This window comes from Bos mutus, chromosome 19 (assembly GCF_027580195.1).
Source record: "Bos mutus isolate GX-2022 chromosome 19, NWIPB_WYAK_1.1, whole genome shotgun sequence".
Lineage (NCBI taxonomy): Eukaryota > Metazoa > Chordata > Mammalia > Artiodactyla > Bovidae > Bos > Bos mutus.
This window is the reverse complement of record NC_091635.1, coordinates 19,515,687-19,582,550: the sequence shown is the minus strand read 5'-3', so window position 1 is coordinate 19,582,550 and position 66,864 is coordinate 19,515,687. Positions and strand designations below refer to the sequence as shown.

The following is a 66,864-nucleotide window of genomic DNA, read 5'->3' as shown; positions in this document are numbered from 1 at the left end:
TAAGATAGTAGTGGCTCCGTGGAGGGGGGTGACCGCTCAGAATGTTCTAGAGTGTGGTTCCTGCAGCCCTGAGACCCTCGCCCAGCACTGTTGGACCAGTGCTCCGGGCAGGGCCAGCCTCAGAATAGTGTTGCCATCAACACTGTAGCTCAGGGACTTCCCTGGGTGTCTGGCAGTTAAGAATCTGCCTTGCAATGCAGGGGACACGGTCCAGGAACTAACATCCCATATGCCACGGAGCACCGAAGCCCAGGCACCACAACTACCGAAACCTGCACTTCAGAGCCTGCGCTCTGCCCAAGAGAGGCCACTGAAGTGAGGAGCCGTGCACAGCAAGGAGGACTTGACACAGCCAAAAGTAAATAAATAAATAAATACTTAAAAAACAGACTGTGGCTCAGAGACGGTGGTGATAGAGCAATGCTTCCTGGTATGACTATTTTCTCTGGCCAAGGAAATGCTGAACGTTGAGAGTTATTCTGTTCATTATTCAGTGCTCTTCCCAAGTAAGGGTGCTGTTTTTCAGAAAAACGTGCCTGTTACTTGATTTTCCATGGGCCTTGCTTTGGGGGTTGAAGACCTGAATCAGAGGAAAAGTGTTAATAGTCAGGTTTACGCCACAGATGAGAGCCCATGGTTCCAGGCAGGGGGCTGTACGAGTTGCGGGGTTGGCCTCAGGTGTCTCCACGGTGATGCTGCTGGAAGCTTTGTGAGCACACAGCTCACCAACCGGAACAGGGCTGCCATGAGGAAGTACACATTGAGAGTGAGACTTTAGAAGCTTTTAGAGAGATTTTACATGGCATGACACCCAGTGTGTGACCAGGGGACATGTCCCTCTGGCATATCTATCGGATCCTACAGAACCTTGGAGTCTTCTCAGTCTCTTTCTCTATCACTCTCATTCCTCAGAAATACAGCTGAGCCAGTGATTAAAGCCTGTTTTCTAGGCTCCAAAGAACCAGGAATGTGAGGAAGTCTATCCATGACATGGGTGGGGCCGGAGTGGGGGGTTGCAATCGCCTCTGCTGGCAGAGTCCTGCTTCTGATTATAACCTGTTTGATATGAAATCCCAACTCTATGATTCTTCATGTATCAGTTAGCTTTAGCTACATAAGAAATCATTCCCAAACTTTTATTTTTTTTGGCTGAACTGTATGGCATGTGGGATCCTAGTTCCCCCACCAGATATTGAACCCTACATTGGAAGTTCAGAATCTTAACCAATGGGCCACCAGGGAAGTCCCCATTCCTAAACTCAGTGGCTTAAAATGACAATTTATTGATTTTCAAGATTCTGAGAGCTGGCTGGGCTTTGTTTCGCATCCCTTCTGATCTGGGCCTGAATCCACTGTTCTGTCCAGGGTGGCTTGTGGGTCTGGAGTCTTTGCTGAGTTGGGTGGGATGTTTCAGATCATGCTCCATGAGGTCTCCCATACCCAGCAGGCTTCCCTGGGCTTGTTGTGATGATGGGGGAACAGTCCCCAGCAATAGTGGATTAACCCTCAATGGGCAAGTGCTCTTTAAGCCTCCTAACATCCCATTGGCTAAAGCAGGTCTGCTCTGGATTCAAACGGTGCAGAAACAGACTGTACCTCCTCACAGAGGGAACAGAAAAGCTACATTGTAAGGAGGCGAGCAGACAGGGACCAGAAGCTTTCGTGGCTATTTTTGCATTTAATGAAGACTGACGAGACCCTGTGACAATGTTCACCCCTGGCTCATAGTAGCTGCTCACTAAAGAGTTATTAAATGAATAAGATTTTAAGACTTTATTTTTCCTTCTTTTCACATAGTTGAGGTTAAGATGCTCAAAATACACTGCTCCCAGAGGCTGGTTCTGACTGTGGATGCCAAAAATGCCCAGTCATCTGTTTACCCTGTCATCATGGAAGAAGCCAGTAAAGTCCAGTGACCTTAGTTAGAGGAACTGTATAGCTTTTGTTTCCTTTATAGAAGCAGCCACTGGCATAGACTGGGAACTCAGTCTTCATCCATTGTGTGGTTGTTAAAACAACACCAACTGGTTTCAGCTCCACCCAGGTATTCACACATAACATTGTGTACAAGGAGTAGGGGGTAAGGATCAGCCGCTAAAATTACTGGGTGGAAAATGGCTCTATCAGGGATATCTCTGGAGAAAAGTCTAGTCTGAAAAGATGCACGCACCCCAAAGTTCATAGCAGCACTATGCACAACAGCCAAGACACGGAAGCAACCTAAGTGTCCATGGACAGAGAAATGGGTAATAAAGATGTCATACATATATGTCATATATATACAATGAAATATTACTCAGCCATAAAAAAGAATGAAATAAGGCCATTTGTGGCAACATGGATAGCCCTAGATATTATCCCACTAAGTGAAGTAAGTCAGAAAGACAAATATCATGTGATACTGCTTATATATGAATCTAAAAATGAAGATACAAATTAACTTATTTATAGCACAGAAATACACTCACAGATATAGAAAAGAAAACAAACTTATGGTTACTGAAGGGAAATAGCAGGGAGGAAGGATAAATTAGGAGTGTGGGATTAACAGATACACTACTATTTAGAAAATAAATAATCAACAAGGACCTACTGTATAGCACAGGGGACTCTACTCAATATTTTGTAATAATCCATAAAGGAAAAGAATCTGAAAAATGATATACGTACACATGCGTAACTGAATTCCTTTGCCGTACATGTGAAACTAATACAACATTGTAAATCAACTATAATTCAATTTAAAAAAAAAAGGAAAAAGAGGATAGAAAAACTTGAACTTACAGAAAAAGTCTTATTGCCTTTTCTAATAAACCTCACATTGTCAGGAAAAAGAAAAAGAAAAGTGGCTCCACCAGTCACCTGGGTGGACACATACCTGCTGGGGTGTTGTCTGAGTGTGGGGCTCCGGTGCCACTGGGCTTGTGCACAGGCTGGTGGACCAGGTTCCTATTTTCTCTAGCTCCATAGCTGCGGAGTCCAGGTATCCAGCCCCTCAGTGGTCGTCTTCCTCAGCTTGCTGGAGTGGAGCTCTTTCTCAGAAGGTCTTCCAGTTGGGGGGCCATCCCTGACAACCCTCGCCAACCACTCTCCCCCTGGATTCTCTGGAAGAACCTCTTTGAGGGGGTTATTTGAGGAACCTGGGGTGATCTGAGTAACAATGTGATCAGGATGCTTTTATTTCGCTGGAGGAGTTCTTGCCCTCCCTTGCAGCCTGCAACCCTGGGGCATCACTGGGCTTCCGCGCACTGGCTCAGTGTTCCTCTGTGTGTCACTGGTCTCTGTGTGTGGAGGTGTGTCAGGGGGTCCTGGAGCTGACCTAGGAGAAAAGACATGGCCATAAGAGTCTGCAACACACAGCAAGCTTCATCAGTGGGTCTTGGACAGGGTCGCATGAGAGACAAGGTCAGTGCATCACAGCTAGAGACCATACACAGGGACCACCATCCAGAAAGGGAGGAGGGGAAGGGACTCCTGGGAGCAGGGCCAGGAGCGAGGGCTTACATGTGTATCTGTGTGTATCCAGTGATGCTGCCCAATGGGACATCTCTGGGTCAGAGGACCGAAGGACCGTAGCGGTTTGCGGGGGTTTTACAACCACAGACTCTTTCTCATCAATGGCTTCGAGTCATGGGGTAAGGTCTCATGGGGCTTGCAAAGCAGCCAAGTTCTAAGTGGCTAAAACTTTTGGGCTATTTTTAAATAATTGGATGTGTAAGCATTGGAGTTAGAAGCCAGGGAGCTTTTAAGTAATGGGTCTCAGCCTGCAGTGAAGATATAAACCACCCAGAGGCCACCTTCAGATCATTCCTATAACCCCGTAACTGGGGTCTGGGTGTTCTTCCAAAGTCCATGATGAGGCCAAGCCCTGAGCTAAGACTCAGTGGTCCCCCCGAGAGGAAAATGACCACCTGATAGGGGAGAGCCTGAATGGTCACTGGGAACCACGTGTCCCTGATGGCCTCAGGCCACATCCTCCCTATTCCTTACTGGGGATCACAGCCCCTGTGAACACTGCCTCTTCCCTGCCAGGGTTGGGGAGGCCTTGGCCGATGTCTCCTGCCTCCACACCTGCCTCTTCATTTCCTGAAATGCCTGGAGCCATCTCTTCCGTTTGTGTCCATTGATTTAGGCCAGAATGTCAGGGCCCAGGAGGGTCATGTAGCACAGTGTTTCCAGTGGTGAGTTCCAGGGAATCTAATCCTTGGAGACAATCTGAGAATAAGCATTCAGTGCTCTGATATATCTAGGAAAGGCTTCATCACCTAGTCTCCTCCTAGGGGCTCCTAAGACACAGTTGTAGGTTCAAGGATCCAAGATGATAGCGGAGTGAGTATGTTGTGTGGGGCAGCCTTTGGGGAGGTTCTGGAAAGGACCTCGCTGGGGAGGAAAATTCAAAAGAGTCCTGATGTCTCCAAGGATCGAGAAGCTTACAAGGTAGTGAAATTCAGATTTTAATGGTATTTTTATTTCATTATGGTTGTACAGCAGAAAGGATGAATGAGCTATGAGAGCGATGAGGGAGAGAGAGCAAAAGAGGGACAGAGATTCGGAGACATAAGATAGCAAGACAAGGGGAGGGGCTTCCCTGATGGTCCAGAGGTTAATGCTTCACCTTCCAATGCAGGGGGTGCAGGTTTGATCCCTGGTCGAGGAGCTAAGATCTCATATGCCTCATGGCCAAAAAACCAAACCATAAAAAAACAGAAGCAATATTGTAATACATTCAATAAATACTTTTAAAAAAGGTGCACATAAAGAAATCTTTAAAAAGAAAAGGACAATAAGACAAGGGAGTCATTTAATCCCCATGGTTGAATGGACCACACTTTTCATCTGAACCATGTCTGACCTTGCTTTTAGTGAGAGTTATAATGACTCTCAAGCTTCCCAGGTGGCGCTAGTGGTAAAGAACCCGCCCGCTGATGCAGGAGATGTAAGAGAAGCAGGTTTGATCCCTGGGTGGGGAAGATCCCCTGGAGAAGGGCATGGCAACCCACTCCAGTATCCTTGCCTGGAGAATCCCATGGATAGAGCGGCCTCATAGTTGTGGTGGGCTCAGTACTTGTGGTGCATGGATTGAGTTACTCCTTGGCATGTAGGATCTTCCTGGACCAGGGATCCAACCCATGTCCCCTGCACTGGCAGGTGGATTCTTAACCACTGGACTAACAGGGAAGTCCAACACTTTCATTTTCGTCACTGGGAAAACTGGGTTGAGTCCGCAGAGGCACATTTACGGGATGTAGTGGCTTATGGTCCAAGTTTATGTTTGGGCTGCATCACCTGCCAACTCTGTGCCCTTGGGCACTGTGGTAACCTCTGGGGGCTGAAGGGGTCACAGTGGTCCACTCCTTCTGGGATTGTTGTAGGTAATAAAGTCAAGGTTTCAGCACAGCATCTGGGGAGTGCCTGATCAGTTATAGGCATAGCATTTTGTAATTCCCTCTCCAACCACATGATGTTGACTTTTCTTCATTTCATTAAATTATCTTCCTTGACATTATTTTTAATATCTTCACAGCATTTCATCTTATGACTGTACCAACCTTTATCCCCTATTGTTTGAAATATAGCATGTTCATTTTCCTTCTACAACAAACAGCTGCTTTTTTTTTTTTTGCATATCCATATTTCTAGAATTTTCCTTTCTGGATCAAAACTGTAAGGTAATTGCCCCACGAGGTCCGGGATTTATCACTGAAGTCCCCCGGAGAGGTATTTCCTAGTCTTAAACAATGAAGAGTAAAAATACTTAAAGCTTTGCCCAGTCTTGCCTTGAACCTCTCCAAAGGTTTTGACCTTGATCTGTGAACTTCCTAGACTTTCCCTGAGGTTTCCCACTGGTTAAGTGGTTCAGGGGGTCACGAGGGAGAAAACATCTGTTCTCAAGTTCAACTGAAGTGCAGCCTCGTTCCTCCAGCTCAAAAGTGCTCAGGGAACAAAAGGAAGCATCAATGAGGCAGCTTGGGGAACACTCCCCCGGGTCCCTTGCTGAGATGCTTTGTGTGTGCCCGTCGTTTTGTTTTGCTTTGCTGGTAATGAATGCTTCGCTGCCTGGTGTGGTCCCACCTGCCTGAATCAAGCATTCCCTTGGCTTAGAGTGGACCTTCCCATCCACCTCTCTCAAAAACAACCGGCCTCTGCCAGCCAGCCCAGGTTGCCTTCTTGGCCTTGTCTTGCCGGGCCTGCAGGACTTGAAAAGTCTGTCCACGCCTCTCCAATTCCCTCACCTCAAGACTGTTACTTCCTCCATCCAAGGGAGCCTCTCTCCACCAGGAGAAGAAAAACGTTCCTTAGCAATAAGAGTTTTTAGAAAAGTTTCAGAGTCCTCAGTCCCAAGTGCAAAGCCACATGGGACCCTCTCTTTCTTAGGTTACTTCGGAATCCCCTCTCTCGCCTGCTCGTGAGATGCCAGAGAAGACCGCCTTGCCCCTCCACTTGCATCTATGGAATTCGGCCTTTCTCAGCAACAATGTGTTTGGGAACAAAGAGTTCTTTGTACTTCGTATCGTGCCAATGGCTCCGCACGACCATTCTGTGCTTTCTCTCTCCCATAAGTGTGGCAGCTAAAGATGCGATGTATCCCATGATAAACTGTCAATCTGTGTAACTGAGGGAATGGCCCTGTGCCAACCTGAGTTTGTGTGTCATAGGCTGCTTTTTACCTGCGTCTTCGTTGCTCATTGAGAATATCTTCTAGGGGCTTGGAGATGACATAACTTCAGACACATCCAGCTATAGCAGAATCTGCACACGGAAGTCAACACTGGCTTCATTCCTCCTCTTCCCCTTCTCCTCCTCTTCTTTCTCTCCTCCCTTCCTCTCTTCCTTCATCCCGCTCTTCAGCTCACTCTCTTAATAATAAACTGCTCAGAGAGTCTAAATGGGTCTGGATGGGGCAGTAACCAGCCTTCCGAGGCCCTTTCAGACCAGCTGTGTCCGAGCCCCGCCAGAAACTCCCACACGGGCTGCTGGCTGTAAGGAAACAGGAAAGGCCACCCTGCTGGAGTAAACACTCCCCAGATATTGACTGAGTGCTTGGTGGGGCTGATGTGCCAACGACATTCATCCCCTGGACAAATGCCCGATTGAGACTCATGTCTGTTTTTCCTTTGGGGAATTCTGCATAATGGAAAAACATCACAGGTTTGGAAACCAGAGGAGCTGGTTGCAAGTCCCAGCAGGTACTCGCTGGTGCACGGAGGAAAGACCCTCAATTTTCCAAGCCTCAGTTTCTAGCTAGAAAATAGTCCTGATTCCCTTCAAGTAAGATACTATATGAAATGGCATTTTGGCCACTCTAAGTGCAGAAGACAAGGGTTGCCTCTCACTTCCATGCATCTGATTCTCCTCCCTGTAGAGAGCAGTGATGGTCTCATGAAATCAAACTACCAGCCGTGCACTGGGTCCACCTTGTGCCAGCTGCACAGGTGAGTGATGCTGACAGCTTGGAGGCAGGATGAGTCAGGGCACGGGGAATGGGGGCCGCACAGGATGGGGCAATGGGTAGAGGTTGTAGGATGTTCTCCCTTTTTTTTTTTTAATGAGAAAATAAACTGGGATGCATAAACAGATAAAACGTGTCAGTATCTTTGGTGAAAAAAGGGAATTAGATCACATAACATCTATGGAAGCACCATGAAAAAGTTTAGATGTACTATGAATCCAGACAGCTATGTGTGTTTGTCGCTCAGTGGTGTTTGACTTCTTTATTTTTTTGTGACTGCATGGACTGTAACCCACCAGGTTCCTCTGTCCATAAGATTCTCCATGGGAATCCTGGAGTGGGTTGTCATTCCCTTCTCCAGGGGATCTTTCCAACCCAGGGATCAAACCTGGGTCTCCTGTGTTATAGGCAGATTCTTTACTGTGTGAGCCACCAGGAAGGCCCCAGACACCAATAAGAGGCTCCAAAAAGCAGTGGGTACCAAGAGTGGATTCTGCAGCCAGGTACCCAGATTGAATCTGTCCTCAGCCGTTTCCTCATGGGGCATCTTGAGAAAGTCACTCCATGTCTTACTGTGCCTTGATTTCCCCACACCCCATCTTGCCCCAGTCTCCTTCCTCTGAATTCTTAGGCCCTGAAGAAGGAATCTCCAGGCTGAGTCCTGGCCTGAGTGGCAGCAGCCTCTGCAATGCAGTCTTCAGAGTCAGATCCTGGGGGCATCCAGGAAGGGGGGGGGGGTGTCTGGGTGGGGGGGCGGTTTGCTGAGACACCGTGCTCATCGGTCCCCATCACCACCATGTCAGCAGAGGACTGTGGGAAACTCCTCTCTCTCTTTGTCTCTGTCTCTCTCTCTCACACACACATACACACACACCAGGTATACATACAAGCCCCTCTTATGCCTGCCAAGACTCTGACCACAGCTGTGTAACACTGCAGCCTGCACTGGGACTTACCTCGATTTGGGGCCCCCTGACACCATATGATGCGAAGAACCGACTCATTGGAAAAGACCCTGATGCTGGGAAAGACTGAAGGCAGGAGGAGAAGGAGGCTACAGAGGATGAGATGGTTGGATGGCATCATTGACTCTATGGACACGAGTTTGAGCAAACTCTGGGAGATGGTGAAGGACAGGGAAGCCTGCTGTGCTGCAGTCCATGGGATCACAAAGAGGCAGACATGACTGAGCAACTGAACTGAACTGACGCCATGTGACGATCTGACTGGATGCTGGAACATCCCGGTGAATGTTAGAAATGACCTACACCTGAGCCCCCTCCCAGACCACCGCGTCCATGTGTGGCTCTGGGTCTGGGCAAGGACGTTCCCAATCAAGGACTGATTCTGAGGAGCAGCCAAAGTTGAAATCTGAGATATGAAAACAGACTAAATTGTTTCCCTGTGACTGGGGAGATGCTGCCTGGGGGCAGAACTCCCTCCTGACTGTGGAGTCCAGCAGAACAGAACACAAAGTGTCTGTGGCAGAAGGGGACCTCCCTGCATGCATGGGTGCTCCAGATGGGGGACCCTTCACAGAAGAGGGAGAGAAACTGCCAGAATTTCAGGAAATTCATTCACTGAAACCAAGCCCCCTTGCCCGGAAGCTTCCACCTAGAGAACTTGGTAGAGATGGAGGACATTTTCTTTTTTTTTTTAATTAATTTTTATTGGAGTACAGTTGTATTTCAATGTTGTGTCAGTTTTTGCTGTACAATGAAGTGAATCAGCTATACATATACATATATCCCCTCATTTTTGGATTTGCTGCCCATTTAGGTCACCACAGGGCATTGAGGAGAATTCCCTGTGCTCTACAGTAGGTTCTCATTAGTCATCTATCTTAAACATAGTGGCAATCTGTTATACATGTCAATTCCAGTCTCCCAGTTCTCCCACCCCTTGGAGAATGTTTTCTGAGGGTTTGAAGGTGTCCAAGCTGCAAAGAGTCTGAGAAACACCCTCCTTTCTTTTGTGTGCCTCTCCGCAGCTTTTCCATCGTCCTGCCCGACAGGTTAGAATGTTCTCAACAGAGGCTTGTTTATTTGAATTATCTCATGAAGGTCAACATTTAATCCTGACTCGATTAAAACCCCATGGAAGACAGAGCTGTAGGAACCCATTTCCAGGAGCTGCGTTTCAATGCCTGCCTGTGTGACAGAGCGGAGAGAGGTCTAGACAGTCATGGCAGGTGTCGGGGGCCCTGATTTAGTTCCCTGCTGAGATCCTGTGAAGAGATGACCTGTGCAATGTTTGAGTGCCTTAAAATGATGTCGTTGATAAAGGATGAAACCTACCTGCACACACATTATACACATAGTGTACTGCATTGGCCTCAAAGTCCGTTTGAGCTTTTGTATACGCTGTAAAAGAAAAACCTGAATGAACCTTTTGGCCAACCCTATGTTTCATCTTCGCAGACTTCACTGGGGGTGGGGGGGGCACTGAGGACTGGGTGATCTCTTTGCTCTGACACAGGCTGGCACTGGTGGTGAGAATGGCCTCGGCATCCCAGCTTTCAGGCACACCTGAAGCTCCTCTCCCTCCAGTCCAGGCTCCCCACACTCTAAGGGCCTCTTGGGATCACTGTGTTCTGGTGAGGACACAAAGCTGGGTGCTGTCTCTTTAAACAGTAGAGGCTGAGACGCTCTCAGGCCACCATGACATATCCCAGCATTGGACCAGCCCCTGAATAAACTGGATGGACGCCTGGTCTGGCTTCAGTTACTGGGGAGCATCACCAGGGCGCATTTCGGGGATCCTGGTGGGAAGCAGCAGGACTAGACCTGCCAGCTGCTGGTGTCTCGGCTGCCCTGTCCTGGGAGGGGCCTGCCTGACACGCGTCTGAGTGTGAAGACAGCCGCGTGGAGGAAAGGGTGACCCTGTTTGGCCCGGTGAGTTGTCTTGGCAGACTGTGCCTCTGGATGGTGTGTGCTCATGATTTACAGAGCACTTGCTGCCCAGCCCCACGCCCTGCAAACCACAAATGGAAAGGATCGCAGGGGAGACAGCGCGTGTGTGTTGGAAATGACCAGAGAATCCGAGGGTTTCTAAAATCCTTGGCTAAGAGCTGGATATACACACTGGCTGGGGAGGCCAGAAGGGCCCTTTGGGAGCACCTAGAAACCCTGGCACATCCAGAGTTGAAGGGAGGAAGGGGACCAGACACGCCAGCCCTGATGGAAAACAGCTCCACGCACACAGCTGGCAGGTGACCTCGGATTGTAAGCAGGTTGGGGAGAGGCTTCCACTTGTAACGGAGCCTTGGCTGGGACCTGGGTGTGGCCGAGCTGGTGACATCACCCTAGGCGGCGGCATTTGTCTTCCACAGCTGGGGGCTGAATGGGCAGGAGGCAGGCGAGGGGCACTGAAGTGACTGACAGGGACGGGTGGGTTCAGATGTCCTGCAGTGTGACTATTGTGCAACCTGGTTAATGACTAAAACCTTGGGTGCAAAGGAAAGGAAGAAATGAGCTATATCTTACCATGTGTGCACTTTTCTAGATGTCTACATTTCATTCAGAAGTTTAGCTGGGAAAAAAGACAAGAAAGGAAGAAAATCCTGAGTAGATATGCTAATATTTATAAAGTGCTTAGAACAATCCCGGGAACCTGGTGATCATGTCAATGTTGGTTTAATAAATAAAAAGTCTGGATGGCACAAATTCCCAGGCAATTGCCCTGGCAATAATTCCCAGGGCAAACCCAGCCTAGAATATGACCCAGGAGGAAAGTGATCACTCCCATTTGTTTAGTTAGTCCTTCTACCTACAAATGTGCTTTCAATCTAGGAGGCTGATAAGCGATTTTAGTTTAGGGGGTCAGGCTTTCCTTAAAAGGTTGTTGTGAGGATTAAATGTGAAATAATATTAATAGTGACAATTTCCTGGGTACCACTGATCCTTTATTTGGTTCCAGACATTATGCTAAGTATTTCACAACTATCTCTTTTAATCAACACCATAACTCTTTAAAAAAAATGGGCATTCTCAGTCCTGTTTGCAGATGAGAAAACTGAAGCACTCCGTACCTCAGCAAACTGACCAAATCCACAGCCCTGAGTAAGCAGGCTAATCAGGTTTGTTTGAGCCTCCACACCTAACCACTGGACCACACCCCTCTTACAGACCACCTCAGAGTCCTGCTAACCCACCTGCCATATCACTGGGCAGGGAACAAAAATTTCCCAAGGATTCGTCTTTTTAATCTAAGGATTTTTGAAAGACCATTGTTTGAAGAATTTTTCCAAATTATCTTTGCTTGAAGAATGTATAATTAGCTGCCAGAGGCAGCCGCTTTCAGATAGTAAAATAAGTAGATGGGGGTATTTGAGTCATTCAGAGCGGTGATGTTCTGTGACACAGAGCTCTGGCAGGTGCTGGTGACTTGTGTGTGACCTGCTGCGTTGGCAGGCAGACCTGTAACGCCCACCTTCCCGCTCCGCGTTCCTGCATCAAGGCGGGCTCCCAGAGCGTCTTCCCCTCTTACTGGGGCGCACCCACCCTGCGCCCGGAAGGGCTATCCTCTCTCCCCGTGACGCTGGGCGGACCGCCTTCAGCCGACTATGAATCAGCTGATTTCCCTGGCTGCTCTTCCCCCACCTCAAATGGCCAACTCACCACCCTATGGCCGGGGACGCCAGCCCAGGCCGGGCACCAAGCCAGCAAACTCGTCTGGAGCGTACCCGGTTGTGGTCTGGATTTGCCCAGCGACCCCCGGGCGCGCTGTCCTGCAGTGGGCAGCCTTTTCCCCCTCCTCCTCCAACTCTCTCCCTAGCAGGCCCGCTAGATCCGTCCCGGGAATCCGAGGCACCTGGCGCACCGCCTGGGCGCAGACGGGATCGCGCGGGCGGGCTTGGTGCGGGTGAGCCCCGCTAGGACGCCGGGGCAGGCCAGGGGCGCCAGGACTCCAGGGGAGGAATGTCTGCCTGCGCTTAAGTGCCATCTCCCCCTATCCGTGGGAAGGGCATCCAGGCTGGACCTCCGCGTGGGCGCGGTCCGAATGCGTGCGTCCCAGACCCTGGCGCTGGGCACCCGCGGGGGCAACCTCTGGTCGACTTTCCCACTTGGGCGGAGGGGGAGGAGGGGCCAGTATGTCGGTCAACTCTTGGTCTCGGTAAAGTCAGCGAAACCACGGGAAACAGAGGTGAGAAAGCTGCGCGGTCTGCTAGTTTCCAGGATAAGTCACAGCGGTTTTGCCGTCATCGACTTTCTCCCGGGGCGCAGCGTAAGGCCCAGGCTGTCTCCTGCCCTCCCTCTCTCCCCGCTGCCCTCTCCCCTCCCCGAGTCCCGCCCCCCTGCACACGCTGACCCAGGGACACACCCTACTGCAGCGACGCAGACAGGGCGTTGTTCCCGTTAAAGGGGAACGCCGGGAGCCTCCCTCCTGCCCCTCGCTTGGCGCGCGTAGCCCCGCAGCGCAGCTGCCTTTGCGGACGCCAGCCGCTGAGCGGACGCACGGAGTGTGTGCCCGAGGCAGCTCTGAGGATCTCTGAGGATCGGGGACAGCTATCCTTTGGGCCGTAAGTGCTTTGGCCGGGAGAGTGGAGGAGACGAAGGAGGAATGTGGGCATCTTCCATCGACGGCGCCAGAACGCGCGGAGCGAGGGGGCTTCGGGCTCGCGCGTTCCCCGACCGCTGGCAGAACACCGCCTGTCCGGCGTCATTCCTGCGGGGCTTGTAAGGGTCTGGTATGGAGAACCTGCGGGTCTGTGAACCGCCGGGGGCGCGGGTGCTGATGTCTGGATGTGGGGCAGGGGCGGAGGACTTTTCGTCTCGCTGGAGAGTCGCCTACTCGGAGACTCGCTGGCAAAGCAGTCCCTGCGGTGGACATCTTCAGGGTATAGGGTCCCCGGGGCCCCCCCAATTTCTAGCTACATACCCGTTTATCTTTCTCTTGTCTCCCCCCACTTCCCCCCGCCTCCTCGGCATGAGGAGTCACTGGATTTAATTTAAACCTTCTGGGAGACGTCAGAAAACCCTGCTTATTTCCTCTGCACGTTCCAGGGTTTTTTGTTTTTTTTTTTTAAGTGTTGCTGAAGGAGAGGACGGAGGGGCCTGCGACTGGGTACTTTAAACACTGAAGTTATTGAATCGTTGTTTCTAGCCCAAGACTCTGTCCTTCAGCACTTTCTCAAACGCAGCTTCGTCTTAGCAAACGTGCGGATCCTTCCGCAGATCGGGATGTGAGGTGTGGTGTGAGGACCGCACCGCGGCGGATAGAAGAGGTCCTGCCGGCTCCATGCTGCTGCACTTATTTCTGGCGGGGGGGAGCTCACCCCATTACCTCCGCCTCTCCTTCGCACGGACACTTGCTCCCCTCCAGCCTGGGCCCTGAGCGCATCGGCCCGACCAGCGCCCGGGGAGGGCAGGAGGCGCCGGCCCCAGCAATTCTCCCGGGCGGTTCTTTCCTCTTCCCTCGGCTCTGTGCCTTCTCTCCGGGGCAGCGGATGTCTTTGCCAAGCGGTGGTGGGGTCGGGGCGGCTCCCCCGCGCGGGCCAAACTTGAGTGGAAACTCGGAGCCTAACGAAACGCGGAGCGGTCTAAGGGACCCGGCTCTAAGCCGCGCGCCATCCTTCCCAGCACGCCGCTGGATCCCCGGGCCTCTCGCAGAGACCTAGGCCCCTGCCTGCCCCTCGCCCCCACCTCCACTCCACCGGGAGAGCGCTCGCTCTCCCTTTTTCTGCCCCCCTTCCGCAAGCTGGGCCGCCCCCGGAGCGCCCGGGTGGGTGGAGGCGCGCTGCAGCCTCTGCTTGGCACTCTGGAAAAACCTCCCCTCCCGGGAAGACTTCGACGTTTGTCGTGCGTACCGCTTGTTTTCTTCCAAAAGCAAAAGATATTCGGCCCGGCGGGCTGCGGGGCAGGGATGCTACGGTCGGCTGCTGCCCTCTCTCGGCAGCCGCGGGGCGGGGTGGGCGGGCGGCGGGCCAGCACCGGGCATTCCGAGCGCAGGACCCTCCCTCCTCCCCTCCCTCCTCTCTTCCCTCCTCTCCTCCCTCCCTCGCTCGCCTGCTCGGGCCAGTTAGCCCGACCTCACGTCCAATTCGGCTGTGTCTCCTGTCAGGCCAGACGGAAACTCCGCTGAGCAGAACCCGCCGCCAGAATGCTGCTCCTGCTGCTGGGTATCATCGTCCTCCACGTGGCCGTGCTGGTGCTGCTGTTCGTGTCCACCATCGTCAGCGTGAGTGTCCGGCCGGGTAGCGCGCGGTTGGGGCGCCCGGAGCTCGCCCAGAGCTTGGCCTCCGGACCACGATTCCCGCCACGCCCCCTCAAGTTTGCAGATCGCGAGTCTCAGACATCCTTGGGCCTTTTGCAGTTTCTGGCAATCCGCGCCTTTTCAGTAGTTTTTGAGAATATCAGAGTGGATTCAGGGGTGGGGAGAAAGCAAGCAAGCGCTGGGCTAGGTCAGCACACAGGCCTCTCTTTAAGCCAAAGAATGTGAATGCAGATCCAGGGTCCCCCCTACCCCCTTCATGTGATAAGCTTGTTTAGCATTTTTCTTGATGGGGCGGGGGAGGCGGGGAGGTGGGGGGGGGGGGAGGGCTGTGGTGGTTGTCCTTGAGGAAGGAAGTGGAGAATTTAGGAAGGTCTGTTTTTTCTCCAAATGGCATCCATCAGATGGGTGACTTAGTTCATGAAACGGCCTTTAGGACTTAAAACTGGCAAGTTAAAATTAGATTTTCCTTAATGGTTCATAGTCCCAGGTCTGTTTTGTGCTGTGGACAGGGCACCTTCTTAGAAAAGCCTCCTCCAGTACAAACAGATCATTGGGATAACTTGCATTACAAAATCAGCAAACATCCAGCTCAGTAGGTTTTAAACTTATTTTCTTAAAGATGAGCCCAGACTTGGGCAGTCATGTGACTGTGGTCTTAACTTCTTAATATACGACAAGTCCCAGGTATGATGTTCTTGCTTGGTTCAAAGATTGAAAAATAATTATGTTGGGGACTGATGAGTTGATTCATCACTTACCAGCATCTTCCCAACATCTTAACAGTAGGTTGATGGGAATTACCAATAAGGAAATGAGTTCAGAGTGGCTGTGGCACGGGGTCTGGGAGTCAGGAGATCAGGGGAGGAGAGACGGCTTGGATGCAGGTGTCCTGGCTTAAGTCCATGGCTCCTTCTACTGCTGTACACACCTTGGCACAGAGAAACTCATATTTGTGAGGTTTTTTTCCACTTACAAAGTGCTTTTTACTTGCAAAGCCCTGGCCCTCCCCTAGAAAAAAGGTTTGGGCCAGAGCACCACCTCTTCCCTTTCTCTAGCACCGTGGGCTCTGGCTGGACAGTCGATGAGGCTGCTCTTTGCCTTGCCTTGGTCTTCTCCCTCCCCTTCTCTGTCACTCCTCACTGCCTCCTCTGACTTACTGCATCTGGTTCTTTCTAGCAATGGATGGTGGGCAATGGACACGCGACTGACCTCTGGCAAAACTGTAGCACCTCCTTGATGGGCAGTGTCCAGCACTGTTTTTCGTCATCAGCAAATGGTGAGGATGGTTTTTTGTTCCACAAACTCGTCCTGGTCTGTCTGCGATGTGCCTCTCTCTCCAGACCTAGAAGCACTTTGTTCTTGGAAGCTAGAGCGGTGTTGCTGGGCTGGGGTGAGATGTGGCCAGGGGCTGGGAAGCCAAGGTGAAAGGAGAGGGGTGGTAGCTTCACTGGCTAAGCTGAGATCTCAGGGAATTGTGCATTCTCTCTACCTGGAGAGAAGCCCTAGACCTGCCCTCCTGTTCCTGCTCATCACTTAGTGTAATTCTTTTAGTGAGTGAAGAAATGTGGATGCAGATAAGCAATGATGATGCAAAATCTCAGGCAGATTCTGCTGGGAGTTTCGATCCAACAAGCAAGTTTGGTTTGGTGGTGGAATATCCAGGAGTGCCCTGGGTCTTCCTGGTGCAGTGATGGAGGGGCTGTCCCGGGAATCCACGGGCCCCTTTTGGTCTCCAGTTACAGGACTTCCTCTCTGGGTCTTGGGCCTCAAAGATCCCATATAGCCATCAGAGCTGTAGAGTGATTTCTTGTTGCAAGACGGGGCATTGACACTATTTGCATGTCCCCAAGCTGAGCCCGGGGGTATTTTTACTCTGTCCTCAGCATCTTTGTTTGTGAGATGTTGGAATCCAGGCTTTCTTGGGTTCAGGTTAAAGGGATTATTTGGCAGTGGAAGCACACTCTTAGACCCTTGCAGTATCCAGAGGGAGGGAGGGCTCAGCAGGGCCCTGGGGCCTGTGAATGTAGAGAGGCAGTAATAAATACGATGCAGTCTTTTTGGTGGCTGAGAAGTATCTGGTGGCAGCATGGACCCTGGCAGGGGCCACAGTGCCTGGTGTTGAGAACACAGTGGGCCTGGCTCTTCACAGTCTCATGTTCCAAAGGATGTGTCCTCAGCCTGGACATGAGGTTTCAATGTGGCCGCAGCTGCCCCTTGGTCAAATATTTCTGTCGAAGATGCTATAGCCAGTGAGAGAAACCATTTCAGATGCAGCTGAACAAGGCAGGCAGGGCAGTGGCCATTGGTTCTGGCTTCTCACCATCCAATTTCACTGCTGGCCTTTCCTTCTCTGGGCTATGTACCAAAATTGTCCCTGAAGCATCACCAACCAAACATCTCTAACCTCAGCATAAAGAGAAACTGCTAGAACTACTCGAGGAGGATAGCCAAGCAGTAGAAAACACTGTCTTATGTGTCTGCTTTCCTGGGGGCAAGAAAAGAGACCCCAGTCCTTGTGGAAGGGAGCAGTCCTTAATTCTTTTCTCTGAGTCTGTGAAGAATATTGAATTAAAACCACCCTTGAGGCTGCGTGGTGAGTTGGTAGCCAAGTAACCGAAACCCTCAGGAGTGTCTGAGCGTGTGGCCGGAGCACTGCTTGGCCCCAAAGCCGCAGCATCCGGTGTCTCCTGGGCAAGGTCTGGCTGAAGTTCCCTGAAGGCTGAGAATGGGAGAAGGCTCTGCTCCCTACTGACACCTGGTGGCCATGCGTGGTGACTCCGCCCACAAGGGCTGGCTTTCCCTGAGACCCCGGGTACCCACTTGCACCTCCCCCAAGTGGTGTGTGGCCATGTGGAGTTGGCAGGAGATTCTACACTCACAGGCCCGGAAGGGGCAGTTTTGGCAGGCGTGTTCCAACCCGGCTGGGTTTCAAGAGGGATGAGTCGGCAGAGGAGCAGGGATCTAAATTGTCCTGCAGCAGGGCAGCGATGTTCGTATGCTGCTGGCCTGCCTTCTGCATTGACCGCGGTCAGTTAGGAATGGCTGCTCTACCGTCCTCCCAGCAGCTCCCAAAGAGGCACCAGTGTCGTTTCAGTTGGGAACTTCCCATCGCTCAGCTAGCTCTTTGTGTTCAACCTCATCTTCTTGGATTTGCTGACAGTGACCTTGGAGTGTTTCATCTTGGGTTTTTATCCAAATCCACATTGTTGCTTTCCTGGGGCGGGGGGTTCCAAGATCCTGCTCCTCCCCTACACATGCCTTCTCTTCTCTCCCAGGAAGGGCGTTTTTGAGGAGCTCTGGACAAGCTGTGTTTGTTTGCACTTGAACTTCTAAGTAAGATGTTCCCATTTCAGCTTCCCCAGTGGTCAGTATCTCTGCTCTCATCTTCTGATGGGTCAGCTTGTGTTACAGCCTAAGCTCTGGTGGATTTGAAGCCACTGGGCCTCCTTTGCCTTCGGACTGGGTTTAACCATTTTTGTGCCAAACAAGAGGCGAAAAAAATACATAATTAAGAAAAAAATTAGACTGCCTTTACAGATGAACCCTGTTAGTCATAAACCAGTCACCATGGTTTGTATTTGCTCTTAGGATGTTTCAAACATACCTTTTATTTAAGTCATTGAAAGTAATTTTTTATTGATACTTGTTTGTGAAGAATATGTCAACAAGTTTGTTATGTGAAAATGCGTTGGTTTACATGACTTGCTAGTTTTTTTGAAGGGGCCTGTCTTTGCCTGAGTGGTGCTGGAGCCCTGCACCTCTGCAGGGCTTCATTCTTTTTTTTTTTCCTTATATGAATGGTGCTTGTTACCACATTGACTGCATGGCAGTCAAACATCTATGTTACTTAGTTGGATGGAGACAGATTTTCCTTGAACTCCCTCTTTGTATTAGAGTTGGTTTTAGATTTCTTACTAAATGCCCTCAACTTTGTCTGCTTTTCCATTATCTAAATGCATTTACATACATTTAGAATATAAATCCCTGGCTCTATCCTGATCCTGGCTGCAGACAGAGGTGAAGGAGGCCAGTGAGGGAATATTTATCATGACCTTGTTTTGAATGCCTCTTGACCCAGGGCATACAAGGACTTGTAGACTCTGGACTTTGGTCCTGATCGTCCTGAGCTCTGTGAGGAGTCAAGAGATCACTTCGGGGAGATGAAGACAGCATAGGCCAGATGCCCGAGGAGTGGAGGCAGGCAGGCAGAGCCGGAGTTCAGGGGAGGAAGTGGAAGGCAGGTCTCCTGTGGGAGGTGGGATTTGAGCCATCCTCCAAAGGATGGGCAGGATTTAAATAAACACAGGCAAGGAGGAGGCAATTCCCTGTCGAGGCAATGACATGACCTAAAGCAAGGGGAAAGGTAATGGAGAGACGCGTTCCGGTTGAGATTAAGATTGACCCCACAAAACAAAACATCTTTAAATGGTAGTGACTTAAATAAGATAGTTTATTTCTCTTTCTTTCAAAAGAAGTATGGAAATAGGCAGCCTAACATAGATATGGCAATTCCAGGAAACTGTCAGAGCCATAGGCACTTTCTACCTCATTTCTTTGTCTAATCCTTATGGAGCAGACAGCTGCTACAGTGCCAGCCATTTCATCTCTGCTTCAAGCCGCAGAATAGAGAAAGGAGGAGGAGAAGAATGTGTCCCCCTCCCTTTTAATGAAACATCTTCAGATAGACCACACACCTCTGTTTTTGTCTTTTCCTGGAAGTCAGTCACAGAGCCACACCTACTGTCAAGGGAGGCTGAGCACGGAGTCATTTGACGTCATGGGAAGCATGACTTCTTGATTCACAGAAATTTAATAGCAAGCACCTCCCAGGAAGCCTGGCTTCTCTTCAAGGCTGTGACCACATCCATCCATACCCAGTCATACTCTGACAATAGCTCTGGTGCATCCTATGCTGTTTCAGACTGGAGCCCAGTTACTTTAGGATTCAGCAGACAGTCTATCTCTGCCGTGTCCTGGGACCCTTCAGCAGCACAGTGACCTGTGTCGGCAATCGGATGACCCTTCGACTTCCTTCTCTTTTTCTCCACTTCCCCAGTCATTAGCAGCTCTTACTGTTTCATGGTGTCTCTTGAATCCTTGTTTCCTCCCAGGCTAGTCCTCTCTTCTGACCTCCAGACCAGCCTGGCCAGCCACCCACTGGAAGGTTCTGCTGGGATGTCTCAGAGGCGTCCCCAGACCAGCCAGCCTTCGTCCTCCTCCACCCAGTCTCCCCCTTTGACAGTTTCCAGTATTTTAGTGGAGGCTGTCTCACCGTCCAGTGAGATTCACACTCAGAGTCTGCCTGGATGTGTCTTCTCTCCCTTCTCAGAATCATCCTGGTCCCACTGGTCACTCGTCATCCCCACCCACATCACACCAGGGCCACTGCAGCAGCCTCCTTACTCCTGATCTTTCTCTCTTCGTTGTTCCTCATTTTGTACATTGAATCCAGGATGATATTTAAAAATACAAACCTTGTCATATCACTCTCAATTTAAAACCTCTCAGAGGTCCCTTTGGTCTTCATCTTCAGATGAACATCTTTGCTAAGGTCCATACGTCTACATGAATGATCTGCTCCTATTAAACCTCACCCCATCTCTTCTCCCCTTCATCTTGGCATTTCAGCCTTCTCTCACTTCAGTGATCATGGACTGCCTGCCTGGACTGCCTGCCTCAGGATGCCCCCTCTCCTCCCTTCTCCCCTTTCTCCCTGGTCTCCTCCCTTCTCTCCTCTGCCCTTTCATGCAGGACTATTCACTGAACACCTGTCTTGCAGAAGATTCCACTGCAGACACTGAGGGTGCCAGTGGATGAGAGCTTCCATTTTACTGGGCAGATCAGTCAATAAATGTGGATAATCAGAAGGCAGTGATAGGAAGGATGAGGAGAATAAAGCAGGGTGATGTGTGGTGAGGGATTGGGATGGGGAAGAAATGATCTCTTGAGGATGACCAGGAAGAAGTCAGCCACAGGGACATCAGGGGCAGATTCCAGACAGTGGGACTTCCTGAGGACAAGGTCCCTGGGGTGGGAAGGAGCCTGGCAAAGCTGATGCACGGAGAACACAGGGGATGGAGAAGCAAGCCAGCCTGCAGGGTCTTCTAGATCCCAGGAAGGACTCTGGGGCATGTGGATGGGGTTCTAAGTTTCATGATTTGATTTAGACCTGCTCTGTCTTGTATGCATTTCTCAGCTGTTCTATTCCAAGTTGGAGTAACAATCCTGTGCATTTATAAGGCAGAATATGTCAGAAATCTTACAAAGTAGAAATCCTATCTGTTTCCAGCAGTAGCGACCTTATGGCCAGCAGTAGGTTGTAGGCAGCCTTAAACCAGTCCTTTGGATTGAAAGTCAGAAAACAATACGTCTGGCCAGTCTCAGGAGCCCCTCCCTGACTTGAGCACTCTGTGTCTCCTGGGACTGTGTCTCCTGTGATCGCCAGGTTTATCTTGTTTATCCGTTTGGTGGCATTGCCATTTCGGCAAGGACATCAGACCATTTCCTCATCTGTGGCTCAGCTTTTGGTCAACAATTTTAAAAACATAGGAGGCCCTCTGCACTTAGGGGCTCGTGTTTTGCAATTTAGCCTCTTTGTGGCTCCCTGGGCTAACCCACAAGCTCTGCCCCAGCAATGGCTCTGGATTCTACACGCCCTTGTGGGATGCGGAGGTCCCGGCGGGCAAGGGAGGTGCGGGGTGGGACGAGGCGTCCTGATGCTGATGTTTCAACCCTTGGAGTCTGTCATCAGATGCCATCACCTAGGAGTAAATTCAGAGGCTTGTGCAGACCTGTGTCCCACCATATGGTGCTAGATACTCAGTCTTTGCTTTTTAAAAAATGTAAATTGCTTTCCCAGGATTTTACCAGTGTTGAGAAAGCATCCTTTGTAGTTCAGAAGCTGGGATTGGCCATGGGGCAGCTTGAGGGCATAGATGCTGTCTTTTGGTGCCCAAGAAAAGGATGCCTGGCAGGAAGCCTTCTGAGTATGTGCTCATCAGCACACACATAGACTCTGATGCTGGCAGGGGCTCTGGAGGTCATCAGACCCATCCCCCTGCCCCAAGTCACTCACTTCAGACCCCTCTGCAATGTACCCATTATATGCTCATCCTACCAGTGACAGGGGACTCACTACCTTTCAAGAGACTCCCTTTCATTTCAAAGAGCTAACAGAGTGGTCCATTCATCCATTCTTTAACTAGACTGAGCGTGTGCTAGGTACTGGGCACTGTTCCAGAAACCGAGCCGATGGAGCTGAACAAGAAATACCAGTCCCTGCTCCAGTGGATGCAGCTCACAGTTACTCAGGGGAGATGGAGGAAAGACAATGAATGAGTCACTGTGGGCAGTGGACAGTGCTCTGCAGGAGACGGCCAGAGCGACGGATAGCAGGGCGCCACTAGGGAGGAAGCAGCTGGTCACAGAAGGCCTCTTCCTGCCAGAGTCACATGGACAGAGGCTTAAAAGATGGGAGGGGCCAGCTGTATGAAGAACCACAGGAGGAACATTCCAGGAGGTACTGGAAAGGGCCAGCTCCTTAGGCAGGGAGGAGTCTGGTGTGTCCACCAGTGCTGGGCCAGCATGACTGAGTGCCAGGCTGCAGGCAGGAGAGGACTCTGATGCTGAAAAAGCCACCCAGGACATACAGAAGGGTCTGGAGCAGAAGGGGGGTGTAATTTGATTTGTGTTTTGAAGACGCATTCTGGCTGATACATTGAGAAGGTACAGTGTCAGCAAAGCACTTGGATTTAGGAATCTGTGGCTCAGGGTAGACGTCTGGCATGGACATTCAGCTTTGGGGTCATCGGTGTCCTCAGGAGGGTATTTAATGTCTGCAGGGGAATTGATGAGAGGTGGAAGGAGCAAGGGGTCCAGTGTGAGTCTTGTGACATCTGGTGGCTGATGGGGGCAGGAAGGAGCTGGCAGAAAGGTTGGGGAGGAGGGGCCCATGATGTAGAAGGGGTGAACTGCTGTGGGATACTGTCATTAAGAACTTACTTAGCTGTGGGACTTCCCTCGTGGTTCAGTGGTTAGGCCTCTGAGCTCCCATTACAGGGAGCATGGGTTTGATCCCCGGTTAGGGAACTAAGATCCCACATGCTGTATGGTACAGCAAATAAAAAAATAAAGCAACTTAAAAAAAAGAAAGAAATCACTCAGCTGAGGCCACATCAGTCCCCTAAATTTTTCAGTGGTTTCTGGTTGTCTTCATTCATGCCTGGAGGCTTGGACCTCATCCTCAAGGTGTCTAAATCCCTGTTCTGTCCTTGGAAGCTGTGGTTTTTTCTTCCTGGGTCTCCCCTTCTCCAGGTGGTGCTTCCTCCTTGCAGTGACCTTTCTGTTGCTGGTGAGAGTTCTCTGCCCCCCATCCCCGCCTGTGTAACACGTTGTCTCTGGACCATGGGCATTGGCCTCCCGGTGCCGCTCAGCTGCTGGCTTGTGGTTGGCCTGGCAGGTAGACGCACAGAGAGAGGGGGTCTCTCTCCTGTGGCCACCCCATTCATTCTCCTCCCCACTAGGCTCTGTGGATGCCAAACCTAAAGAAAGGCTGAAGGATCATTTAACTCCTTAGATTTCAAACATGCTTTTGAACTTCTTGGGCTTCCCTGGTGGCTCAGACAGTTGAGAATCTGCCTGCAATGCAGGAGACCCACGTTCAATCCCTGGGTCAGGAAGATGCTCTGGAGAAGGGAATGGCTACCCACTCCAGTATTCTTGCCTGGGAAATCCCATGGACAGTGGAAGGGTGGGCTACAGTCCATGGGGTCGCAAAGAGTTGGACACGACTGAGTGACTAATAACACTTTGAACTTCTCAGCACCCCAGTGGATTGGCATCATGAGTGCCTGCTTTTCTGCACGGGTATGCCTCTCAGAAGCTGGTTACCTGGGGCAAGTACCCTCATGGCCTAATAGGGTAACTGTGGAGGCAAGACCTGGGGTGGTCGCCCATCACGTCCCATGCACCCTGAGTCCTCTTCCCATTCAGGATATAATTGTGACATGGGGGGATCTTGAGTGGACACCGCCTTTGAGCTGGGCCTTGGAAATTGGGTAGAACTTCAGTAGGTGTGGGGAGAGGGGAGAGTGCTTGGTACTGAGCTTGGTGGGCTGGTGGCTCTTAATTTCCATGATGCTTGGACAGAAGGCCTCTGATTATTTGCATATGGAGAATGCTTTTTAAACCTAAAGATCCTGAACCCCTTCCTCCACCAGGCATCCCCTTTTCCTCTGTACATCCCTTACCTCCCCTGGGCAATTGAAATGTCTTTCTCTTCTCTTCCTTTCTGAAGTCACTGTCTGTGGCCAGACTCCACATATTCAAGTGTTCTTGACAACACCAACACAAAGTGTTCTCTGATCAGTCAATTTGGAAAAGACTATTTCAAATCTACTCAGGCTCTTCTTTTTAATCGTAAGACTTTTCAGAACCTTGAGTACCTTACTGTACGTTGCAGTGTCCAAGGAGGGATGTTAATATACTTGACCACGGAAGCCACTTACTTTATTTTTCTGTGTGTGTGTGTGTGTGTGTGCATATTAGATGGCTCAGTTGTGTCTGATTCTTTGTGACCCTATGGACTGTAGCCCACCAGGCTCCTCTGTCCTTGGGATTTCCCAGGCAATAATACTGGAGTGGGTTGCCATTTCCTTCTTCAGGGGACCTTCCTGACCCAAGGATCAAACTCACGTCTCCCGCATTGGCAGGTGGAGTCCTTAACCACTGCGCCACCTGGGAAGCCCTCCATTTTTCTGTTTAATCAACAATGTTTTGGGAAACAGCCTAACCTGACCCTCCTGTTACTAGAGTTTTCCAACCAGGGAATGGAGGAAGCCTGAAATAGCTGGACATTTTCAGTAACCTCGGAACCTCAATGACTGTATTATATTCCCTGTTCCAGTTTGAAGACTAGTAGGAATAAGACCGTTGGTGTCAAACCACACATATAAATTAGACTCTGGAACAAATTCCTCTGCCCACGAGGGAGCCTCTTGGTCAGGAGGGCAGTTAACCAAGTGACGGTGTCAGGTGCAGCCTGAGCGCCTGGAACATGAGTTCACTCATCGTCAGCCAGAGGTTTAGCTGGAGTTGAAATGCCCCCCAGGATTAGCGTGGAAAGAGCCTCCCTCATGGTCTCCCTCATCCTTGTGAGCTTCCGGCCAGGGTCTGTGGGCTGAAAGACCCCATTATGGCTTTTCCCTCTGGCTGCATCCTTGTGGGTCCCAGGGAAAGTGAACCCAGGGCCCAATTTCAGAGCTCCCAGCTGGGTGAGATGGGAAGAAGCTGGAACCCTGAGCAAGGACCACTCGGTCCCTGCTCAGGCTCCTGCCAGTGGGCAAAGCAAACATACAGCAAAGTCCTCGTGGATAGGATGGAGGCTGCTCGCAAGTCAGCAGCCTCTGGAATGACATCCATCCCAAGAAGGAAGGAAAGTGGCAATTTGTGGGATGTCAGTGGGGAGGGTGCCAGCTAGTTCAGTGGTAGAGAATCCATCTGCCAATGCAGGAGACGTGGGTTTGATCCCTGGCTCGGGCAGATCCCCTGGGGAAGGAAATTGCAACCGGCTCCAGTATTCTTGCCTGGATAATCCCATGGACAGAGGAGCCTGGAGGGCTACAGTCCACGGGGTCACAAAGATTCAGACACAACTGAGTGTCAGAACAACAACAGTGGGAAGGGAGGTTAGCGGGTGTGTCAGCTGCTTTGCAAGATGGCCCAGCATTCTGGACAGGGGCGGCTCTCACTCCCCCAGTGGTGATTCACCCCAGTGGCTCCTTCCTCCTGGCTTGGCCTCCCCAGTTCATGCTCTGACCCATCTGCCACTGCCCTTCCTTTCATTCTTGATGGAGTCAGAGAGCTTTTGTGAATTGCCAGAGTGGGACTCGAGGTTGAGGGGGGAGCAGGCGCTCGGGCGTTCCTCTAGGCTGGGAGGAAAGGAGGCAGAAGGACGCAGAGGGGCCGGTGCATTGAAGAGCGTTGTAGCCTCCCTGAGCCCTTCGCTAGCTGGCTCGTTGGCCCTGGGCTAAGAATACAGCTGAGGGGGCAGATGTATTTCCTTCATAGCTTAGCTGCTGCGGGGTAGGAATCTGACCTTTGGTCATTGGGCATCTGCAGCTTTCCCTTCTGTGGCAGGGAGGAGCAGGCTTCTGCTGGCCGCCACAGCCTAGCCCACGTCAGAAAGCTGTCAGCAACCCTATTACCTGACAGGCTCGTCAGAAGAGCAGGTCTGCAAGGAATTCGGGGGTTTTTAATTCCCGGGCTCAGCACCAACGTTGGAGGTTAAAACGCTGTCACTGGGCATTCCATAAATAGTTGCTGGGCACTGAGCAAGGCCTGGAGAATGACCGTGGGTGCTGGTCATGGGCTCTGCCAATGACCCTGAACTTGCAATTTGAGAGAAAAGAGTATCATTGGCCTGGGGCTTGGGTAGAAGTTCAGATTTGCCACCTGGCATGCTGGCCTCACATTAATTTGACTTTGTATAAAACAGGACTGCAGTGGACAGCATTTTCCTCTGCATCCAGGTCTTTCCACTCTAATCATTGTTTTCTGTACATTGGATGTATTTGGCTATAGTAGAGGTTGGCATCTGATGCAAAGAGCCGACTCATTGGAAAAGACCCTGATGCTGGGAAAGATTGAAGGCAGAAAGAGAAGAGGGTGGCAGAGCGTGAGATGGTTGGATGGCATCACTGACTCAATGGACATGAATTTGAGCGAACTCCAGGAGACAGTGAAGAATAGGGAAGCTTGGCATGCTGTAGTCTATGGGGGTCACAAAGTTGGATATGACTTAGTAGCTGAACAGCAGCAACAGAGGTTGGCAAGCAATGGCCTGCAGATCCAGTTGGGTCCACTGCCTGATTGTGTAGATAAGGTTTTGTTAAGGTGAACAGGCCACACCCACTCATTTACATATTGAATGAGGCTGATTTTGTGCTAAGATGGCAAACTTCAGCAGTTGCCGTGGAAACCATATGACCTGAGAAGCCTAAACTATTTATAGTTTGACCCTTCACAGATAATTTGCCAACCTCTGTGCTGAAGCTCTTGTAAGAACTGGTATCAGAATTGTATTGAAATGGGCTCTGCTCTCAAACAGCATTCTGGTTGGCACCCTCTAATGGCTTATGTGGACACAGTTGTCCATCTTATTCCTTGGTGTGGCCCAGATAAAGATACCCTAAGGACCCCCTCCCCACCCTCCACCATAGTCTATAGCTACTAATTTACTCTGCCCCTGAGCTCAGCCTTTTAATGGGGTTATTTGTATTGTACAGAGCTTTTATATCAACATTCTTATTTGAACATTACACAGTCCTCTGAGGTAGTTGGTCCCTCTTGTTAGCCAGTTAAGCAGGGGGTACCCAGGCCTGTTTTGATGGAGCACATGGCCTAGCCTGGCTGGGGCCACAGCCTGTAGGTTTAAGGTACATACTGTCAGTAGCATTCCTTGCTGAAGAAAGCTTTACTTCTCATCTTGATTTCTTTATCCAAGGGATTATCTGGAATAGTCTTTTAACATTTCCGAATTTATTTTGGCTGGTTTGTTTCTTTTGAGATTTATTGAGGTTTTTTTTGTTGTTGCCTACTGCATAATTGGTAAGACTATCCCATATGTGTTTGAAAATTTTATCGTCATCACTATAGAGACATAAAATAATGTACATCTTATCATATTTTTGATCTACTTGATTTACCTATTCTGAGAGAGGTATGCTGAAGTCTCCCACTGTGCTTGTAGGTGTATCCATTTCATCTTATACTTCAGTCATTTGTTGCTTTATATTTTTTCCAGGTCACACTGTGCACAGAGGTTTATGACTTTTGTTTCTTTATGATAAACTGGAAATACCATAAAATATCCTATGAAATATCCCTCTTTGGCCATCTTCATCTTTTTCAGTTTGAATTCCAATTGTCTGGTGCTATTATGACTATATCTTTTTATTAATATTTGCTTGGTGCCTCTTTAAAAAAGCGTTTTAACTTTTAACTGTTGTTGGTTTTAGGTATCTCTCTCGTATCAGACTCTAGATAGGAATTACATAATTCAAGATGGAATTCTACATCTTATAATGATTTCCATTACTGTGATTGATAATATAGTTGAATTTGTCCTACTTTCATCACGTATGTGTGTTATTTATTGTGCTTCAGGTTGAAAACTTTCTTCTTCAACTTTGTATTCCCAGAGCTCAAAACAGTAGATTTTTAGCCAAGGCCTGCTGAATAAAAACTTCCTTGATTTCTTAATTCTGGTTTGATTAGAGAGCTAACTTATGGAAAATTAACTCAGTTGTAATGAGGTTGGCATTAAAATTCAAGTTCCTGGTAAAAGAAGTTTTGAGAAGAATTTAGTGACATCACTAAATTTAAGAGACTTTTCCTATTGGTGTAGTTTTAACTTGTATGGTTTTGAGTTTTCTCTAAATGTGAGGCCTGGCAGAAGTTTCTGTTATTAATGAGTGGAGATAGAGACTAAGGAAAAGATCTCAGAATTGGAGAAAGAAATCTGGGATGTTGCCTGCACCAACCGTGCTCCTTCTAAGGGTGTGCCTTGAAGGACATTCCCCATGATCTCTGTTTTAGTTCTATACTTAGTTCTAGATTTATTTTTGTGGCTCAGATTTCTTTATGTTTCCAGCTTCACTTACCAGACTGCTGGATAATTGCTTTATTCAAAACGTAGAGTCTTCCCTGGTGGTCCAGTGGCTAAGACTCCATGCTCCCAATGCGGGATGCCTGGGTTTGATCCTTGGACAGGGAACGAGATCCCACATGCTGCAACTGAAGATCCCAGTGGAGCCAAATAAATAAATTAAAATAAATATTAAAAAGATAATATTATGGCGGCTGTAGCTTTGTTGCAGACTGCTCCTCCAGAAGAACCACTGCACTGGGTGTGAGTCAGTGAGTGAGTGATAGTCACTCAGAGTGAAGGTCACTCAGTCACGTCCAACTCTTTGCGACCCCATGGACTGTAGCCCATCAGGCTCCTCTGTCCATGGAATTCTCCAGGCAAGGATACTGGAGTCTGTTGCTATTTCCTTCTCTAACTACACTGGGTAGAATGGTTCAATGAGAGATATGAAAATGAAGTCAGGATGGCTCATAGCCCATTAGATATCTTTTTCTAACCTTAATTGACAAAGAAATTGCAAAGATTAAAAAAAGCATATGGTCCATCAAGGTAGAAAGATCACCAGACTAGAACAAGGGCCTCCCAACCTTGGCCATGCCAATGGTGCTCAGTCGAACATCTCTGGAAATCTCTCTCAGTACAAAGGGCCTGGGTTAGCTGATCCCACAGGCTTCTTCCAACTCTAAAATGCTTCCAGAAGATTCTTCCCATCTTCCATGAAACTCTAGTCACAGTTGACCTAATCAGCATCCTTAAAATTCTTCCCTGAACTACTTGCAACTCAAACCAGGGTCATCTTAGTGAGGTATTGATGTAAGCCATCCAGATTTCACAGTTTTTTTACTGTGATAAGCATAGGCATGTATTTTTCTAAGCCAATGCACATTAGTCTGTTCCTGACTGTGGAGGAGCAGACCTTGGGTCTTCTCTAACTGATCTTCCTTGTTTAGAGCAGCACCCACCCCCAGGATTCTCTGGCACTTGGAAGGAGGGATGCAGGAAGGAAGGATGACAAGGCCCTTGGAGGTCTCCAGGGGGAACCTGGCGGGTTCCTGTCTCTGATGCCAAACCCAGGTTTTTGCATCTTGTTGGTTCCTTCTGGAATTGACATTCATTTGTAGTAGGTGGTGAACTACAGAGTTCTCTTCCTTGCCTGAATTTCAGTTGGACGCTTGGAGATTTGATCTAAGGCTGGTGGTTCAGCTAAGATAAGGAATTGTCATCTGTGCTCCTATCTGATGACCAGACTGAGCGCTGACTGCCCTGAGATGAGCTGGGAACAGACACAGTGTGGCTGAGCAAGTGGTTTATAGCTAAATAAAGCATGCTCTTCCCATCAGCATCTTCTTCCAACTTTCTGCAAAATTAGTCTTGGCTCCAATATAATTTTCTTCGTCCCAGCCGTCCCCAGGATCTCTCTGACTCCTTGGGGGATGCTGACATTTTGAACGGTGGTTTGGAACTATTCTCAGAATCCAGGGGTTCCAAGAAGCCCTTCAAACCCCCTGAGGACAGAGAGAGAGAGGACGCAGAGGGCAGGGTTCAGAGCCTCTTGAACACACGCATATCTGTGTAAGTAACTCATTTGGCTAAAGGACTGGAAGGAAATTTAATATATTTTAACTTGATTTTAGCTCCTTGCGGTGGGACTGAGTATTTTCTTACAGCCTTTTCTTAAAATGTCTACAATTAAACATGTATTAATACCTCTTTTTTTTTTTTCCTCCAAAAGAAAGCATGAAATAAAGAATGACTTTTAAGAGTGGGAAAGTGAATAGCCTGAGTTTCATTCAGAAGAGGGCTGCTGCTCCTGGGAGTGGGTGTGGCTTTCTGCTGCCCAGGCCACGCCCCCTGGAAGAGCCCCGCCCCTCTGGCTGGCCCGTGCCGCCTTTTCCTAACCCCGTGTCTCCTCCCCTAGAATGGCTGCAGTCTGTCCAGGCCACCATGATCCTGTCCATCATCTTCAGCGTTTTGTCTCTGTTCCTGTTCTTCTGCCAGCTCTTCACCCTCACCAAGGGCGGCCGGTTCTACATCACTGGGGTCTTCCAGATCCTCGCTGGTAAGTTGGAGAGGACCAAGTCCCCGTGGGGGCTAGGCTCCCCCAGACTGCATGCAGGATGGTCAGCCAGGTGGGCGTGGCTCCAGAATGACTGACATGCTTGAGTCCTCCCCCTGGATGGATTTCATACAGCACAGGGATGTGTGTGGGTGTGAATCTGGAAACTCTCCATGGAAAGGGGTACATGGGGAATAGGACTTAGGGGCTCTGGAAGGAGGGTCCCTAACCGTGGGACGGAGCTACAATCCAATGTAAATGTTGAAAGTGTCCATAGAGCAGAGGCCGGTCTCGAGGCTGGATTTCTGTAGCTCACATCGTGTGCCCTGGGAAGCACCCCTGCTCCAGTGTGGAAATGGCCCCTATGTACTGCCCAGATTGCTTTAGGGTACATGTCTCCCTCTCTAAGCAGTGGTGGAGCCATCTGCCAAATCTTTCTCTCCTTTACTCCAGCCCCTGGAGTCCACTGGGCTCCTGTTTACTGGCATTTCCTTTTATGTAACGTGTAGTGCATGGTCAGTTCCAGACATGGGGCCATGACACCAAGGTCTTCTCTGCCCCCTCCCTGAACTGCCTCGAGCAACCCCCTTCGCACAGGTTATTCATACGGTCTGTGTGCAGAGTCCTAGACGTGACGCCTTCCCGCTCTTGTCTCTGGATACTGGCCCTTATCTCACTTTGTTGCCTCTTATCCTTCTGTCCATCGATGACCAGCTGAGTGAGTCCTCAGGGCACCAGAGAGACATAGGAGGTGGATGTGGTGGATTCTGTAGTCCAGGCTCAGATCAGATCAGATCAGATCGGTTGCTCAGTCGTGTCCGACTCTTTGCGACCCCGTGAATCACAGCACGCCAGGCCTCCCTGTCCATCACCAACTCCCAGAATTCACTCCGACTCACATCCATCGAGTCAGTGATGCCATCCAGCCATCTCATCCTCTGTCGTCCCCTTCTCCTCCTGCCCCCAATCCCTCCCAGCATCAGAGTCTTTTCCAATGAGTCAACTCTCGCATGAGGTGGCCAAAGTACTGGAGTTTCAGCTTTAGCACCATTCCTTCCAAAGAAATCCCAGGTCTGATCGCCTTCAGAATGGACTGGTTGGATCTCCTTGCAGTAGTCCAGGCTAATAACCCACAAACCTCGTACGTGCTGGAGTACATCTGGGGACTGTAAAGTATTCTCAATTCTGACCCCTGATTGGGCAGTGGGTAGCATCTCTTGTTTAGTTGCTGGATCACAAGCAGTCATTGGAGGGTTGAAAACAGCCCACATGTCCTAGATGGATGGATGGACGGGCAGGCAGATCTCATGGCTTATGCAGGGCTGTATGACAAGACACAGCCTCAAGTTGGACGTCGATGACCCTTTTCCAGAAGACAGAGAGTTACCTTTCCCTGGAAAAAGGAAGTAAACTAGAAAACCGTGTCTCCTCAAATCCCTAAATACAGCAGGTCAATGTGCACAGTTTGGAATTTCAAAGTCAAATAGAGCTTGGCTAGTTGCCCAGGTTTCATTATACCAGCTAAGCTTCTCAGGTGTTTCCAGCTTTATTAAAGTACTAATTCTGTGGTGGGAAATCATTTCTGGGGATGTTAGGAGCAGAGATCATCAGTCACCCAGAAGGAACAGAGAACTAGGATGTATTCTGGGATTTCTTCTTTGGGTCCCTATTTACCATTTGATATCAGAGGTGATCATCTCCTCTGTATCAATGACTGTGTCCTCAAGAAAAAGGGACACAGACGTAGGAAGAAGTTTCATAAAATACTTATATTTGCTCTATACACTCTTGTTATGTTACTGATAAATAAGCTGAGACCAGGAGAGGCTACATGAAAGCACAGCTCATGCAAGCACACTGGGATGTCCCCACTTCCTCCCATCCCACGTGGAATGAATATATTTAGAGATTCAGAATCCACTCCAGTTTTTAATGAACACAAGATCCAAGGCAGAAACTACTTTTTATGTGATCTTTCATTGAACCCGATTGACCATGGAAGATTAATTCAAATCTACATCCTTTTTGATCCCCAAGGTCCCAAACATCTGTGATGAATGAGTCTATGTGTCAGAACTGATGAGTAGTCAGACTGAAAACATCAGAATGGAGTGAACTTATTACTGTTGAAGGGGCATCTCAAGGCAGGGAGTATGTTATCTTTTTTCCTCTGAGGTATTTTAGCTTAAAATTCTCTAACAATGTCTTTTTAGCAAGGTCATTTTCAGTCAAAACTAGAGTCCAGAGATGAGTACTTCCTTGCAGCCTGAACACTCTTAGGCATTGAGTTTTTCTAATCTAAAGTTTATTTACTCATTGCTACTTGTTTCACCATTTGGATTCTTCTCCGAACTCAGTCCAAGCCGTTCGGTACTCTGCCACAAAAACCTCTGAATTTAGAAGCACTTGATTTGTTCTTGCATTATCCCTTCCAGATCTAGCTTCTTATCTCTCATGAGACTTCATTTTCGGTTATTGGTTTGTCAGCTTAGCAGTCCCTCTGTGAATAGGAAGTTACTGAATTAGAAATGTTGATCCAGAATAGCAGTTGTACTCTATACGTCTAAGAGTGTTCCATGCTTGTTCCCTCTGGGCAAAAGAACCCGAGAGCTGGTCTAAGAAACTTCAGCTCTCTAGAATGTTGCATTTGAACTTGCTGAAGCATCTTTCCACTCTAGTTGGGAATCTAAGAGAGTGGGGACTTCCCTTAGAGATTTCATAACTTTTAGCATCTGACAACCCTGCTCTTGTGTGTTTCTCCTCTCATGATCTAAAGGATCCAGTAACTAGGGAGATTGCAGACAGTGACTACAGTCATGCAATTAAAGGATGCTTGCTCATTGGAAGGAAAGCTATGACAAACCTAGACAGCATATTAAAAGGCAAAGACATCACTTTGCTAACAAAGGTCCATCTAGTCAAAGCTATGGCTTTTCCAGTAGTCATGTATGGATGTGAGAGTTGGACCATAAAGAAGGCTGAGTGCCAAAGAATTGATGCTCCTGAACTATGATGCTGGTGAAGAATCTTGAGAGTCCCTTGGACTACAAGGAGACCAAACCAGTCAATCCTAAAGGAAATCAACCCTGAATATTCATTGGAAGGACTGATGCTGAAGCTGAAGCCCCAGTACTTTGGCCACCTGATACAAAGAGCCAACTCATTGGAAAAGACCCTGATGCTGGGAAAGATTGAAAGCAAAAGAAGACGGTGGCAGAAAATGAGATGGTTGGATGATATCACCAACTGAACGGATATGAATTTGAGCAAACTCCAGGAGACAGTGAAGAACAGAGGAGCCTGGCATGCGGCAGTCCATGGGATTGCGAAGAATTGGACATGACTGGGTGACTGAACAACAGCAGCAACAAACTAGGGAGACAGTTCAGGGAGGGTTGTTGGTGACAAAGGCTGGTGATAGCCCAAGAAATTACCCCTAAATATCAAGGAGCAAATCAGAAAGCAAAAACAGCCACGCAGTAAACAAAAAGAAGAGTAGAACGGAGTAAGGAAGGGAGGAAAGAAGGAAGTAGGTCCACAGTTGCGGGGTGTGGTCCACAGGCAGGTTGGCCACCGCAGGCAAGGTCCACTCAGGGCAGGGCAGATGCTTCTTTAAACACTGCACCTTGTTGGGTGGAAGCCCCAGAATCCATTGAGCATCCCCGGGGCTGTTGCAGCTGAAGGGCCTGGCTATGTGGACTCCAGACACGCATGTGAGCGTGCAGGGAAGGCAGGTGAAAGGTTGTGTGGAGCTCTTCCGCTGACTACAGACCTGGGAGCCGTCCCTGCCTGGCGCTGCCTGTCTTGCTGCATCATCCCTTCTCCACTTATAATAAGCTGAGAGTCTCACCTGTAAGAACTATCTTTCCTTGATTACATAGTTCTCAGTTTGGCTGTTTCCTGAAAATGTTTCGAGAGGCACCCCGTCATCCTCTTTGGTGCTTCTCAATCTTAGCTGCACATCAGAATCCCATTTTTTTTTTTTTTTTAAAGGGGATGCTTTTAAAAAGGGCTTTCCAGGGGGCTCAATGATAAAGAATCCGCCTGCCAACGCAGGAGACGTGGATTTGATCCCTAGGTTGGGAAGATCCCCTGGAGGAGGAAATGGCAGCCCATTCCAGTATTCTTGCCTGGAGAATCCCATGGGCAGGGGTGCCTGGCAGACTACAGTCCAAGGGGTCACAAAGAGTCGGACACAACTTAGCTACTGAACAGCAACAAAAGGGCGTTTAGAATAAAAACCTGGGGGAGGAATAAGAACCCAGTGCCCTTTCTGTTCTGAGTGGTTCGAAGTCGATTTAAGTCGGAGACCACGTTTAGAAACGCTGGTTCTGGGTGACTCGTCCCAGCTGTCGCCCTGGCCAGGCCAGGATGAGCATCTTGTAAGGCTGGGGGGTGATGTGTGAGGCTACAGGGGTCACTTGGAGGCTGAGAGTGGAAGGAGGGACAGCGGCTTACCTATTCCACGGGAACCTTCATAAAGGTTCCCCACCTACTGGTGGCTGAGAACGCGAGCCACAGTCCTCTTACGGGGGGAGGTGTTTGACTTTTCGGGATTCCTGTATGACACTGCCTGCTCTGTATTCCAGGGCACGACTGTTGCTTTGCACACAGACAGCCTCGTAATGATATATTCCCTAAAACATCAGTCTCCCGACAACAATAATTATCAAGTAGTGTGTCTTCTCGTTGGTTTGTAAGTGTATAAGCTTATGGCTTCTTGAAGCTAAGCACAAATTCCTTTACTTCTGAGATTCTCCCAGGGCGGATGTCACATAATTAAGCCATCGACTCAGTCACTGCACTTGTGCGTGCTGTTTCTCTTGCTCCCTCAGGTCACAGATGGAGTGTTTTGTCTTTGCTGTTTTTTGTTTGCTGGGGAATTCTGGGCCCAGCTGGTCCGCACAGGTGTCATGGCATTTCTCCATGCTGGGTGGACATGGGTCCCATCTGGAAGCCCTGCCAAGAGGGTGGGCACCATCCTACCCTTCGGACGCTCTGTTTAAACCTCCCTCTCCCTTGGTCAGGCCTCCCCTTTGAGAGCTCTGCCCTCATTAGGTAGGTCAGACAATGAATTAGCACACTTGAGGTGATCCATGGACCTCGAGGCAAATACAGTGTGTTTCCAGCAGGTCAACACTGCACTTCCCCTCCATGACAGTTCACCACCTATGACACCCCTGTGGACACAGATGTCTTCGCGTCTCCCGGGCTTTCAGGAGGTGGAAGGTCCTGGAGCTGACCCCCTGGGGGTCTCAGGCCTGCTGTGTGGCTCCCTCAAGGTGGGGGGGGCAATGCAGTGGGAGTCTCCTCTCTCGGACTTGCAGAAGGACGGTCGTATCGGGGCGTTGAACGTGACACATTCCCACCTCTGCACTTTGTTCAGACAGAGCCACAGTGTCCAGTGAAATAGCCCAAATAGCAGTGAGGTTAGATGTAGGTGGTCCAGCCTGGGGGGCCCTGGACCCACAGGCATCCCACATGCTTGCTGGACTCATAATAGAGTCACTTAGAGCCTGTCAAAGCCCCTGTGTTCAGGAGGGGACAGAGTGGCCTTTGTGCTGCTGGAGCTGGGGTGCTGACCTCACTGGACCCCTCCCCGCAGGGATGCTGACTGTCCCCGTGGGCAGGGACCGTCACGCTGGAACTTGCCTGCTGTGTGAGGTCCCAGGTGGAGGTTTTTCTTGTCCCTCCCACCCCAAAGGCTGCATGGTCAATGAAGCAGGGGTGGGCCGACAGGCCTGCCCATCTGAGACCTTCTCACCTTCGTCTGGGCTGCAGACCAACCTTGGGGGACTACGGGTAGCTGAAAGGGACCAAGCGCCATGAAGCTTGTCCGTGACTGCCTCCTCTCTTGGCTGTGTCCTTCCTCCTGCATTCTTCCCCCACCACCCTGTTCCCCTCCACGTGTTCCTCTGTCTGCCTAGCAGTGCCCACGGGCGTTGTTGCTCTGTCTCTGATGTATTGATCCTGCCACGGGGGTCAGCACAGCCTTCTGCCCTGTGCTTGGCGTGAGTGCCACTCAGATAATGATAAAGTGTCGCTTTCCGTGGTTTCAGAGACCGCTACCACCTGTCTATGGAACGCTTCACAGCTTCCAGGGGCTCCACAGCCAGCCATCCTTGCAAAGAGATGGATGGGCTTCTCTTGATACCTGAATTCTCGCTGGTGTCCTCGTGTTGACTGGCCATGGGTGACAGTTAAGGGAGATGAGGCAGGAGAGAGGCTGAGGGGCCCGTGACCTGGGTCAGGTGGACTGGACACAGAGAGAGACTGTTTGCTGGTTCCTGTACCTTCCCCTTCCTCCTCACAGTTCTGGGTCTGTTGGCAGATTCCTGCTTGAGATGGACTTGCCTTCTCTCCCTGCAGCCTACATCCTTCTTCCTAAGAAAGAGAGAAGCGTGCCCTGGTGTGTGTGTGTGTGTGTGTGTGTGTGTGTGTGTGTGTGTGGGGTGTGTGTGTGTATGTGTGGTGTGTGTTTGTGTGTGTGTGTGTGTGTGGTGTATGTGTCTGTGTGTGTGGTGTGTGTCTGTGTGTGTGGTGTGTGTGTGTGTGTGTGTGTGTGTGTGTGTGTGTGTGTGTGTGTGGTGTGTGTGGTGTATGTGTGTGGTGTGTGTCTATGTGTGTGGTGTGTGTCTGTGGTGTGTGTGGTTTGTATGTGTGTGTGTGGTGTGTGTGTGTGTGTGTGGTGTATGTGTGTGTGTGGTGTGTGTCTGTGTGTGTGTGTGGTGTGTATATATGTGTGTGTGTGCAAGTATGAGGTGAGCTGGAGTTTGGGGAAGAGAGGAGTGGGTGGGGGAGGTGCCCAGGGTCTTGGGGAGTCTGGGTTGGGGGTGGTGCAGCGTCCCTGCCCCGTGGTGACCCCTCCCACTCCCAACTGATCCCTCTCCTTCCCAGGTCTGTGCGTGATGAGCGCGGCGTCCATCTACACGGTCCGGCACCCGGAATGGCATTTCAACTCGGACGGCTCCTATGGCTTCGCCTACATCCTGGCCTGGGTGGCCTTCCCCCTGGCACTTCTCAGCGGTGTCATCTATGTGATCTTGCGGAAGCGTGAATGAGGCCCGGGGATGGGACGGCCGAGGCTCTGAGCTCACGTGGGGAGGGAGGAAGCAAACCAGAAGCCAGGAAAACAAACAAAAAAAACCAAGCTAGCCAAAAAACCCAAACTCAAACCAAACCAAACAGAAAGCAGTGCGGGGGGTGGGGGGGTGGTTAGTGTTGATTGAAGATGTATATAATATCGACGGTTTATAAAACCTATTTATAACACTTTTTACATATATGTACATAGTATTGTTTGCTTTACGTGTTGACCATCAGCCTTGGGTTGAACCTTAAAGTAGCTAAGGAACTTGACATCCTAACCATATAATCAAGCTCAGTTTTTTTTTTTTTTTTTTCTTTGTTTGTTTTGCCCAGAAAGAAAGTAAGCCCATCACGCCCCTTCCCCTTCATCTGAAAGAAGTTACCTCCCTCCCACTCCACCTCATTTAGAAAACCAAAGTGTGGGTAGAAACCCTCAACGGCCCAAAGCCTTTAACTGTGGGTGACCCGCCGCGTGTCACAGACACGCGCTGCCCACGCCTCTGTGTGCAGCCTTACCTGCACTCAACAAAGCCCCCAAACTGGAGCCCTCGGAGAGTCGCGGCTTGTGGCTTTGGAACCCTTGCCCTGGAGAGGACGCGGTGTCCCAGTCACGCGTCTAGGTTAGGAATCGGTGACAACCAACCTACGAAGTGGTGCTATCCGTTTACCATTCCTTACGGTCACTAATCGTCTAAACGCCTCACTGGAAATTCAATTAACAGTCTTACAACATAAAGTTGAATGGAGACCTGAATAATTCTGTGTAATATACATGGTTTATAACTGCTTTTGTACCTGGCTAGGCTGCTGTTATTACTATAATACATAACAATGCACCGCCTTTATCACACCCACATTTCCTTATGGTCGGAGCATCCGGACAAGCTTCTAGACCCGCTGGGACGGTGGGATCCCAGGATATGGCGGAGTCTAGATTGTCCTCTGCCTCCAAGGACTGTCTGGCAATGACTCGTACTGGCCACCAACGGTAGATGTATATACGGGGCCCTTCTGATGCCAAGACTCCAGACCTTGTTTTTTCCCTCTTTTTTTGCTTTGCTTTTTCTGATTTTATACCAACTGTGTGGACTAAGATGCATTAAAATAAACATCAGAGTAACTCACTGAGTTCTCATGGGTTTTTGTGGGTGAGGGTGTGAGGTGTATGTTGGAGCAGATGGAAGAGGGTTGTGAAGCTGCTGTTGGGTAGATGATCTGGGTTGTAGTTTGGTGCTAAGGAACCAGAATCTTCACCTTTGTCCAGGCTCCCAGGGGCATCTTACACCTTCTAGAAACCTGTGCAAACATCTGCTAGCTGGAAAGGCTAGCCCTTGTGGCTGAAACAGACCCTACAAGTGGGCTGGAGGGACTCAAGTGTTATTTAGCCAAACCATCTTTCTTCTGTTCTGGCCTCTGATGACCCACATGGGGTCTGGAGCACCACACACACTCACGTAATGTATGAGATGTTGGCATGAGCAGTGCCGGTCCCTAACCTTTGGGGGGGCAGGTGTGATCTGGTGGATTGTCAGTGGATCATCTGCATGATGATGATCTGAGGCCAGACTTTCAGGTCAGACGTTTGTCAGAACCAACTCCTCCCCATGCTGTCCCCAGGGAGCTGGGGTCACTGTGCTGTCAGCTCCAGGGTCCCAAGCTGTATCTCACTTTCACATTTTCTTTTACTCAATACTTTGAGCTAATGATGACCTTGCTATTCTTCAGCATTATCCAGCACATATATTGATGGACATACTTCTTGATCTCCAAGGTGACATTTTAGTGAGAGGCACAGCAGAGAATTAACTATGTTACAATGTTGTTGTTCAGTGGCTCAGATGTGTCTGACTCTTTGTGACCCCGTGGACTGCAGCATGCCAGGCTTCCCTGTCCTTCAGTATCTCCCAGTTTGCTCAAATTCATGTCCATTGAGTCAATGATGCCATCCAACCATCTCATCCTCTGCCACCCTCTTCCCCTCTTGCCTTCTATCTTTTCCAGCATCAGGGTCTTTTCCAATAGTCGGCTCTTTGTATCAGGTGGCCAAAGTATTGGAGCTTCAGCTTCAGCATCAGTCTTCCCAATGAATATTCAGGGTACACATAAATTAGAGACCTTGGCTTTGAACCTGCCCTCTGCCCCTTGCCAGCTATGTGAGGCCGGACAGTTTCCTTAAACTCTTAAGGTTCTATTTCCTTATCTGTGAGATGAAGATGCTGATTCCAAGCTTACAAGATTGTGGAGATTAAAAGGAGGTGATCAACGTGTATAAAACATTTAGCCTAGGGACCAGCGGGTAGACAATACTCTATAAATGAGTGCTTATCCCCAAAGTCATGTTAGAGGTGTATTGGAAGATGTTGGCTGTTCTGGGGAATCAATACCTACATATTAGAATCGCCTGTGCAGGGCTCACCCAGAGATGCAGCTTCCTTGTGCTGGTGGTGGGACCCATCTTGTCTGGATAGTCTTAAAGAACCTCGCCAGTGACTGCAGCATTCAGCTCGGGGTGACAAGCTCTGAGCTCGTCCAGGGCTTTTAGACTTGAATCTGCTAGTGAATTTCCTGGGAGTCCTGTAGTCCTGTAAAATCTGAGTGGGTACTGAGGTGCTGTATTTCCAACTTAGAGCGTGAGAGATGCCGGTGCCACCAGCCCAGATCACACTCTGAGTAGCAAAGATGTCAAATGAGGCCACCTTCAGGCACCTCATGCTCCAACGTCTTTGAATATCTGTGATGGAAGGCCTTCTCCCTTCCAAGGTTTCTGATAGTAACCCGCACGCTCTGCTTTGACTTGGATAGATGGGGTAAGTTGGCACAGATGGCCGTGAGGTGACTGAAAACTGGGAATTTCACTTCATGAGCTCGAACACTGAAGATACACACTTTCATTTCATAAGCTTTCTTTATAACATTTAACTAGAAATTTAAAATGAATACAGTTAAGAACAAAGAAGAAAACCAGAAATGGCCCAAATCTCACCATCCATGTAAGTGTGTTGGTCGCTCAGTCGTGTCCGACTCTTTGCGATCCTATGGACTGTAGCCCACCAGGCTCCTGTCCATGGAATTCTCCAGGCAAGAATATGGGAGTGGTTGCCATTTACTTCTCCATCCAGATAAACCTTTTGGAATTAAAAAAAAACTAAGTCTAGGATCATGACATCCTAAAATTATCCAGAGGGAAAGATAAGATGCGAAAGCCTCTTTTCCTCTTTTTTTTTCCTGTAGTCTCTTGCCAAAGGTAACTAGAAGACATGGCTTATGATTTCCTCCAGGATAAAAGGGGATACCCACATAGATATCTATTCAAATATTTGTAAGATTTCCACAAAATGGAGCAAAGTACTCATATTATTCTACACCATGCTGTTCTTTCCCTGTAGTAAGGATATCAATTGGAGATCTTTCTATAGCAACATATACCTTATTCTATTTTTAGTGAGCTCTGCTTCATTCTTTCAGAATCCACATAGTATTTCACTGCAGAGCTACACAGACATTGATTTCCCAACTCCTCAATGATAAGCACTTTGATTGTGTCCTGGTTTTTATTATTACCCAAAATACATCAGTGAACATCCTTATACATGAGTATTGGTGCATTTTAAGAGTACATCCAAGTGCTAAATTCCTGGTAAGGATATTGCCAAGAAAAGGACATGAATATTTTAAAAAATGTACCAGCTGTGGCCAGCTTTAGTCTCCAAAAAAATTACACCAACTCTGACAGTGAGCTTTATTTTCTAATCATACCTCATGAGGACTGCCAAATACAGACGCATGTTAAAATAAAAACACTTGAGTAGAATCAGGTATTTGCTACCAGTTCCTTTGTATGTGACTGTGATGGATCTTTCATCCACAAGCCAGTCTTTCTGATCTGGGAACCTGTCTGCTATAGATTATTTTCTAAGTGTGAGAATACTTGTAAATCGTTTATCTGGAAATTGACTTGTATTCAGAATATATATAAGGAACTCTTATCAGTCAGTTCAGTTCAGTTGTTCAGTTGTATCTGACTCTTTTGCCACCCCATGGACTGCAGCACGCCAGGCTTCCCTGTCCATCACCAACTCCCTGAGCTTGCTCAGACTCATGTCCATAGAGTGGGTGATGCCATCCAGCCATCTCATCCTCTGTCGTCCCCTTCTCCTGCTTCCAGCAAGTATAAGAACTCTTATACTCAATAATAAAAAGACAAACCATCCAATTAAGGGATCTTCTTGGTGGTTCAGATGGTAAAGAATCTGCCTGCAACACAGCTGACATGGGTTCAGTCCCTGAATCGGGGAGATCCCTTGGAGGAGGAAATGGCAACCCACTCCAGTGTTCTTGCCTGGAGAATTCTATAAACAGAGGAGTTTGGTGGGCTACAGTCCACGGGGTCACAAAAAGTTGGACATGACTTAGTGATTGAACAACCACATATATACAAATGGCTAATAAGCAACTGAAAAGAATGTTCAGCATCATGGGTCATCAGGGAAATGCAAATCCAACCACGGTTCGGTGCTGTTAGTCCACACCCACTAGGTGAGCTTGGGTTGAAAAGAGTGATGATAGCACAGGGTGATGAGGAGGTGCAGAAATTGGAGCTTTCCATCCTTGAGCAACCTGGTATGCTGCTGGTGGGAATGGAAATGGTACAACCACTTTGGAGAACCTTGATAGTTCCTTAAAGGGTTAAACATAGCATTGCCCTAGGACCCAGCAATTCTAGATACTCATGTAAGAGACATGAGCAAATATGTCTGAGCAGGAACTTGTATGTTCCTTGGATGTTTATGGTAGCATTATTAAAGATGGAAACAACCCAAATGTCTATCAGCTGATGAATGAATTAACAAAAGTGTCCATGTGCCGGGCTACTACTTGGCCACAAAAAGAAATGAGATACTGCTATGTGCTACAACATGGACGAGCCTAGGATATTTTATGATAAATGAAAGAATGTAGTCATAAAAGACTGCATTTTTATGTAATTGAATTTCCATGAAATTCCCAACTGGAAAGTCTTTAGAGACAGAAAGTCCCCTATGGTTTGTTTAGAGCTGGGAAAAGGTGGGTGAGGATGTAGGGTTGTAAAAACTAACATGTGTGATGTTTCCTTTCGAGTTGATGAAATGTTCTAAAATGGACTGCGATGATTGTTGCATCCCTTTTCACAGATGTGAATATACTAATATCCAATGAATCGTATGCTTAAAATGGGTCAATTGTATAGGAGGAGAAATACATCTCAATAAAGTTTCTAAAAAAGAAAAGGGACAGCTGTCTGCTGTAGCTGTTCCTAATTTTCTCATTCAGTCTGTTCTCTCTGGAAAGCAATACCTTTTTTTTTTTTTTTTTTTTTCCCCTGTGGTTTTGGATCTATATTTTAAAGGGAAGAGATTCTTACTCCTTCTGAGCAATTTAAAGCACAACAGGATATTGGAGACGAACAGTTAACATAGTTCTTCACTCAGAATCTTGAGTTTTCCCAGAGGATTTTTTTAATGACATTTATTTTCCATCCTTGAGCTCTTCTGAGAAATAATGCAATCTTAAGAATTTGTAGCAATGGAAACTTGATTCAAAACCACCCTCCTGACAGTTTTTTTGTGCTTTGCACTCAGGGAGGGTACCGTTTAGGAAATGGTGAGTGCAGACAGGGGTGAGGCTGGCTTCTTTGCAATTGTCTTCTCTCCAGGACCTTGAACCCTTCATGTCTTAGCAACCCTGAACTCCAATTTTGTCTCCCAGCTCTTTGAGCTCCTGAGAACGATGTTAGCCTTCCTGCCCTCAGCAAGTGGTTTCAGGGCCGCTTTTCAGTTTCTTGGTCTGTTGCTTATTAATTGGCAAATTCTTTCAGCAGGAATTCAGAAGATGTTGGACTGGTCCAAATGAGGGGGGTGGGTTTCTTCTCACACCTGCGAGCTCCTGAATCCTGGAGGCCTTGGTATCTCTTGATGCTGTCAAACAGAAGGAAAAATCTAATCCAGATTTTCTAATAATTCTTGGCCAGAAGAATCTGTCTTTCTATAAGATGCTACAAGCTATTCTACAAGAAAGCCCTTTTGTTCTGAAAACAAAAGTTCAGTATTTATTTTGAAAGAGGTCATTTAATTTTTTATATTTATTTATTTATTTGAACGCAGGATCTTTGATGTGGCATGTGGGATCTAGTTCCTTGACCAGGGATTGAACCCAGGCCCCCTGCATTGGGAGAGCAGAGTCTTAACCACTGGGCTGCCAGGGAAGTTCCAAAAGAGTTAATTTAAATGTATAAATGAATGTCAACAGGGAGATATTGATATCGTTTCAGGCATGTTCCCAGTCTGAACAAACTCTAATGAGTCTGATCTTTGTTTACACCTTCATAACATTTTTTTGTTTCCATTATATAGGTCCTATACTTTTATATTAACTCTATTTCTAGGCATTTACATGCTTTATGAATTTCTTTTATTCTGTGGTGTTTTATTGTTAGCTCCTGTGTGTGTGTTGGAAACATGGATTTTTCTTAGCCAGTTTTATAATTGTTTCTTTGACTGAATTGTCTTACTGTTTTCCATATTTATCCAGTTGATTATCTTGGCTTTTTACATAGATAATCACAGCAGTGCAAAGACAGAAAAAAAAGAGGTAATATGCTTTTATTTCCTTTTCCATATTTACAGTTCTTCATTTTTAAAATTATCTGATTGATTTTCTAGATCTTCCAGCACATGCCAAGTAATAGTTGGGATGGTAAACACTGTTTCACTTTTTTCCCCTTGAATTTAATGGAAATGCTGATGCTTATAGTTAACTTGTTTAAACATAATTTATTTTGGTAAGTGCGTATTTCTGATTCTCAGCTTAATAGGAATTTTATCTAAGAATTATATTACACATTATGCAATGTTTTCAGTCTTTATCTGCTGCTGCTGCTAAGTTGCTTCAGTCATGTCCGACTCTTTGCAACCCCATGGACAGCAGCCCACCAAGCTCCTCTGTCCATGGGATTCTCCGTTCAAGAATATGGGAGTGGGTTGCCATTTCCTTCTCCACAATCTTTATCAAGAAGACTTAATTTTGTTATACCTTTAACCAGTTACTCTGGCGAATCCTATCAATAGTTTTCTTAATATTGACTCATTCATTTTGTAAATGAAATAAAGGCCAGTTTTGGGAAAGTGGCATTCTTTTGATGTTGATGGGTTATTTATTTACGTATTTTTGACTGTTCGGGGTCTTTGTTGCTTTGAGGGCTTTTCCCTGGTTGCCGTGAGTGTGACGACTCTCTAGTCGTGGTTTAGGGGCTTCTCCTGTTGTGGAGCGTGGGCTCCAGGGCATCAGGGCTTCCCTAGTTGAGGCCCACGTGCTTAGTTGCTCCCCTGCATATGGGCTCTTCCCGGACCAGGGATTGAACCCGTGTCTCCTGCAGTGGCAGGTGCGTTCTCCACCCCTGAGCCACCAGGGAGGCCCCTTCTTGGCTTATTTTTGCTTACATTTTATTAAGGCTTTTTATATTTTATTAAGGTATTTACATTTGTAAATAAGATTGATTTTTCGGGATGTGTGTGTGTGGAGGATGGAAAAGTGACATGAATTCCATCCGTATTAGTACAGAGAAAACATTAACTTGTTTCTCTGGGGTACTGTGTGGGGGTTCTCATTTTCTGTACAGTTGGCAGTTTTCACGTAAGGCACACTGCTGGGCAAGTGACTGCTGGAAATTGTAAGACAGTTCACAATCGATTGACTTATCGACCTGACATAATTGGTAGTGACGTTTAGACGCTGTCATTCACAGTCTGATCAGTGGACTACAAAATTTAACTCCACATGTTTAGAATTTCAAGTGGATCTTGTCTGGAATTTAAATTGGTCCTTTTCTTTTTGGAATTCCAAATGGAGCCAAGAAGAAAGCGAAAACAAAACTTTAAAATGCCCAGGCTTTATTACTGCATTCAGATTTACAACGTAAAATCTTCAACCCACTGATCCATAGCGGGCAGGCATGTAGGTTTAAGAGCTGGAGACGCATGGAATCATCTTGAGGCTCCTACACTATTTATCAGGACCTGGATCTCTGAGAAATATACGGTGAGTCCCCATCTCCAATGGACTGCAGCCAAGACACATTTCCTAACTGAATGAAAAATCATTCCCTTTATTCTTTGTGCTCCTTTGGTTTCCATTAGGTATATCCCAGGATAACTTTATTGCCTGCCAAATTAAGACTAACAACAAGAAAACCATTCTCCAAGAGTGCCTCCCTAAGACTTATAGCATCTTTCTATACTCACCCTATTCATCTTAGAGCAAGTGAACATTCACTTTACTAAATCAGCAACTCGGCTTCATAACTACCAGAAAGGCTTTCATTACCCACATAGACAGGGGATGTCAGTCTTGCAAGGTTAAATTATGGGTGCTTTTCTCATTCCATTCCCAAGGAGGTAATTCAAGGAGTCAATTACAATGTATGGGTTTCAAAGTAGATTTCCAGCAGGGGGAGCCCCTGCTTGGGTAATAGAGTGTTCCTTTTATCTTCGTTAAAATGCACAAAGTGAAGATTTTGAATAGAATTCATTAGCATAATTTTTCCACCTCCAGCTCCGTTTGTAGTCAAATGCTCTATCACTGAGCTCCACTCCCCACCATTCCAGCTCTATGTGTAGACTAAGCACATAGTTTTTTTTTTTTTTGGCAAAAACGAACCAAATGACTGTTTCTATATCTAGACCCCAGGGCAGGAATTGCCCAGGGTTCAGGACCCTGGCTTTGGTGCCTGGTAATTGGCCATCCCTGTGGCTCAGTTGGTAAAGAATCCGCTTGCCAGTGTAAGAGACCATCTGGAATACAGGAGACCCGGGTTTGATCCCTGGGTCAAGAAGATCCCCTGGAGAAGGAAATGGCAACCTGCTCCGGTATTCTTTCCTTGGGAATCCCATGGACAGAGGAGCCTAGCTCAGTCTAGGCCTCATTAGTCCCCTCCAGAGGGGCATTCTGAGCCCTGTGGTGGGAATGAATTGAAGGTGGTGGAGTAAGAGCCTGAGGTTCAGAATCAGGTGCCTAACGTTCAAATCCCAGCTTTTCCATTCACGGACTGTCCCTTGGATGCGTTGTGCAACCTTTCCAAGAGAATGTCAGTATTTACCATACAGGGTTGGATACTGAATATCAGGTGACATAATGCTGGCAAATAATAAGAGCCTTATAATATGTTAGGCATTATTGCTGTTGTTGCTTTTATTAAACCCAACTTGCCTTTGGGGTCCTAAATTCTTGCCCTGAGATCCTCTAATTCTGCTTCACCCTTGCAGCTTGCTGACAACCGTAGGAAGAATAATTAGGCAATTGTCATGTGTAACACACTATATAATTTTTCCCCCACTTTACATTATGTGCATAATTTTATCATTTGGTATCAAAGGGAGTTGAAGAGTTCTCATACCATTCTCCTGTTCCCAAAACACTGGGGCAGAGGGTGTGGGAGGGACAAGGTGGACAGAGGGTGGACACAAGATCTCATTTTAGTTGTTGAGGAAAATGTCTTAGAAAGCAAAACCCACAAAGACAGATCCAATGCTGCCTTTTTAGGGGGAAAAATCTCCTGTAAATATATGTACACCAATGTAATCTTATAAATTCTTGTCTGATACAAACTAAAATCATTAGCATAACCCTCAATATCCAGTTTCAGATTTTAATCCTATGTTCTGGGCTGAACGGGTTATCTTCAATTGGTCTTTATTGATTGGACTTCTCCTGAGAGTCACTCTCATTTCTGGTTTGACAAAAGAAACATTTGCTGTTGTTAAACCTCCTTTTTTTTTTTTTCTATTGATTTTGCCCTTTTTCTTTAATCTCTTATGTGATCTGCCTTTTGGGTGAAGGACGTTCCAGAGGTCTGGAGGGAATGAAATAGGGTTTGCAAGAGGAGGGGTTGTTGAGTTGGGGGTTATTTTTGCAGACACCTGTCCTAGAAAGAGGTGTGGAAAGCCCCCTCTCCTTGTAATTCTTCACTTTGAACTGATGGAGGTGTATGTGGAGGGGGAACCTGAGGTTGTAAAAGTAAATGACTGTTTTCTGGGAGCTCTAGCAGCTTCCAGTGGGGAGGGACAGCCAGTTCAAAGGATCAGGACCACTTGGACACACCCAGCTGTTCCCAAACGCCACTGGCCACCACTTTCTAAAAATGAAGTGTTAAGACACCGGGAGGAGAAAAGAGATGTCTGCCTTTTAGCTGCTAAATGTGGACTCACCGTCACTCATTGTAGGCGGGTAGCAAGCACTGGGAAGATTAAACTGACCTTTGTTTTTGCGTAAATACAGAACCAGGGAAAGTGTGGAGTATTCTCAAGTGGTTTCAATCTGCATTCTCCTGCCCAGGAACCAGCAGCCACATGTATCCACTGGGCGCTTGCAATGTGGTTGGTATGTTGAACTGAATTTTTAACTTCAGTAATAATTTACATTGAATTCATGTGCAGTGTTTTTGTATATTTATTATATATTGAAAAAAATTTCCCTGGTGGCTCAGACGGTAAAAAATCTTCCTGCCATTCAGCAGATCCAGGTTTGATCCCTGGGTTGGGAAGATCCCCTGGGGGAGGGAATGGCTACCCACCTCAGTATTCTTGCCTGGAGAACTCCATGGACAGAGGAGCCTGATGGGATACAGTCCATGGGGTCACAAAGAGTTGGGCATGACTGAACGACTATCACACACATTATAAATTGAAATGATAATATTTTAGATACACTGGGTTAAATATATTTTTGAAATTAACTTCATTGTTTCATTATACATTTTAAAAAATATGTGAAAATATATTTAAAAAATGTGTCAGTGGTTCATTCCTTTTAGTTATGGACAAGTGTTCCATTGTTTGGCTACCACACTTCGTCCATTCACTTGTTAATGGATATTAAGATTGTTCCTGTTTAGAGACCATTATATATCAAGCTGCTATGAACATTCATGTTTGAGTCTGAATGAGTACATATTGATATTTCCTTTTTGTTGTTGTTCGGTTGCTTAGTCGTGTCCAACTCTTTGCAACCCCATGGGCTGCAGCATGGGGTGTAGGAATAAAGTGACTGACTTCCAGGTCAGGGTTAGTCTACCTTTATAAGAAGGAGCGATACTGTTTTGCAAAGTGGCTGCATCATTTTATACATTCACCTGCAAGGCAAGAGTGATTTGGTTCCTCTACATCCTTGCCATCATCAGATCAGTCTTTGATTTTAGCAGTTTTGGAGGATAATAGAAAATATATGTTGGTCTCTCCCCCCTGGTTCCTGGCACAGAGCTCCTAAAGCCCTCGTAATTTCCTAAGTGATAAGAACACTAGGAGCACCTCATTCTAATGCTAGTCCTTGACCTCTGTTCCTGACACAGAGCTCCCAAACTCTTGGAATTTCCTGGGTGATAAGAGTGTCTTTTGTTTTAATGAGGCCACTCTGGATGAGGGCTGGCCACCAGAGAGACCAAATCATGATTAGAAGCTTGGAATTTTCAGCTCCCCCATTCTACTACAATTCTCTTGAGAAGGAAGAGGGACTAAAATGGAGTTAATGATGGATCATGCCTATGTGAGGAAGGCCCTGTAATATCCCCAAATTACAGGGCTCAGAGAGCTTCCGGGTTGGGGTTGATGTACACATGGAGATGCAGGCGGAGTCGGTGTGGAGCTCAGCCCCGTTTCCTCCGTGCCCTGCCCCAACCCCTCTTCTCCATGCGTGTTCACCTGTTGTTGTTCACTCCCTAAATCATGTCTGACTCTTGCAACCCCATGGACCACAGCACACCAGGCTCCTCTGTCCTTCAGTGTCTCTCGGAGTTTGCTCAAATTCATGTCTATTGAGTCAGTGATGCCATCCGACCATCTCATCTTCTGTTGCCCCCTTCTCCTGCCCTCAATCTTTCCCAGCAACAGAGTCTTTTCCGATGAGCAGGCTCTTCGCCTCAGGTGGCCAAAGTATTGAAGCTTCAGTTTCAGGATCAGTCCTTCCAATGAATATTCAGGGTTGATTTCCTTTAAGATTGACTGGTTTGATCTCTCTGCCTGTCCAAGGGACTCTCAAGAGTCTTCTCCAATTCGAAAGCATTAATTCTTTGGTGCTTGGTCTTCTTTATGATCCAAGTCTCACATCTGTACATGACTACTGAAAAAGCCATAGTTTTGACCATACAGACTCTGGCGGCAAAGTGATGTCTCTGCTTTTATCATATTCTTCGTAATAAACCTATAAGCCTAAGCCTATTGTTTTCTCGAGCTCTGTGAGCCACTTTAGCAAATTAATTGAATTCATTAAAATCTCCCATCTCTAGCTGGTTGGTCAGAAGTCCAGGTTATCACTGGTCTTTCCAGGGATCTGAGGGGGAGTGTGTGTGTGTGTGTGTGTGTATGTGTGAGTCTTGTGGGACTGAGCCCTTAACCCATGTGATCTGACACTATCTCTGGGTAACTAGTGTCAGAATTGAGTTAAATTATGGGACCCTCAGCTGATGTCATCGAGAATTGCTGGGGGTGGTGGAACCTTCACTCATTTGGTGACCAGAAGCGTCAGGATTGATAGTGTCAGCTATCTGTGTACATTGTACAGAGAAGAAATAGAACTTGGTTTTTCCCTACACAGGAGGTGGATAACTGAGTTCTTCCTTTACACATTCTGATCAGTTTGTAGTTGTAGCTCATTGTGGTTTTAACTCACACCCTCAAATGACTTACAAGGTTGAACATTTTTTAATGTGTTTATTTTCAAGCTGCATATATTTGCTTAACTCACTGCTCACATGTTTTTGTGATTTTTGAATGGGGTTGTTTGCTTTCTTCTTATTGGCTTTGGATATATTTTTATTTATTCTGGTTACAAGCCCTTTGTTGGGTGTAGGATTCATAAATACTTTCTCCTGATTTGTGACTCATTTTTCCATTCTCCTAACAGTGTGTTTCAAAGAGCAGAAGTTTTTGATTTTGGCAAAGCCCAGTTTACAGATTTTTTAATTGTATGGATTATGTTTTTGGTGTTTGTGGCTGTGAAACCTTTGCCAAACCTAAAGTTGTAATCATTTTCTCCTGTATTTTCTTTTGGAGTTTTATAGTTTTGGGGTTTTACATCTAGGTCTCTCATCTGTTTTGAGTTAATTTTTGCATATAGTGTGAGGTGTGGGTCAAAGTTCCTTTCATCTTTCTATTTTTTTTTTTTTTTTGCATGTGGCTATCTGATTGTCCTGCCATTGTGTGTTGAAAACCATCTTTTCTCCACTAAATTTCCTTAGTGTGGAAAATCAGTTTTTCGGCATGTATAGGTCTATTTTTGGACTTGATTTCTTTGATCTATTTGTATATCTTGATGCTAAAACATACTATCTTGATTTCTGAGGCTTTATAATAAGTCTGGAAACTAGATAGCTTACTGTTAATGCAAGTTTGCATGCCTGGCACACGGTGAGGCCAAACACACCAAAACATTGGAGTTTGGAGCAGAGAAAGGTTTACTGCAGAGTCATGAAAGGAGATAGGTGTGGCTCACGTTCCCAAAAGTCCCTAACTCTCTGAAGGGTTTCAGCAAAGTGTTTTAAAAAGCCAAGTGAGGGAAGGGATGGTATGTGATCAGCTGGTACAGTTCTCTGATTGGCTGACGGGTGAGAGAAGAGGGTGATGTCACAGGGGTTAGCCTTCTCAGTCCTGAGGCTCCAGGTGGCCTGGGGCCGTGTGCTCATGGTCCTCAAGTAGTCTAGCATCTTCCATGTGGTGGGAGGTTTTCACATTTGAATATTCATTGGAAGGACTGATGCTGATGCTGAAACTCCAATACTTTGGCCACCTGCTGTGAAGAACTGACTCATTGGAAAAGACCCTGATACTGGGAATGATTGAAGGCGAGAGGAGAAGGGGACGACAGATGAGATGGTTGGATGGCATCACTGACTCAATGGACATGAATTTGAGTAGGCTCCGGGAATTGGTGATGGACAGGGAAGCCTGGCATACTGCAGTCCATGGGGTCGCAAAGAGTCGGACATGACAGCGACTGAACTGAACTGAAACAACTCAGGAAATCTGCATCAAATGGTATTATCTAGGTACTTCTGAGAAGAGCTAAAGCAGAGGCTAAGGGGAAAGACCTATCCTGGGAAGGAGGGCCTCAGTGGGTCCTGCTCTGTTACACAACTACTCTACTCTGATCTGTTTCAAGTTCTTGTGGCCCTTCTGTGTCTTTTGCATTTTGTGCTACTGTTTTTATATATTTAATTTTTACATGTATTACCAATCTCACATTACTTTGTTATAGTGTTTGTCTAAACAATGATCTTTGAGAGTGTTTTTCCCCATTTTTTTTTTTTTTTTTTTGGTAAATTATGCATAGTGCAAGGAGATCCAACCAGTCCATTCTGAAGGAGATCAGCCCTGGGATTTCTTTGGAAGGAATGATGCTGAAGCTGAAACTCCAGTACTTTGGCCACCTCATGCGAAGAGTTGACTCATTGGAAAAGACTCTGATGCTGGGAGGGATTGGGGGCAGGAGGAGAAGGGGACGACAGAGGATGAGATGGTTGGATGGCATCACTGACTCAATGGACGTGAGTCTGAGTGAACTCCGGGAGTTGGTGAAGGACAGGGAGGCCTGGCGTGCTGCTATTCATGGGGTCGCAAAGAGTCGGACACGACTGAGCGACTGATCTGATCTGATGTGATCTGATGCATAACATTTGCCATCTTAATCATTTTTAAGTATTCGGTTCATTGGTGTTAAATATTTCATAAGGTGGTGCAGCCATCTCTGCCATCCATCCCCATAGCTCTTTCCATCTCCGAAAAGTGGAAACACTAAACTAGTAAACACTAACTCCCTATTCCTCCTCTTGTGAACCCCTGGAAACCACCAGTTTTCTTTGTCTCTGTGAACCTGACCACAGTAGGTACAAATGAGGCCATGTCCATTTGTGATGGCTTATTTCACTCAGCACAATGTCCTCAACGTTCATCCTTATTGCAGTAGGTGTCAGAATCTCCTCCCTTTTGAAGGCTGAACGATATTCCACTGTGTGTTTAGACCACACTTTGCTTCTCCATTCATCCACTGACAGATATTCGAGCTGCTTCCACATGTCAGCTATTGTGAATTATGCTGCAGTGAACATGGTGTACAGATATCTCTTTGAGATCCTGCTTTCAATTCTTTTAGGTATCTTGTGTACTGTTTTTGAGTATGTATCCATGTATAGTTTTTTTTTTTAGCATTTTAAATACTAAAAGATACATGTATGATTTTTATTGATATCAACATTTTACCAATTGGGGTACAGAACTAAGGACGAAACAGCTCAATGAGAAACAAAATGAATTAAATCTAAGCATCTAGGTTCTTAGAGAGACTACAGACCAACAGGGTGGGGTAGACAGATGTACACTCAGAATCTCTGTGGCATCCTTGCAATTTGACCTAAGCTCAAAACAATATGGGCACATCCCAAAGTGAGAAATAATGGTGTCACCCACCACTTATTAAGTGCTTTACTGGGCACGCACTGGAGTGTTTCCATGCATTGTTTCTTTGACACCACGTGGGAAATGGATATGAAAATCTGAACTTACAAAATAGATCAATTAAAGGGTGACTATTTGCATTATAAAAGAATTCTTTGTGGTACAAGGGGATTAGCATGGGGTTCCTTTAAATGGCATCTCCCCTGGGTATTAATGTGTTTATTTATAGATCATTAACTACTTGACAAAGATGCCTCGGGGCAGAGCAGCTCAGAGACAACTGGTCAGGGGGCCCTGGGTGGAAGATCAATTAAATTGGAAGACAAAGTGTCTTTGAAAGAATACACAAAGTTAATAGAGAAAGGGGATTCATTTGCCCACATTTGTTTTATCTCAGTGGGGAGCACATGTATTGGGTGAACAGCACACCTACGTGCTCTCAATTATGGCTTGTCCAGGCAGATGCATGCTCTCTTCTGTGTGGCTGAGGTCTGACATGTCCAGGGTCATAGCTATGTTTGGCCCCCTTGTGGTTGTGCTTTAATTAAGAGGTAAAATGATTAAAGTGGCAGATGTTTCTAGCCTGAGGACCCGGGCCCTGTTACATCAAGCAGATGGTCCCAAGCAGGAGAGCATCCTTTAACGAAGAAGCATTTGCAATTCATGAGCGTTCAGGACGTCCGTTTCTCTCAGTGCCCAGTGTTCTGCTTGTCAGGGCTCCCATTGTGTGGCCAGGGAGCATGATGAATTAGGCAAACCCCTTCTGGTTTGGGATGGCATCTCACGCTGATGAAAATTAAAAGTATTATCGCCCAGAAGATCAAGGGACCCTGATCAACGGAGTGGGGGTTCTCCTGCCCTCTCTCTCATGTGCCTGGTGATCTGGCCAAGAGCCATCACCCACATCACAGGCTCTACCCAAGGTATGACTTGGCTTTAAGGACCCAGAACTGTGAAAGAACTTCCTTCTTCAGTCGATTCCTGAAATTTTCACCTTGGAGGGGACCCTGGTTGGATCTGAGGCTCATTTTGATTCTTTCCCAGGATGACTGGCAGGCAGAGACTTTGGAAAGACTGCCATTTACAGGGAAAATATTTTGGTTCGATATCCATGTGACCTGGGGCAGATAACACACACACACATACAAAATCACACACAAACTGGGTAAATGTAACCAAAATGCTTGCTCAGTTGCTTCTGACTCTGCAACCCCATGGACTGTAGCCCGCCAGGCTCCTCTGTCCAAAGATTTTCCAGGCAAGAATACTGGAGTGGGTTGCCATTTCCTTCTCAGGGATCTTCCTGACCCAGGGATCAAACCCACACCTCTTGAGTCTCCTGTATTGGCAGGTGGATTCTTTACTGCTGCACTACAAAATATTTCATCCTGATACCCATGTGACCCTGGGGCAGATCACACACACACACACACACACACACACACACAATAAACTTAATCAAAATAAGAGACAACAAATACACAACATTAGAAACGGGGAAGGTGACCATAGATTCTGAGTGGGTTAAAAGAGCAAAGAGAGGATTCTGTAAACAATTCCATGCAAATCTACTTCAAATTCTTATAAACAGATGCTTTCCTTGGAAATTCAGATGTTGACGCAAGAAGCAGAGACCTAAATAAAGCAATCACCATGAGAAAATTTTTAAGCATTTGTCAAAGGACTGTCCCATCCCGAAAATACTAGGCCAAGGGGGCACTAAAGACTAGCTCTTTGACCTTCCAAGACTAGAAGATTCTTGCATTGTTTCATGTGTTCCAGAGCATAGATAAAAATAGAAGGCTTTCCAACTCATTTTACTAAGTTAGCCTAACCACAGGCGTCCATCAGGTTCCCAGCAGGAAAGAGATGTCACTCTTACAGTGGCTAATTTGAAGAGAGCTCAGTTAAGGAGTGGGGAAGATTCAGAAGCGCTAGGTGGCAATGCAGTCCTGCTCCCCACCTTGGCTTGAAGGGACCGGGAAGCAGGCCTTATCAGAGTTTCTCAGAAGGGCCTGGTAGGAGCTATGATCTTTGCTCCTGGGATCCAGTCAGCTTACTGACACCTTGCAGGGCAGGCCTGGGAGAAGAGATGCCCTCACCCGCTTCTTCTCCCACCCTCCAATTTCCTTCCTGGTTCCCCATTGGCCAAACACAACTGGAAGCCACAGGTCAGTGGAGTCCGTTGATGTGGTCCTTATGAGTCAGCCTCCCAGGGCATAGAGCGGGTGGAGGTAGGTGGAGGTGGCCCTGGAGGGGCTGATGGAAGTCCTGTCACACCCCTGGTACTGCAATCTGATAAGCATTACACAAAGAACACAGGTGGAGGACAACCTGACCTCTAAAGAGAGATGCAAAAACACTGAAATGAAATACTAGCAAATTGAATTCAGAACTTGATAAGGATACTATTAGCAAATAATGCTATGGAGTTGGGCTGGCTGTTATTTCAATTCTATATATGTATTTGGACTTCCCTGATGGCTCAGGGGCTAAAGAATCACCAACAGTACAGGGGACACAGGAGACCTGGGTTCCATTCCTGGGTCTGGAAGATCCCTGGAGGAGGAGATGACCACCCACCCCAGTGGCCTAGGGAATCCCATGGACAGAAGATCCTGGTGGGCTACAGTCCAAAGGGTCACAAAGAGGTGGAAACGACTGAGTGCAAAGTGCATATATATTTTTAGGACACTGTGTTTTTGGTTCTTCATTTTTCTAGGAAAATTCCCATTCTTTCCCTCCTTATTCTGTTCTTCCCAAGGGAGGAGAAATGACTGGCTTCACGGATGTGTTGAAGAGGACACTAAAGCTGCTGGGTTGGTTTCGGAATGAGTTTCTCTGTGGAAGGTAAGCCTCCCCCACTTCTCCAGCATCACAATGGGGGCCTCTGGGCTCCACGCTGGACCAGTGACTGGGGGGCAAGTTATTGAATTCAGCAGCAAAGAATTAGCAAAACCATTTAGCTGTGCATCTAGGCCGTGTCATCCAATCAGTTTTTTATCAGTAATCAAGCTAATATGTATCTCCATCTAATTCCTCTTATCTTTTATTCATTCATTTTATTATTCATTGGAGGAAGATAAACTGTTAATTGATTAGCCTTTAAAAATGCCAACATCAAGGATATGGAGAAAAGGGAAAGCTTATACACTGTTGATGGGAATGGAAATTGGTGCAGCCATGATAGAATACAGTATGGTGATTCCTTAAAAACTGAACTACCATGCAATCCAGCATTCCCATTCCTGAGTGCATTATCTGAAGGAATAAACCATTGTCTTGAAGAGATATCTGCAGATCCATGTTCACTGCATTAGCCAAAATAGTCAAGGCACAGAAATAACCGAAGTGTCTGTCAGCTGATGACTGGATAGAGATGATGTGGTCTGTAGATAGAAAATGGAATAGTATTCGGTTATAAAAAAGAAGGAAATCCTGCCATTTGCAACGGCATGGAAGGAACTTGAGGGTGTTAGGCTAAGTGCGATAAGTCAGACTGAGAAACACAAATAGTATGTGATCTCACTTACAAGTGGAAAGTGAAAAAACAACTGAGTTGTGGACTGGTCGTCCACCAGAGTGGACTAGTGGTCACCAGGGGTTGGGGACGGAGGATTTGGGGAGACGATGTTTAAGGATACAAATGGCAACTGGTTGATAATAAGTTGAGAGATCTCATGCACAGCATACCGAAGATAGTCAAAAACACTGTAACTTCAAAGTTACTAAGAGACTAGATCTTAACTGTTCTTAACACAAAGAAGAAATGACAATTATGTGCCCTGATAAATGTGTTGGCTAACATTGCTGTGGGGCTTCCTTGGTGGCTCAGTGGGAAAGAGTCTGCCTGCAATGTGGGAAACTCGGGTTCGATTCCTGGGTCGGGAAGATCCTCTGGAGAGGGAAATAGCAACCCACTCCAGGCTTCTTGCTTGGGAAATCCCCTGGACCTAGGAGCTGGGGATTCACATATGATGAATTATGACTCATATATGATGTGTATATGTATATATAATATGTACATATATGAATCACCTTGTAGTTCACCTGAAACTAACACAACATAGTAAATCAACTTTATTTTACTAAAAATTGAAAAAAAAATAAGGTGGCTTTGCAAGATTCCTGGGCTCCTTGGGGGAAAGCAGCCAGAATTCCCTGCCCCAGCCCCATGGTGGAAGGCTAGATGTCTGTTAGAACCAGTGGTCCCTAGAGGACACTTTGCAATTTCCTGTTGTCCTTAGATCCTGGATCTGAGGCCAGGAGCTTGAATTTGGGCAGAAGGGCACAGCTGACACCTTCGGGCAGAGATGCTAAACTCTGCCTGCACTTTCTCTCTCCTGGGGGCCCGGGTAGGTCCCGTCAGCACCGGCCAGAGGCCAGAGGCTCTTGTTTCCCCCATATTTCCCGGTAGTATTCCTCAGAGGTCCTGGTGTTTTAGGAAGCTTCGTGGTGTTGTGATGCAAGAAACGTGTGTCTTGGCTGTTCTTAAAGGGCCTGCCATGAGCAGATGATGGGGTAATGCTAAGACCATGATCAGATGAAGACAGGAAGCAGGTGATGCTAAGAGTAAAGATGCACAAAAGGACCAAACCTTTCAAAGAATTTGCTCCCAGCAGCGTTGAATCGGAGTCACCCAGAATGGATCAAAACACTTACCCAGGAACGCTGTGAGGTGGCAGAAAGAGCGTTCAGACCCAGGGTTCAAGCTTCTGGCTGGTCTGGTCCTCACTTGTTCCTTCTCACTGGGCTGCTGGGATGCCTCCAGGTCGTGATGAATGTCAATGAACTTTTAATGAGGTCTTAATCAACTGCTTCGTTACTGGGACTCTCTTCGGGGAGCCCAGCCATGGCCCTTTGGAGACAAAGGCGGGTATTCAAGCCAGAGGGACCTGGGATCGCTCACAGGTCCCGCTCCTTTTCAAGGCCAGCCTTTTCACCCGGCTACTCCCACTGCTGGGAGGACCTTGAAGCAAACAAAAGGAAACCCTCAGACCTGCTTTGCGTGAGCTCTGGACTGCCCTTGGCCTTGGTGCTAATAAGGAACTCAACAAATGCCCTCTGAAAAGTTGCATTTTATTAGCATATGTTTAGCTGGCCCCAGTATCCCTACTTCCTAAGACTGCTGTGACCCTCAGAAAACCACAGGAAGCCACATTTTTCTTCCCTCTCTCTCCCGCCTGGCCTCTTCCCTAGCCCAGCTAACCTGTCTTGCTTGTTGAGGTCCATCTAACAACAAGGTTTAGCCCCTGGCAGATTTTTCACAGGACAGAGAGACAGACATTCCTACACTTTCATTCCAAGGCGCTAACTCAGCTTGAAAAATCCCAGCTTGATCTCATTTCTTACTGTCTTTTCTCCTTCAAAGGCCCAAATGTGGACTCGCTAGTGAATCAGGAGAGCTGCTGCTGGGTGAAGGGTCCCTCTCGATAAGCTCTCAGTTTTCAGGCGTTTCACCAGGTAACGTGGATCTGTCACGGGTCTTACGTCTGGGTGCCGAGATCAGACTCAAGGAAAACTGGCAGAGGCGTTTTGTGTATTTCACAGTCATTCTCATCAGATGCCTTGAACATGGAGCTCTGGAAACAGCCAGCTTTTAAAATTCAGATACTGGCATCTACCAATGTACTTTCTGACTGTATGAATTTGACTATTCTAGGTACTTCATATAAGCGGAATCAAACAGTATTTGTCTGCATCTACTATATATTGGAATACATTTTAAGGCTTAACCCTATTATATAGTTGTGTATTATGCAGTCTTCTAAAGCTGTAATATATTATATAATTCATTCATCAAAAAACTAGGGAGCCCTCTATGTTAGTGGGTATTATACATATATGCACACACAGTAGAATTCATTCATCAGAAAAGTTAGGGAGACTTCTCACAGAGAGGAAAGTTGGTGATGTCTATTTTGAAAGACATTCTATCTACAGGTACGCTCAGAGCAGTGCAGGCCATGGGGCTGCAACCTCAGCTGCTCGAGCAGCCCCAGGAGGATGGGGGGCAGAGGGGCTGTGGTCCCTGGGAGTGATGGCAGCGGACAGGCACAAGCTGCCAGTTCGGGGATTCCCTTGAGGTCCAATCTGTCCCTTTACATGTCCAGGTGAATTTTAAAACCAATTTCCTCCTTAAGAAAGAGGAGCAACAGCTCAGTGAGGTGTGGACAACACTGATAAGCATGAGGCTAGTAACTGCAGGGAATCATAAAGACAGGTTAGGGTCATCCTTAATGGACTGAGAGACTTCAAACCCAGGAGAAATCTCTGAAAGGGCCAGAGCTGAAGACAAAAGCAAAAAAGGAGAGGTATTAAGGCTAAGAAAGTCCGATATCTCTCAGAGCGACAGTGACCACAACCCACCACCCCCAACCTTGTACCTGCAAGGGTTCGTTCACCACACACACTTGTGTAACCCAGCAGGGACTCAGCGCTTACATACACCATCTCACGAGGTGAATATCTGTAGCCCCATTTTATTTTATGTTTAAATTTTATATTGAAGTACAGCTGATTTTGGGCTTCCCAGGTGGCTTAGTGGTAAAGAATCCGGCTGTCAATGCAGAAGACATGGGTTCGATTCATAGAGTTGTAAATTCCATAGGGCTGCAAAGAGTTGGACATGACTGAAGAGACTTAGCATGCAGGCAGGCAAACATGGCCAGGTTCAGGACATGCAAGCCCCAAACATGGCCCCTTGGCACACGAAATGTTTTTGACCAAAAGCATTTGAGAAGCAGTGGGTACAGGAAGGAAGTATCTTGCTGGTGGATCACTACAACCATTCACATAACAAATGGCCATTTCTGATGAACACAAGGAGAATCGTAGGTGTGGGTAGACATAGGCTAACTTGCACGATTTGGGGGAGAATTTTAAACTTATCCATAGAGGTTCTGCACCTGACTTATGGTTCATTTTTCAAAATTTTTAGCTTACAATTTGAGAAGGGGTGAGGACAGTCATTTAAGGTGTATTTTGACTTTCTAGACTTTTTTTTTTTGCCACATGGCTTGCAGGATCTTAGCTTCTTGTTGTTGCTGTTCAGTTACTAAGTCATGTCCAACTCTTTGTGACCCCATGGACTGCAGCACACTAGGCTTCCTTGTCCTTCACTATCTCCCAGAGTTTGCTCAAACTCATGTCCATTGAGTCTGTGATGTCATCCAACGACCTCATCCTCTGTTGCATCCTTCTCCTCCTGCCCTCAATCTTTTCCAGCATTGAGATCTTTTCCAGTGAGTCGGCTCTTTGCATCAGGTGGCCAAAGTAGTGGAGCTTCAGCTTCGGCATCAGTCCTTCCAATGAATATTCAAGTTGATTTCCTTTAGGATGGACTGGTTTGGTCTCCTTGCTGTCCAAGTGACTCTCAGAAGACTCTCAGGTTTGTCACAGCTCTCCTTCCAAGGAGCAAGCATCTAGGGATCAAACCTGTGCTCCCCGCAGTGGAAGCTGAGTCCTAACCACTGGACCTCCAGGGAACTCCTCATTTTTTGTACTTTCACATCTACAAATAGATTTCTTGAATTTCTAGATGATGCTACAACCACTGTAGATCATTAGGTGGACCTGTGTACATCCCTGTACACCTGTGAGATTGGGAGGCAGGGAGGGACTTCTTTAAATGTTTTTTTTTTGGCTCTGCTTTTTCCTACTGAGAATTAGGAATGCTGAATGTATTGTAAAAACCTGGCTCCGAGAAACAGTGAAACCTGTATGAAGGACTTGGGGTTTGGGACTTGGAGGTGGATGTGAGGAGGTAATCACTACATAAGAGGTTCTAAATACCACGAGTTAATAATAAGCAACTTCTCAATTGCCTTTTCTAAACACTGCTCCACATTTTAAAGAGAAATGAACAGTCATGAATGTTGAAATTCCCTCCTATCCCAGCAGTAATACCGCTCCAGTCTAGCTGATCTGCTCAGCTCACGGACACAGAGAAGGGGGGCGGGAGGCCATTGGTGGAAATATCCTTAAGGAAATTCCAGGCGGATGTTGGCCTGGGTTCTTGTACCTCGTGGGTGCAGTACCAGGCTGTGTCCACTGGGTGGTGCGCGTGGCCACCGACTCTGGCCCCGCGGATACCCGTCTGGCTGGACTGAGTGGAAACATTTGTAGGACTTGGAAGCGCTTAGCTCCACACAGCTCTTGGTCAACCTGATGTTTTAAAAATGTGCAGTTTCCTCTGTTCTTGATTGAGCCTAATTCTGCTTATTAGCATGGCAAAGAGACAGGCTGTAAAGGGATCTTAAGAGATGAGAGAGCGAGATTGAGAACAAAAGGCCTGAAGGACTCAGGGGGCCTAGGGTCAGCTTGAGGCTCTGGCGTCCCCCAGGTCACTTTACAAATCTAGCCTCAGAGGAAGTCAGGAGAGGGGGGTGTGTATCGACCCGTTTCCCAGCTCCCTTTCTGTGGGAGATGCTCTGATGTGTGGTTAGGGGGTTTTGCACCTGAGGCAGGGTCTGAACAAGGATCGTGGTGGGAGGAAAGAGAAGAACACTGTGAAGGATGCTTGCTTTGGGATATTGGAGGATACATACGTGTCACATGTCTTTATTCGCTGAAGTCGAATCAGGCCAGACCTCCAGGAGCAAGGCCCCCACCCCCAGGAGGAGAGGACTTGATGGAGGCTCCCTTTCTTCCTGGAGGACCCACTCCCTGTGAAAACAAGGGCTTCCCTGGTGGCTCAGCTGGTAAAGAATCCACCTGCAATGCAGGAAATCTGGGTTCTATCTATCCTTGGGTTGGGAAGATCCCATGGAGAAGGGAAAGGCTACCCATTCCAGTATTCTGGCCTGGAGTCACAAAGAAGGGTCACAAAGAGCTGGACACGACTGAGCGACTTTCACTTCACTTTCCTCAAGGGTGCTGTCGAGCTTCCCCACAGGAAGGAGACACAGCACAGTGGGAAGAGGAAATTGGATGGTGTTTGGTGAAGGGATGATGTCCAGCCAGACTGATGGAGAAGGCTTTTGGCATCATTGCTGTCGTTCAGTTGCTCAGTCGTGTCCGACTCTGTGACCCCATGGATGGCAGCGCACCAGGCTTCCCTGTCCTTCACCATCTTCTGGAGTTTGCTCAGACTCACGTCCGCTGATTTTGTGATGCCATCCAACTATCTCATCCTCTGTCATCCATTCTCCCGCCTTCAATCTTTCCCAGCATCATCATTTGTTTAAAAAATATAGAGAAGTGAGGAGGAGCAGCATTTGAAAGAAACTGCTGCTGCTGCTAAGTCGCTTCAGTCGTGTCCGACTCTGTGCGACCCCATAGATGGCAGCCCACCAGGCTCCCCGTCCCTGGGATTCTCCAGGCAAGAACACTGGAGTGGGTTGCCATTTCCTTCTCCAATGCATGAAACTGGATGCATTTTATTCATTCAGTCCCTCACTTTTTATTGGATGAGAGAGGACATGCCAGGCACCAGGGGTGCAGGTCTTCTTGAGGACTTCGTAGTCAAGACGGGGAGGCAGACAGTTGAAGGAATGAGAACACAGATACATTTGTGATTTCTCTGTGTAGTAGGTACTCTAGGGGCTGCTGTGTAAGCCAAGAGGCAGAGGGTGGTCAGATCCAGTGTTCATAGCAGCACTATTCACAACAGCACAGACACGGAAGCAATCCAAATCTCCATCAACAGATGACTGGGTTAAGATGTGGTACAGGGAGATATTTATGTTATTTGCAGCAACATGGATGCACCTGGAGATTGTCCTACTAAGCAAAGTAAGTTAGACAAAGACAAATGTCATATGATATCAACAATATGTGAAATCTAGAATAGGACACAGATGAACTTATCTATGAAATAAAGAGAGACTCACAGACACAGAAAACAGATTTGTGGTTGCCAAGGGGGAGGGTAGCAAATTTGGAAAACTCAGCAGTGGCCATAGGACTGGAAAAAGGTCAGTTTTTATTCCAGTCCCAAAGAAAGGCAATGCCAAAGAATGCTCAAACTACCGCACAATTGCACTCATCTCATGTGCTAGTAAAGTAATGCTTAAAATTTTCCAGCCCAGGCTTCAGCAATACGTGAACTGTGAACTTCAGATGTTCAAGCTGGTTTTAGAAAAGGCAGAGGAACCAAAGATCAAATTGCCAACATCCACTGGATCATGGGAAAAGCAAGAGAGTTCTAGAAAAACATCTATTTCTGCTTTATTGATTATGCCAAAGCCTTTGACTGTGTAGATCACAATAAACTGTGGAAAATTCTAAAAGAGATGGAAATACCAGACCACCTGACCTGCCTCTTGAGAAAGCTGTATGCAGGTCAGGAAGCAACAGTTAGAACTGGACATGGAACAACAGACTGGTTCCAAATAGGAAAAGGAGTATGTCAAGGCTGTATATTGTCACCCTGCTTATTTAACTTATATGCAGAGTACGTCATGAGAAATGCTGGGCTGGAGGAAGCACAAGCTGGAATCAAGATTGCCGGGAGAAATATCAATAACCTCAGATATGCAGATGACACCACCCTTATGGCAGAAAGCGAATAAGAACTAAAAAGCCTCTTGATGATAGTAAAAGAGGAGAGTGAAAAAGTTGGCTTAAAGCTCAACATTCAGAAAACTAAGATCACGGCATCTGGTCCCATCACTTCATAGCAAATAAATGGGGAAGCAGTGGAAACAGTGGCTGACTTTATTTTTCTGGGCTCCAAGATTGCTGCAGATGGTGACCGCAGCCATGAAATTAAAAGACACTTATTCCTTGGAAGGAAAGTTATGACCAGCCTAGACAGCATATTCAAAAGCAGAGACATTACTTTGCCAACAAAGGTCTGTCTAGTCAAGGCTATGGTTTTTCCAGTGGTCATGTATGGATGTGAGAGTTGGACTATAAAGAAAGCTGAGCACCGAAGAATTGATGCTTTTGAACTGTGGTGTTGGAGAAGACTCTTGAGAGTCCCTTGGACTGCAAGGAGATCCAGTCAGTCCATCCTAAAGGAGATCAATCCTGGGTGTTTATTGGAAGGACTGATATTGAAGCTGAAACTCCAGACTTTGGCCACCTGATGAGAAGAGCTGACTCATTTGAAAAGAGCTGGGAAAAATTGAGGGCAGGAGGAGAAGGGGACGACAGAGGATGAGATGGTTGGATGGCATCACCGACTCGATGGACATGGGTTGAGTAGACTCTGGGAGTTGGTGATGGACAGGGAGGCCTGGCGTGCTGCGGTTCATGGGATCGCAAAGAGTCGGACACAACTGAGTGACTGAACTGAACTGAGCTGAACTGAAGGGGGAGGGATGGATTGGGAATTTGGGATTAGCAAACTATTTTTTACAGGATGGATAAACAACAAGGTCCTACTGTAGAGCACAGGGGACTATATTCAGTATCCTGTGATAAACCATAATGGAAAAGAATATGAAAAAGAATGTATATATATGTGTGCGTGTGGATAACTGAACCACTTTGTTGTACAATATAAATTAGCACAACATTGTAAATAGACTATACTTCAATAAAATAAATGAAAAAAAAGAAGAGGGTGGTCAGAGAAGTAAACAGGGTGTAACATTGACCCTGAAGTTTCCTGAAGCTTTTCTGCTTCCTCACCTAGAAGACCTTTGGTTTTGCTGCTGTTATAAATGTGTCAGGTATGCAGTCCATCATTATATCCTGGGGATCTCTCTCTCTGTCTTAGGCATTCTACGAGGTCCGTGTGAGTGAGTCCATGAATTCCTACTACTCTTAGCAACCAGCTGAGGCCGTGCTTGGGCTGTGCAGTCTACTGCTTGCCACAGTAGCTAGGCTCCTTGGGCAAGTTAATTCATTTGCTTAAACCTCAGTGTACACGTCTGTGTGATGGCAACGGTGATAGAATGTAGATTACTGTAGATAACCTGCAGATTATTGCAAGAAATGATACTTGTGTTTTAAGTATACTGAAGCGACTTAGCAGCAGCAGCATCATGTATAATGATATATTAAGTCTATCTGTTAGTCACTCTGCTGCTGCTACTGCTGCTAAGTCGCTTCGGTCATGTCCGACTCCGTGCGACCCCATAGACGGCAGCCCACCAGGCCCCGCCGTCCATGGGATTCTCCAGGCAAGAACACTGGAGTGGGTTGCCATTTCCTTCTCCAATGCATGAAAGTGAAAAGTGAAAGTGAAGTCGCTCAGTCGTGTCCGACTCTGAGCGACCCCATGGACTGCGGCCTACCAGGCTCCTCCGTCCATGGGATTTTCCAGGCAAGAGTACTGGAGTGGGGTGCCATTGCCTTCTCTGCCCAAACTCCCTAACTATCCTTTATTCCCATTTACCCGCCCTGGAAATCATAAGTTTGTTCTCTGAGTCTGTATATGCTTCCTAAGTAAGTTCATTTGTATGATTTCTTTTTACGTGCCACATATAACAGGATGTCATACAACACTCCTGCTTCTCTGTCTGTACTTCACTCAGCGCGACAGATTCTGGGTCCATCCGTGTTGCCGCACATATCTGGTCTCACGTTTAGATCTTTGATCCAACGTGGAAATGACTCTTGAATTGAGTTAAGGAGATTGTCAGACACCTCTTCTGCCATTAAATTCTTTTTTTTTTTTTAATAAAAAAGAAGAAAGAAAAAAAGAAAAGAGAAAGAAAATGACAGGCAAAGAACATTGTTCCCTGCACAGAAGGCTGCAATGGCCGGGGGTGTTGGGAAGATGGGCGGGTCTTACCTGTTTTTCCCGGCATTAAGATCGCTCAGCGCCGGAGCATCACTCGGTCCAGATGTGCCATTCACAGGAAAGCAGAGGTGGGCTGAGCGGGAGGATGTGTGTAATGGACAAGTGCTCCCGGGCACCTCTGCTCCCGGGATGATATTTACCTCTGTGTCCATGGGAAGCCACGCAGCTGGTTTGACTGAATTTGTCTCTGGGTTAATGATGTTTGGGTATCAGGGAGAAACAACCTGATGGAGACAGATGAGCAGTTCCTCTCTGCGATCCTCTCGGGAGCGAGGGCTGCTGTCTCTGCAGGGCTGGCAGGGGTAGGAGGCAGGGGTGTGTCCCTGCCGTAACTGGGCTGTGACGCTCCGTGATGATGTGTCCAGAGAAGGCAGAGGGACTCCTTGGCCAGATGGCGCACAAAACTAATATGCGTGCGTAGCTGGACTAAATGAAATTCCAGGGTGAAGAAATGTGCTCTCTACCTCTTTGAAAAATCCGATATTTCACTTCTGCATCTGAGGACTGCCACCATACGATCCACATCACGGTTCGGCTGGAGTGCAACAGTGAGGCAGCGTCTTTTATATTGCTGACTTTTTCTTAGAAATGCCTGCAAAATGAGTTCATCAGAGATGCTGGAGCCCTTCACTGGCTGGTGACCGCCCTCAGGGCACCTGGGCTGACCCTTTTCTTCCCATGACTGCCCAGAATTCCCCAGATACATTCACCCTTTGCTCCTCCTCTCCTTTTAAATTTCCTGTTGGGTGAAGTTAATGGATGGACAGAAATGGCATGGTTGAAACTTTCTGTACAAAACTTGATCACCCTGCAGTAGGTGCTGGTTTCTGAGACAATGAACACGATCATGTCCTCAGCTCTTAGTTTCAGGGGATCAGCGCCTTTAACAAATCATTGATTTATTTATAGCTGCAAACATGTTATGTGTGAATGGTGGAAAGAGTGGCAGAATACAGCCCAACTCAAAGGAAAAAACAAATAGGTCATTCTGTCATCAGAAATGACCTCTGTTAACCTTGTTATATTTCTTTCCAGCTTGTTTCAATGCAAGTGTTTATAATGACTTGGGATTATTCCACACAGACCATTCCGACAACCCACTTTTCATTCCATTTATCATCCCATTTCATCTTGTCGCAAAGAGTCGGCCACAACTGAGACACTGAACTGAACTGAGGCATTCTTCAATATATTTTTATAATAAAGTATCCATTCTATTCGATTACAAAAAATAAT

General features: G+C 47.3%; 1 protein-coding gene across 3 annotated transcripts; it reads left to right on the top strand.

Annotated features, from left to right (window-relative positions):
• Positions 1-10,325: 10,325 nt before the first annotated feature.
• PMP22 (peripheral myelin protein 22) lies at positions 10,326-38,582 on the top strand. Of its 3 annotated transcripts, none has more exons than XM_070389535.1 (5): positions 10,326-10,344; positions 14,513-14,629; positions 15,842-15,941; positions 30,232-30,372; positions 37,267-38,582. In XM_070389535.1, the coding sequence occupies exons 2-5, from the start codon at positions 14,552-14,554 to the stop codon at positions 37,428-37,430; spliced, it is 483 nt and encodes a 160-aa protein (XP_070245636.1). In that variant the 5' UTR covers positions 10,326-10,344; positions 14,513-14,551; the 3' UTR covers positions 37,431-38,582. The 3 variants fall into 3 exon arrangements, with proteins under 3 accessions (XP_070245636.1, XP_005887311.1, XP_070245635.1); XM_005887249.3 differs by lacking the exon at positions 10,326-10,344 and adding an exon at positions 12,797-12,971; XM_070389534.1 differs by lacking the exon at positions 10,326-10,344 and adding an exon at positions 13,015-13,139.
• The last annotated feature ends 28,282 nt before the right edge of the window (positions 38,583-66,864 follow it).

Excerpts from the sequence above, each read along its gene's own strand:
- PMP22 (XM_070389535.1), top strand. The coding sequence starts at position 14,552 with ATGCTGCTCCTGCTGCTGGGTATCATCGTCCTCCACGTGGCCGTGCTG. Across the intron at positions 14,630-15,841 it reads TCGTGTCCACCATCGTCAGC|CAATGGATGGTGGGCAATGG; the intron begins GTGAGTGTCCGG and ends GGTTCTTTCTAG. Across the intron at positions 15,942-30,231 it reads TTTTTCGTCATCAGCAAATG|AATGGCTGCAGTCTGTCCAG; the intron begins GTGAGGATGGTT and ends CTCCTCCCCTAG.